This window comes from Mustela putorius, unplaced genomic scaffold (genome assembly GCF_011764305.1).
Source record: "Mustela putorius furo isolate JIRA1106 unplaced genomic scaffold, ASM1176430v1.1 tig00003909_pilon_pilon_pilon, whole genome shotgun sequence".
Classification (NCBI taxonomy): Eukaryota; Metazoa; Chordata; class Mammalia; order Carnivora; family Mustelidae; genus Mustela; species Mustela putorius.
The window spans coordinates 59070-128977 of NW_025422057.1; the positions used below are offsets into that span (position 1 = coordinate 59070).

The window sequence follows — 69908 nt, forward strand, 5'->3', positions numbered from 1 at the left end:
TGTGTTCCATGCCCCCGCCCAGCCCCTGGCTCACCCGTGCCCGGCCAAGTGTGTGCACAAGCCTCCTGGGAGAGCAGGGATGGAACGTATGCAGGGGTCCTACCCCTGATGGCATCCCTAGCAGGAGAAGCCAGGACACCCCCAGTGTGCAGACGGGGAGCCTGGGGAGGCCCTGAGAGCCACAGGGTGTGTGCGGGCTCACAGTCCTGGGCAGGAGCAGGAGCCCGGTCTGAACCCAGCGCTGGGCCCTCCCAGCGGGGACAACAGCTGCACCCAGGCCTCCCAGGGTCTGTGGGGAGGCTGTGTGGGGGTCACTGGATGGACAGGGCACGGGGTGGAGGGTGAGCCTTGAGCAGCTGGGGGAGGGGCACCCTCAGGGAGCTCTGGTGGGAGCAGGAAGTCCGGTAAGGAGCCCCCAGGCAGTGGTGACCTCACTTCCCTGACAACAGAGCCCAACGGACTTGGAACCCACGTATCCAGGCACCCACATTCCAGAGAAAACCCCCCGGCCCAGCTCATTTCTGGGCAGATCCTGAAGGAAGCAACATGTTCTGCTGCTGCCTACCGAAGCCCAGAGGATGCAGGCAGAGGAGAGCTCGCCTGCCAAACACGTCCCCCCACTGGGCAGGTCGTGTCAGGCTTCCCCGACGACTCTGGCCCTTTGGCAAAAAGAATCAAAAGGTGACACCGGGAGGCTCAGAGTCAGACAGCCCCACACCTTCTGACCGACCCGTGTAGGCCTAGGTCTCCTCCCCGTGTGTGGTGTGTGTGTGTGTGTGTGTGTGTGTGTGTGTACAGAGAGCTCATCAGGGATGGAGATGCCCCGAGCAGGAGCAGGCTGATGAAGGGTCAGATGCCTGGTGGGCAGGTCATGTTCACACCCCAGGTTAAGGCTGGCTAGGTGGGATGGAGTATGGGGGCTGCACCCTTCTGCCCAGGGTTGATCCTGAGACTCTTCAGGGACGGGTTACTGACCCAGGTGCGGGGCTGGGCACGCTCAGGTCTGCGTGGAATCTGGGAGAAGCAGGGGCACTGGGCAGGAGCACGGTGGGTACGGCCGGGCAGGGCTCTGACGCCTCTTGCACACTCCCCGTCTCTGCTTTTGCAGGCCACGGATGAACTAGGAAGGAGGCGGGAAGACACGCACTCCTCCCCGACCCCGGAGGCCCTGGTCCTGGGAAGGCACCCACTACCTCCCAGACCACTGCCCGTGGTACTCCACTGGATTGCGGTCCTGGACACAGAGCCCTCGAAGGCCAAGTCCAAGGGTGAGAAGGCTGGCGTGGGGTGCCTGTGGCTGTGCGGGGAGGGGTCGGTGCTGGGCCCCACAGGGAGAAGCCCCCACAGGCTGGTGTGGGGCCAGGAGCCACGACTTGGCTCGGAGCACCCAGGGGCTGGACTGCAGTCGGGGAGACGTCTCCGGGAAGGTTCCTTCGTGGCTGCGGCTTCTCCGGGAGGCCCCGGGCTGGGCTCTGTCTCTGCAAAGCCACAGGGAGAGGCAGGCCCGCGGGTGACCTTCTCTCCTCTCCCAGCTTCTCCAGCGGAGGAGCTAGACCCACTCCCAACTTCAGCAACTCCGGAGGGGCAGATGGTGTCTGGAGTCACTTCGGCGGGAGACCGGGAGCCCACAGGTGTCCGGGCGCCTGCCCACGGAGATGCTGATGCTGTCCAGGGAGAGCTGGCTCCTGCTCCTGCCCCCACCCCTGCTCCTGCCGCTCCCCCTGCCCCTGCCCCTGCCAGAGCGACTCCCACTTCCCCTGCCCCTGCCTGTGCTCCTGTTCTGGCCCTTGACCCAGATCCTCCCTTGGTCCCACCCCTTCCCCGACCCCTCCCTGGGCCCCTATTCCCTCCCCAGACCCAGCTCCTGCCCTTGACCTCGCCCAGGCCATCACCCCTGCCCTTGCCCCAGCTCCTGCCCCTGCCCCTGCCCCCGCCCCTATCCCTTCGCCTTTCCCTGCCAGGGCCACTGCCCCGGCACCTGCCCCTGCACCTGCCCATACACCTGCCCCAGACCCAAGTCCTAACCCTGTTCTTGCCCCTGCCCCTGCCCCTGAGCCTGACCCTGTCCCTGACCCTGCCCCTGCCAGGAAGGCCTCCACTTTCCCTGCCGGTGCCCCTGTTCCTACCCCAGACCCAGTCCCTCTCCTTTGCTCCTGCTCCTTTCCCTGCCCTTGCCTGGGCTCCTGTTCCTGCCTCTGACCCAGCTCCTGCTCTGGATCCTGCACCGGCCACTACTGCTGACCCTGTCCCCGCCCCTAGCCCAACCCCTGCCCCAACACCTTCTCCTGCGGGCCTCCCAGACCCGCATCCAGAGCCCACAACTCTGCGGGGAGATCTTCCCAGAAAAATGCCATCAGTTCCATCCCCTGACCCCGACATCCCCCCAGAATGTTCCATCCCCCCTCCTTGTGTTCTTCCTCTCCTGTATGGAGTCAGCGTTCTCGCCGCCGTCCATCTCCTCTATGCCGTGTATTATTTATTTTAAATAAAAGTTCTTGTTTTCCCTTGAACACGTCATGAGCATGAAGTGCATTCCCAACGCTGTGCCAGCCACCACGCCCCAGAGCATCGTTGCAGGATACCTCCTTCCCCAAAGGAGGAGACCCTGAGCCCAAGCCCTCCTGCCCATTGTTCCCCTAGCCTGGCCCCTCACAAGCCCTAAGCTGTTCCTGCACGTGTTCTGGAGGTTTCTGGAAGTGGAATCCCTCAATAGGTGCCTTTGTGTCTGCACCTATTTTCAAAGGGCCCTCGTTTGGGGTTTGGTTTGGTTTTTGTTTCTTCTCTCTGTTTGACATAGAATTTCCCTTCTTGGTTCTTGAGATGCCCAATGGATTACAGAGGAGATGTCATCCTAGGGACCCCTTTAGGAATTCTGGGCACAATCTCGGGGCCAAGGCCCCTGTTCCTGCTGGGACACCACAGTCGGTCCCCAGACAGGACACGGCTGTTTCCTCCTGTGGCCCACACAGAAACCAGGGAAATGCAGAAAGCTGGAAGACACACCGCGGAGCGCAAAAGCATCGCTCACAACCTTAGGCCAGAGAAAGGTCTCCCATGGGTCTGCTCCAATCCATGCTCCAAGTCACTGGGTCCCACAGGGACAGAGACAGGGACAGAGACTAGACACGTGCAAGTTCAAGGGGGAGGAGAGGCACACAGGGAGTATGTGTCAGGAGATGCAGGAGCTCCCGGGGAAGGACTCAGGCAAAGGAAACCCTGGGGAGGCAGTGCTGGTCACCCTCAGACTGGCAGGTGTCTGGTCTGGGGACCAGCAGCCCTGGGGAGAACGTGAGGAAGCAGAGGTCCGATGCAGGGCCCCTGGAGAGAAGGCGGACGGGCACCCCTGTCTGAGACAACCGTGAGCGGCACCCATCCCAGGCCACAGGTGCACCTGTCACCTAGCAGGGCTCAGCCTGGGACTCACCCCCAGAAACTCTGGCTCGGTGGGCCACGGATGTGTTTTCAGTAGTAGTGGGCACAGCAGTGGTGAGACAGCAGGGAATGGGACAGTGTTCATGCCCAAGGAGATGGAGGGGATCCTCATCCCCTTCCTCCTGACACAATGTCCTGGGGCTCCTTTCTCAGTGTTGTCTGGGGCACAGGATCGCGGCAGGCCCTCCTGAACCCCACTCCTGCCACCCTGCTCCTGGGGACATTCGTAATAGTTTAAGGAGGACGTAGAGAGGATCCAGGATGACAGCAGGCCAAGGAGAAGGAAGGTCAGCACTGGGAGGACCGAGGGACGTGCCCCGAGCCACCATCCAGGGCCTGAGCTGCAGTTCCCTCAGACCTCACTCCTGATGCACAGACTGGCCTCTGCGGTTTCACTCCCTCCCCCGTCATTCAGTCCCTCACCATCCAGTCCATCCCTCTCCCTCTCTCCTTCCTCCCCCCTCCCCCCTTCCTCTTACCCCTCCCCCCCACCTCACCTCGTCCTCCCTCCTTCCCTCTCCCCCCTCCTGGCCCCTCTCCCCCTCACCCCCTCCTTCCTCACGTCCCCCTCATTCGCAGAGGATTTGGGGGCCCTGGTCTTTACCAAGCACTGGGGCTTCATCAGTGAGCACCCCTTCAACTCTCGTGGTCACGTCCATCACGGGAGGTGACAGGGGCAGTCCTCAGGGCTCGCAGTGGGGACGAGCACCAGGAATCTGCTCCTGAAAACAGAGGCCAGTTGCACAGAAAGAAGGGAGACCCATGCTTAGCACTCGCTCTACAAACACCTAGTCCTGAACAAAGTGACAGAAAGTAAATATATCCTAGACTTCATGCAATGTGAGATCTAACAAACAGTAAATCAGCCAGGGTCAACTGGAGGGTTGTGACCAAATGACTGCATTTCAGCAAACATCTCCAGGACCTCGGAGTTTCCCAAAGGGCTCTTCGATCCTCTGACTCTTCCCCCGACGTCCTTGGGAAGCTCTGTCCTGTCACCTCCCACCTTCCTACCTCTTCTGGAATTCTCCTGTGGCCTCCCCAACCCCCACCCCTTCCAGAGCCTCCCCCGCTAGGACGTCTCATGCCCTGTGGCCTGGTGCCTACATTCCATGCTGGGTCCCATGAGCTCAGTGCTTTGTGCACATCCTGAGCACTCCCCTGGGGTCACTTGGAATCTCCCTTGCAGTGGCCTCCATCTTCCAGTGCTGGGTCTCCTCGGATGAGTCTGGGAGGCCAGACTGCACCCTTATTACAGGCATGGGAGCGTGAGGGCAGAAGGTCCACATGACCTGCTCCCACTCCCAGCACGTGGAGTTGAGCCAAAGATGGTCCCAAGCAGAGGATGACTTGGACCCAGGGAGCCTGAGAGGACGTGGCACAGTGAGCCCACACCGGCACCAGCTCTGTCCCCTGGGTATCACCCTCCTAGACTGAGAGCAGGCAGTGGCTGGCAGGAGAGGAGGCACCGCTGGTGCAGGAGCGAGCCCTCCATAGAGAAGAGGAACAGATACTCCACCAGCAGCTGGGGGAACGTGGGCATCTCTGAGCCATACCAGAGAACTCAACCTGTCACCCAGAAGGAAACCGTGCCACTTGGAATCTCTCCAAGGACTGACAGCAGGAGAAACCTGCATGCCCCCCTTGGCTACCCCCACATTCTGTACCCCCTCCCGGGACCCAAACCCGAAGCCTGACCCACCCTGACCCACACCCTCCACCCAGTCCCTGGGACGCTCGCCACACAGCTGGCAGATCAGATCAGACGTGCCGGCGCCCTCGGCCCCAACCCTAGCCACTGGGTGAGCTGGAGGCGTCCATCCCAGAGGCCTGGCTCCAGGAAGAGCCGTCACCACCAATCAGGTAACGAACTCGTTATGAACCAGGTCTGGAAGAAAGGGGGGAACCTATCAGGTCCACTTGAGCTAAGTCCGCTGCACCTCAGTGTCCGAGAGTACACGAACATACGGACTCTCTGTTCCTTGGGAAGTGCATTCCTTCCCTCTGAGGTGCCTGGTCCCTAATTCAGGTGACATACACGCCTCTTCTTCCTGATGGTGGAGTTGCCACGTCTCTCCGGGTTCTTCCTAGGCACAGAGTCAAATTCACTTTCTCCGGTCACTGTGCGTCCGGCCAACTGGACGCGCGTCTGCCGAGGAGGGCGCCAGCGGGTCCGGGCACTCCCGCTCCTTCCACATCCACAGCAAACCATCCCAGGAAAAGTTGAGAAAACCATGTCCCTGACCATGTCCTCAAAATCAATAAAACATCTAGGAACAAACTTAACCAAGATGTGAAAACCTGTGACTTCGCAAGTGGACGACGCGGATCCACCCCCGAAGACACCAGCGAACCTGCGAGCTTCTCCCGAGCTTCTCCCGAGCTTCTCCCACTCTCGTCCGGCCCCGTCCGACCGCCCGAAGCGAGCGCGGACCCCACGGGAGCTCCAGACTCCGGAGGCATTTTCCGCGGAACAGCAACAGCCTGCGGCGCGCCCGAGAGTGCACCTGAGGGCACGTCCGAGGGCGCATCTGAGGGCACGAAGGACCGGGCACAGCCGGACCCTCCCGAGACCGGGTGAGACGGAGCCCGAACGACCCTGAAAGCCGGACACGGAAGCGGCTGCAAGGGTCGCGGCGGCAGAACGAAACGGACCCCAGTCCACACGGGCGGCGACTTCGCCAGGGAGCCCGCGACCGGGGACAGTCCGCGACCGACCGGAGACAGTCCGCGGACCGGGACAGTCCGTGACCGGGGACAGCCCGCGACCAGGGACAGTCCGCAACCGACCGAAGACAGCCCGCGGCCGGGGACAGCCCGCGACCGGGGACAGTCCGCGACCGACCGGAGACAGTCCGCGGCCGGGGACAGCCCGCGACCGGGGACAGCCCGCGACCGACGACAGCCCGCGACCGACCGGAGACAGCCCACGGCCGGGGACAGCCCGCGACCGGGGACAGTCCGCGACCGACCGGAGACAGTCCGCGGCCGGGGACAGCCCGCAACCAACCGGGGACAGCCCGCGACCGACCAGAGACAGTCCGCGGCCGGGGACAGCCCGCGGCCGGGGACAGCCCGCGACCGGGGACAGTCGGCTGGTCAGACGCCGGACACGAGCCGCAGAACGCAGCACGTCCCCCCAGCACGGAATCCTGCCCCGCACACTGAAGGCTCCCACCCCAGGCCTTGCCTCCGCCCGGTCCCGCCGCCCTCGCCCCCGCCCCCCGCGGCTGCAAGTGTTCCCGAAGCCGAAGACTCCGCTGCGCCGAGCGGCAGGGCCGGGGGGGGGGGGGGTCCTACAGCACCGGGAGGGGCGCCGTGCACGGAGCGCGCCGCCGAGCACACACCGCGGCTCTTCCAGGCCGCAGGCCCCCGCGACCCGCTCCCGTCCGCAGCCCCCGGCCCCGCCGCCTCCGCGGAAGGGCCTCTTCTCGCCGGTTCTGTGCTTCACCGGGGATTCGCGCGCGCGGTTGTCCCCGGCCCCGTCCTGATTCTCTGCTAACCCCAAAGCCCATCGTGTGCCGGTAGAATAAACGGCACTTTGGGGGCGCCTGGGGGGCGCAGTGGGCCCAGCCTCTGCCTTCCGCTCGGGTCATGGTCCCGGGGTCCTGGGATCGCGCCCCGCGTCGGGCTCTCCCTCGGCGGGGAACCTGCTCCCCCGCACCGCCTCCGTGTGATCTTCAAGTAAATAAATAAGATCTGTAAACACTAAAACCTAAAATCAACATGAAAGTAAGTAAATAAGATCTGTAACCCCTAAAACTAAAACAAATGAACGTCGGAGCGAGGGGCACTTCGCGGGCAGCGCAGCACGGCGCCGCCGGGACGACCACCCCCGCCCGCAGCGGTGGACCGCGGGGGTCGGCGCTTCCGGACGCGCCCCGCGACGAGCGCCCTGTCGCCCTGTCCCCCGGGGCCGACCGCGTGGGCCCCCTCGCCCCGGGCCGCGGCCCGTCCGCAGGCCCCTCGCCTCCCCGCCCGCGCGTCGGCCCCGACCCCGTCCGCAAAGCCGCTCTGCCGCCCCGAGGCGCGCAGAGACGCTTCCGACAGAGCCCCCGAGCCTTGCGGGCTCAGCGCGCCCGGCGCACGGGGCAGCCGGAGGCCCCGACGAAGCGCCGCGAGCTCCAGGCGGGGCCGGCACGACGGCAGCCCCACGACGCCCGAGCTCCCGGGGCCCCGCTCTCCCGAGGCCGCTTCCCCGCGCCGGACGCCCGGAAACGCCACGCGGCGCAAAACTGACGCCCCAGGACTTCCAGCGCCGCGAGCGCAGAGACGAGCTCCGGCGCCGAAGACCCGACCCCACGCCCGCTGCGGGGCGCACTTGCGCTCGCTCCAACCGCCGCCGCCGCAGCCACGGGGGCGGTTCTTCCAGAGCCGTCTGCGCCTGCGCAGGCCCCGACTTCTCAACTGGCCAATCGCAAGGCTGCAAAGCCACGCGCACCCAGCCCCACCTCCCCCGAACGTGCGGCCTAAACGGCCTAAAGCATGCGCGTTAGCGCCCGTCCGCGGCGGTTGCGACCCGGCCCGCCGCGCTCGGAAGCGCAGTGCGCAGGCGTGCGGCAGGAAACCCCGCCCCGGGCGCGAGTTTCGGCCAATCCCCACCGAGGTGCCCCCGCCAGGCGCCCGCGAGCGGAGGAGATGGCCGGGCGGCCGGGGCCTGCGGACGCGGAACGGGCAGGAGCCCCGCAGCGGGCTGAGAAGGCCGAAGGTAGCGCAGGGGAGCCCGCAGGGACGGCCGTGGGGGCCGACTGACCACGGGAGCGCGCTGTCGAGGGAACGACCCCGGCCGCTTGGGCCCCGGCGGCCAGGCCCCTCGGGAAGCCCCGGTGCTCCGCCGGCGGCGGCGTCGGGACGGCCCCAGACCCGCCCTCAGCGGGGCGTTTCGTGACCGACGTCGGGCCGCCCCGGCTCCGCGCAGCGCCCCGCGGGGCCTCCTCCTGACGCGCCCTGCGGACCGACGGCCCCCGGCGCAGCGGACGCGGCTGGGCAGCCCGGCGCAGGCCCTCCGGGGCGCGCTCACCGCCCGGCGCCGAGGGGAAGCGGGGGCTGTCCCCGAGCCAAGCCGTCGGCGGCAGGAACCGGCTCGGACGCGTTCCCGGGAGCTCGCAGCGCCGTCCGCGGCACGGGCCTTGCTGGTTCCCTTCAACGTCCTCGCCGGGGGCAGCCTGGGGTCCGCCGCGGCGCCTCGGGGTCCCTGCGCACGCGGGCTCCGAGCCCGGAGCGCGCTGGGAGCGGGGCGGCGCCCGGAGGCGGCGCGGGGCCGGGTACGAGCGCTCCCCGCCCTCGAGTGCACCGGCCGCGGCCGCGCCTGCGCCGACGGACCCGTTCGGTAGGGCCGTTGGGCGCCTCCGGTCCGCCGGCCGCTGGGTTACTCCGCCAGGCTCGGCTGCGCTGCTCGCCGCGAAGCTCCAGGCCCACTGGCCCTGCAGACCGCGGCTCGGAGGCCGGGAGGCCGGGAGTCGGCCGCCGGCGGAGACCCGCTCCCGGGGTCTGCGCCCTCGCAGCCTGGCGGCTCTGGCCGTGTCTCGTCGAGGCGCTCCGTCCGCCGTCACGACCCAGTCCCCTCCCGGAGTGGTCACAGCGCATGCCGTATTTCTTCCTCCCTCCCTGGGATTTTATTTATGGGGGGGGGGGGCGGGGCGGGGCACGACCGAGGGGAGCAGGCTCCCTGCTGAGCAAGGCTCCCGCACCGCGGGATCGCGACCTGAGCTGAAAGCAGACCCCTGACCGACTGACCGCCGGGCGCCCCCAGACCAGACCAGTTCAACACCTGCTGTTCGGTGGTCACTGCCTGGGGGGGGGGGCTGTCCGTGTACTTGGCACTTCACACTGGGGCGTCACGGGTCATGAGGCGTCGTCTGCGACTTCTCGGGTTCAGAGATGTTAGCAACGGGGGATGCGAGCTGTGGACCCTATTTCCACAACTTCTCAGTAAACGCGATCTCACTGGCCATTGTCAGATTTATTCATCTTTACCGATCAGACAGGTACAAGATGTTATTTTTAGCTCATTAATTTTGACTGGATTGTACATCTTTTCAAATATTTAGTGGCCGTTTGTATAATTTTTGCTTCACCGTTCACTCCTTTTCTCCACCCTTTATAGGAATGATTGCTAGCCTGCTTTATATTGATTGAAACATATTATGGAAAACTTAAGCATACACAAAAGGCAAGAACAAAGTATAATTACCCCGTGAACCCATCTTTCCACTCCAACAGTTACAGCTTCTGACCGACCTTGTTTGCTCTGTACCCTCCCCCTCGCGGCCGCCCACTCCACTGTGGCATTGGAGGGTCACGGCCTCGTAGCCTGGCATCCCTAAATATTTCCATGCGACTCTCTAACCGGTGTCTAAAGGGTAACGAAATACAGCAGTGGGTCATAGCTGCGTAACTACGACAGTAATTCCTCAGTTTCATCCATTATCCAGTCAGTTTCCAAAATGCCCTGATTGCCTCATCAACATTTTTTAAAGTGCATTTGAATCAAGATCTAAATGTGTCCATTTTTGAGACTGATTTCTTCGTCTGGAACCCGTTTCAGTCTGCAAGGCTCTTCTTTCTCCCTTTCCCCGCAGAAGCTGGTTTTCCTATGACGCTCCCAGTCTGGATGCTGCTAATTGCGTCCGCATGGGTCCTGCGTCCCTGTATTTCCTCTGAGTTACTATTTAGGTTGAGAGGATTCGCAAGATACTCGTCTGATTTTTTGGCAAAAATTCTGTATTCTATTTTTACCTCAAGTGGCTCATAGTGTCCAGTTATCTTTACTGTGATGGGTTAGTGCCATGAATAATCATGGCTTGGATCTGCCATTCATGAAGGGATGAAAAATAAGTGCCTGTATTGGTTATAAATGGGTTAACATGAAATATTGTCCTGGGAGGCTTCAGAAGAATGAGTGAGTGTACATGGAGGAACTGCATTTTTTAAATGAGATGTCTTGAATTTTCTTTTGTTCTTTGTGGGATTTTTCTTATAAGAACTCTAGAACTTTCTAGTTAATTAGCCACGCACAGTTAATGATTTTTGACTCCTTGTTTCCGGGGGTCTTTTGTACCCCTTCTTTTTTTTCACTGGTATATCATGAGCTTTGACCCAATCTTGACTACTACAGGCAGTGGGAGTTCACCCCTCCCCTTGGCCTGGGTTTTATTAAGGGGAAATCTGTGGTCTGGCTTCGTCACAGTTTAGAAGTTGGCTGTGAAATGGCCTGACTCGTCTCTCACTCAGTATGCACCCACCTCAGGACACGGAGCAGGGGGGCGTACCTCTCTGGCTGGAGACCTGAGCCCCCCTCGGTTCCAGGCCAAAGCTGCTGGACTCCCACTCCTCGGGATTCTAACATGTCTGGCTTTGTCTCCACAGGGCAAGCCAAATCCTCACAGAAAACGGAAGACTTGCTGGAAATGGTGAAGAAGCTGCAGAAAGGTCACATGTGCCCTCTGTAGCCCCCACAATTCACAGACTTGGGAAATCAGCTCATTTGCTCTGTCTTTTAAAGCTTAATTCCTTGAAGTAAAAAATACAGCCCCATGATTCAAAATTCAAGTATGAGTGGATGGAAGGCCAGAGCTTTTCCCAAACCTCCTAACTCGCCGCCCATTTGGCCCCAACTGCCTTCAGTCCAGGTTTTCGCCTGCACCTCCTTCCCTCCCCCTTAGCTCTGCTGCTCTCCGCTTGCTGACCAGCCTCCTTCCAGCCGCGTTCCCACCTCAGGGCAGGCCTCACTGTCTCCACCCGCCCCAGGAACTGCCCTCCCGCGGACGGGGCCCTTACCAGGGCTTCCCCTATCTGAAGGGCAGGCCCCACTCCTTCACTCTCTCATTCTTTGCCCGTCTGTGCGTCTTGGCTGCAGTGACTACCGCCCGACTCAGTACCTGTATTAATTCTTGTCCTCGCCTCCCCTACCCAGGGAAGTCCCCACAGGGCCCCCAGCTCCCCCTGCCTGCTCTCCTCTCCACTCAACTTCTCTCCTTCCTGCAGCGGGAAGCCTGGAGCCCAGGGTTGAAGTCCTGATTAATCGGATTAATGAGGTTCAGCAAGGTGAGCTCAGGCACCAGCAACATGATGTGCAGGGCTCCTTGTTCAAAGATGACTGAGTCGGTCGTGACAGCAGCAGCAATCATTAAACCAAGGATGGGACCATCTAAACGCAGCTGCTGTGGTCGCATGTCCATGAGCCTGGTGCTGCTCTCAGCTGAGCCCAACAAGAAAGGCTTGTGCTCTGGAAGCCTCATTTCTTGCTTTAAAATCTGCCCCCACCCCAGATTTCCTGGAAGACAAGAGAAATGTCAGCTTCCAAGGAATAACGCAGTGGGAGGCTGCACTTACACATTGTTCTGCTTTTCGGCACAGCAAAAAAGAAGGCCAGTGAAGAGCTGGGAGAGGCCCGGGCTGTTTGGGAAGCCCTGCAGAGGGAAATGGACTCATGTAAGCATGCTGGGCTCACGCAGAGGTCTTCAGTGTCAGGCCTTCCTGAACTCAGTATTCTGGACACAACATTGTTGCTGTGAGCAAGGGCTCCTACCCCTCTGCAGCCCCACTCTGTGGGTAGGAGTGTTTCCGGAGTCCTCCAAGCATAATCCTACCTCAGGGCCTTTGCTAGGCTGTTCTGTCCCAGATAGTGCAGGTTGCTGGTGCCGACATCCTCAGCAGCTCTTACCTTCAGTGTCCCCTTCTCAGGTCAGCCTCCCCCGAGTCATCCCATCTAGAGACAGCACCCTGTCCCCTGTCCCCACTCGATCGCACTCCCCTTAACTGCTTGCTGGGTTTCTTCCTAGCCCATGTCCCAGTCCAAGGGATGTGTTTTCTTGTTCCCGTCCATGGAGACACACTGGCCTTCCACAGGGTCCTCACAGTCAGCCTTGATCAACCCCAGGGCCCTCTGCTGCTTAGACGGAGTGTGGGCTCAAGAGGGGAGGGGGATCAACTCAAGGGGTCCACATTTGGGATTGAGGTGGTGCTGTCCCAACCTGCCTGTGTGATGAGGGGCAAATGCGCTCCCTGAGGATGGGGTGATGCCTCCTGATGCCTAAATGTGTTCCTGTGTTTTCCAGTGACTGGAGAGAAAGTACACCTGAAAGAGATCTTGAACAAAAAGCAAGGTAATTGCAGCCACTCTGTCTCCAGGCTTTCGCCCTTGTCACCCCGCAGAGGCCAATCTCTGCAGAGCAGCTGAAGCCCTTTGAAACCCAAATCAGCCTGCAGCCCTCCTGTGGCTTCCACCACACTTTTGGCAAATGACAAAGTCCTATCAGGTGTCCATAAGACCTCACATGATCTGTCATGAATGCCCAATCCTGATGCTTCTATGGGTTTTCATGGGGCCCTTGGCTCTTCTCCCTGCAGAGACCCTAAGGATCCTCAGGCTCCACTGCCAGGAGAAGGAAAGTGAGGCACAGAGGTAAGAGCTTACATCTGGGACTTGCTCTGCTCTCCCCTTTCATGAAAGAAGGAAAATCAGTTCTGGATCCACAGGTCACATTGTCTCCAATCTGTAAAAAAGAGAGGCCAGGTGCATGGCTTCCCACCTTGGCCCCATGGTGCACAGTAGTGTTGAGGGTACCCGGACTCATGGGGATAATCATTCATTTGCTAGAGCTTTCAGCTCTTTCTTATTCTATGCCCGTGACTCTTCTTAAAATCGGCTCCTTGGCTCACTCTTCACTCGTCTGCCCCTTCATTTAGGCATCAAGCCACCAGTGTCTCTGTATTTGTCCACTGTCCTTCCATCCACCTCAGTATTTGTGAATCCATCTCTCCACTTCCTGAACCCTGATTTAGCTCATTCTGTGATCCTTGCCCCTAAGCCCTCACACACAACATTGGAACTATGTGGGAAATGTGGATGAGATCCGTATGTATGTGTGCTTGTGCACGTGTGTCAGCGTTGAGCTCCCTGATTTCGCAACAGGATTCCAGGGTCATGGGCTCATGCCCCACCCCCCACGAAGTTACTAAAGAAGGGCCTCAGCCGGGAAAGCCAGAACAGACCCAAGAGGAGGCAGGAGCCCAACCCCAGCCCCGTCATTGAGAAACACTGAGAGAATATGACTGAGGGCCGGCCTTGCCTCTTCCCAGGAAGCAGACCATGCTGCAGGAGTGCAAGGAGCGAATTTCTGCCCTGAATTCCCAGATTGAGGAAGAGAAGAACAAACAGAGGCAACTGAGGTAAAGCCCAGAGCCCAGTGCCAGGCAGGATGGGGGCGATGGGTTGGGATGGGTTGTGGTAATACTGGGGATGGTGCTTAGAAGTGGAGCTGGCCGGGCTGAGGCTTGGAGGGTCAAGGTGGTGAAGGTGCTTCCTGCAGAGCAAAGAACAGGAGCAAGTCTCCCACAGTCTGTGCAGGAAGACCTCTGGCCTGGGCCAAGGTGGGGGGGAGCGTCTCAGCCCGTGGTGCCTCATCTTGTGGGACTGGTCCATAGGCTGGATTTTGAGGAGCAGCTGGAGGATCTGATGGGCCAGCACAAGGACCTCTGGAAGTTCCATGTGAGTCACTCAAACCTGCTCCTACCACTTTCCACATCTTCCTGGAAGTCCCAGGCCCAAAACTCAGGGTTCCACTGCAGGCCTCCTTCCTCACACCTGCCACACCCAGCTCCTGACCCAGCCCTTGTGGTCATACATAAAATGGCCCTCAGCTCAGTCCCTCGGCACCACCCAGTGCTGTCCACTTCACTGACCCTGCCCGTCCATCCCTGCTGCTCCCAGCCCCCTCCCCCCGCCCTCTTCAGTGGCCAGGAGGAGCCCTGATAAACCAGGGAGAGGTTATCCATAAGGGAGATCCCTGGGTGTGTTAGCAGCGATGACCGGTACAGGGCAGAGAGTGGAAACCAAGGGTCCCGGTGCCAAATAAAAGGGGCAGAGAGGATCAGTGTTAGGCCGGAGGGGTTCGGTGGAGAAGCCACGCAGAGGGAAGAGGAGCTGCAGTTCCGGTCTGGTGACTGATTCTCCAGGCACAGACTGACTCGTAAGGGTTTCAGGATCCCCTGTAAGAAATACTTGCCTCAGACCTGATTTCAAGGCTTCCAAACCTGGCCTCCCTAGCGCAGCATCATGGGATCTGGGGTGAGATAGAGACAGTGGTGGAGAGAAGATGGCCAGCATTAAGGCCCTGAATCCGGAATGTGCCTTGTGTGCCCGGAGGCCCAGAGTAGGAGGAAGCGAGGCACACAGTAGGGACCACATCCAGGTAGGGTTCTCTGAGGTGCGTGAGAGGACAGGACACCTGGACAGGCCTCCTCTCTACCTACTCAGAGGCCAGAGCAGATGGCCCAGGAGATAGGCACCCTGGACAGCAGCAAGGAGCAACTGCTCAAAGAAGGTGAGGCCTGGCGGGTGGGGCGACCCTGATGTGTCCTGCCCTGGCCTGCCCTGCTCATCGGTCCCTTCCTGCTGCAGAGAAGCTTGTGGAGGCGAAGCTGGAGGACGTGAAGCATCGCCTGTGCTCCCAGTTTGGGGCTGATGGCTGCTCGGCCATTGCTGAAGGGCTCTTTCTCCGCAGCCAGGAAGCAGCAGCTGCAGTGTAAGATAAAGATGACGGGGACAGGGAATGGGGAGGAGGGAGGGAGCTGCCGTGGCTGACAGCTGCACCCTCAGGCATCTGTTTGAGGAGGAGAACAGGAAGGCCCAGGAGCTCCTGGAGGCCTCGGCACGGCACCACGAGCAGCTGCAGCAGAAGTGCCAGCAGCTGCAGCAGAGGAGGCAGAGGTGGGCATGGAGGCCCGGCCCCTAATCCCAAGGGGAAAGTGGCTGAGGAGGGCATCTCAGCTCCTCTTTCACGGATCTCCTGGTCTCCTCACACCGTCTTGTCCCTTTTCCTCCCCCTGACCCTCCCTTTTTGGTCCAGGCTTAAGGAGGAGCTGGAAAAGCTTGGGATGCAGATCCCTGCTCGAGGCCAAAGCAAACAAGAGGAAGGGGCTGGCCCAGGAGAACCTGTGAGTCCTAGAATTAGGTGGCAGGGAGCAGAGATAGCTCACGAAAGGAACAGGGCACAGGAAAGCAAGGAAGGGGAACCACAGAGTCCTCAGAGGATCTGAGTCTTTGGGGAAGGGTGTTCTCAGGGCACAACCAAGACAAAAGTGCAGAGGCTGGCGGCGTGGGTTAGAAAGAGGCTGGTCCCAGTGAGGGTGTGGTCACAGGGATGCATGGAGGCTTCCTTCCTCAGACCCTGACCTCCCACAGGCCAATCCCAAGCTCCTAGGAGTCATTGAGGAGAAAGACCCAGAGCTGCCCACCAAGCAAGGTCCTGTGCCCTCCTAGGCAAGGAGGACTCTCCCTGCCCTGGAGCATGTTCCATGAACTTCAAGAAATAAAAGCACTATTTCAGTACAACTGCCTCAGCAGAGTTTGTGCACGGGTGGAAGGGTTTGTCTGGCCCAAGACCCTTGACCCTCGAGACTTGGTAAAGCCCTGGCCACATCTCCTCTTGGCCTCGGCCAGAGTTCTGCAGCAGGTACTCAGTAAGTGCTTCCCTAACCTTATAGTCTCTGCTCTGCTCATTCCTAGGACTTAACCTGTGGTTCTAGGTCTCCAGGCAGAAGGATTCACATTCTGCAGACTCACCTGTGATTGTTTCAATTCCTTATTCAGGCCTGGATTATACGGGATCCCAGAAACCCCCAAAATGAGGAGCAGGGTGTTGGGGTTCTCGGCCAATCAGTCCTTTGCCCACAGTCCCCACCAATTAGCTGAGAAAAAGAAACACAGTTGGAGGCCAAGTGTAGTCTGTGCTCTTGTGGAACAAAATAGGTAACCGAGACACCCGTCACTACAACACAGTGTGATAGGGTTCTTCAGTGTCCTGAATGCACTTGCCCAATTCAGGGTAGCAAGGCTTGTCAGAGTCTGATCCTAAGCCAAAATACAGTGACTATGAAGAAAGAGATGCCTTCTCTTGAAAGGCTCCCGCATCCAGGTAGGACAGTAACGTGGTGGGACGGAGAGGGGTCCAAACAGGCCCCCAGTCTGGAGAGCACCGTTTCTGTGGAAGAACGGAAAAATATGACACCAAGCATCAACCTCCCGGTGTTCTAAGATGGGGTTCATCAGACCTGTATCATACATGAACTGGTACCATCAAAGTAACTCGCATCTCCTGGAAACTGGTCTATTCCCCTGCACGACAATGGAAACATCACTTCAGAGAACTGCAGTTCAGCTAAGCTCACGATGAGAAATGCTGGCCCTTTCCTTGGAAACCCAAAGATCGTGTCGCCTGGAAAAGGAGGAATGTAGCCCCATCACCACAGAGCTGGGCTACCTAGGGTGGGTCCCTAGCTGAGACAAACAGAAAAACGTAGCTGGTAGCGTCACTTACCAGAAGGTATACGTAGAGACAGATGAGCTAAAAGAAACTGTTCAGTCTTCAAGATTAATCTAGACAAAATACCAAGGAGCCAGGACTTCCCAGGTTTGAAAATGAACTGTTCCTCCTTCCCAGCTTCTCCAGGCAGAAAAAAGGATCCCTGAGATAGGAAATGACTTCAGGCTAAAGATCACATTCAGGACAGTATCCGCAAAATGGAGCCTCAGGGTAAATCTCAGACCAAGGATGCTGCTCGAAGACCCTCTGAGTCTCTTAAGCCTTGTAAATCCTCATGACGGATGACACAGAGGGTTTTTGCAAATCTTAGGGGCATTGTCCCCACATCACTCTGTTTGAGGCAGAGTGGTGGGGGATGGCTTTCATCTAATGGAGTGGATTATAATTTAATAGATGAAAAATCCAAAAACTTTTTAAAGGAAATTAAATCAATTTGAAATAAGTTTAGAAACAGTTCAAATGAAAAGAGCCCTCTGGGCAGGAAATACACCTGAAGAAACTAGTTAGTGTAAAAACAAACAAAAAGCTGGTTATGTGTTGGTAGAAGAGAGATGACAGAGTGCAGAACCCAGAGCCTTGGAAGTCACTCTCAGACCCACTGCACCCTGATTGAGGGGCTGATGGGGTGCCCTGCTAGACTTCAGAGTTCGTGGGGACCACAGATGGCTGAGTGCCTCCCAGTTGCCCTCCCCTTTGAGTGGACGGAGTCTCCCCATCTCCATGCTACGCTGTGGACCATCTAAGTGGCCACTTGAGGTCACATGGCTTCAGGCTAAGAGGAACCACACAGAAGGCATGCTCCCAAAGAGACTGTGCTCCTTGTCCTGATACAGATGACGATGTCCTCAATGTTCAGCCAAACAGCTTTATAAGTTGGAATTCTTTGAGTGTTAGTGTAGTGTGCATTTATAAATGATGTGAACTCTGTGGCCAGAAAGCAGGTGGTGTCCTACTGTATTTTCCAGAGACGACCACACACTCTTGTGAGATGCCTTTACATCAACAGGTAAAGGTGGACTCTACTTCTCCACCCCTTAGGATCTTCGTGGGCCCTGTAACAACCCCAAATAGAAAAATTCAGAAGTGACTGTGCTACTTACCAGGAGTAGCATTGCCAAGTGTCCCCATAGAGGCAAAAATCACCCCAGAGAAAAAATGGTCTATAGTCTTTCAAAAATCTTCTTTAATATAGTATCATTTCTATCTGAAATTTTTTTATCCACATTACCTACGCTGATAGTTTTCGCTTCATGAAAAACTCACTGATACAAAGTTGGACCTTCTGTTGAAAAGTGGACACATTAAAGGTATTTATAAGGTTTTACTTTATCCTCAGTGTTCAATGACCTGTCTCTGCCCAATAAAGTCATTCCTGCATTTATTGAATTTTTTTCCTATGATTTCTTTGATTTTTATATCCATTGCTTGGGGATGAAAAGTGACAACAAAAGGTTCTTTCCTGTGTGACTCTCTTACACAAGGACTGGTAACGTCTCACAGAAGCCGACCTCAAATTCGCAAACTGAACTAGCTACAATGGACTCACATTGTTGGAAATAGGTCACACATAGGATTCAACAGTGACTACCTCTCCCTCAGGTAACTGCAGGTGAAGATTTGTGAGGCAGCGTTGGGAAGATCTTTGCCCTCCCCAGTCAGTCCTTTCTGCCTTAAGTCCTGGTTGCCATCTTCACCATGTGGCTCCAAAAACACACCTGTGGGTAATATGCATTCCAGGAATGAAAAATCAGCAAAGGCAAGTAAGTTTTTTTGTGGCCAGGCATGGAAGTAATGTTCATAATTTGTGTTCATGATCTCTTGGCCAGAGCTCAATTACGTGCTTCCACCCACAGTAAACAGGAGCTGAGAAATGCAGGCGAACTGTGTGCCCAACACAAAGAGAAAGTGAGTTTTGGTGTACATATCGCCAGTCTCTGCCACACATGGCTTCTCCCCAGTGTGAGTTCTCTGATGTTTGCTGAGGTGTGACTTCTGAAGGTTTTCCCACATGCATTACATCCACAGGGCTTCTCTCCTGTGTGAGTTCTCTGATGCACAGTCAGGGCTGACTTCTGGTAGAAAGTCTTGCTACATTCTTTGCATCCATAGGGCTTCTCTCCTGTGTGAGTTCTCTGATGCCTACTGAGAGCTGACCTCTCACAAAAGGTCTTCCAACACTCGTCACATTTATAAGGTTTCTCACCTGTGTGAGTTCTCTGGTGTACAGTGAGTTTTGATTTCTGGTAGAAAGTTTTCCCACATTCCTTACACTCATATGGTCTCTCACCGGTGTGAAGTCTCAGATGCACAGTGAGCTTTGGCTTTACACAGAAAGATCTCCCACACTCGTTACATTTATAAGGTCTATCTCTTGTATGAGTTCTCTGATGGATGGTAAGAGCTGGGCGATGGCCAAAGGATTTCCCACATTCTGGACATTCATAAGGTCTCTCTCCTGTGTGAGTTCTCCAATGCGCAGTGAGAACGGACTTCTGACAGAAGGTTTTACCACAATCACTGCATTCATGATGTGTCTCTCTATTGTGACTCCTTCGATGTACAGTGAGGGCTGACTTCTGGTAAAAGGATTTCCTACACCCGTGGCATTCATAGGACTTCTCCCCTGTGTGTGCTCTCAGATGCACAGTGAGTTTGGTTTTCACAGAGAAAGATCTCCCACATTCGTAACACTCATATGGTTCTTCTCCCATGCGGGTTCTCTGATGAACAGTTAGGTGAGACTTACGGCAGAAAGTTTTCTTACACTCGATACATGCGTAGGGTTTCTCCCCTGTATGAGTTCTCCAATGTACTGTAAGAGCTGTTTTACTGATAAAGGTTTCCTCACACTTACTACATTGATAGGGTTTCTCCCCTGTGTGCATTTTCTGATGTTTATGGAGATTAGACTTTGCGTGGAAAGTTTTGCCACATATGTCACATTCAAAAGTTTTCTCTCCTGAGTTCTTGAAAGCCAAGTAAGGTGTAATTTCTTGCTGAAATTGTCCCCTCTTTGATCACGTTCACAGTGTTGCTCCTCCAAATCAGCTCTGTGAAGATTCGATTGGGTTGGTTTCACACAGGTGTTCCCCCATTTGTTACACCTACAGTGACCCTCCCCTATGTGAGTTCTCTCTCGGACAACGACAGGCAGACTTGTCACAGGCTCTCCAACAGTCATCGTAGTTATAGGCAGTCTCTCCCACAGGAGCACTGCTATGTGTAAAGGTGGTTGTCTCCCTGTTCAAGTCATGCCCTTGCCCACCAAATTCAAAAAGTGGCTGCAAAATCTGACCCTTCTGATGAAAACTACGGTGTTCACACCCGAAGGGTTTGCCGCTCACATTACAGTTCTTGGGCTTCTCTCCACCACGCATCTCATCCGGCTCACCAGGGAGAAACATGTTCTGACACACATCAAACTCCTCTGGCTTCATTCCTGAACAGTCTCCATTATTTATAACCAGGTCTGAAATGTGGATTGCGCTCAAATTAAATGGTTTGCCCAAGGCGGTTCTCTTCGTAGTTGACCTTTTGTTGCTGGAGAACCCAACTTGCCCCACATGTCTGCTCTGATGGTCCTGGCGGGTCTCCGTCAGGTCACCTGCACTCTGGACATCTGAAATGAGACGAAGTAACCATGTCTGGTTACCAGACACGTCTGGTAACCACATCTAAGCATTTCTTATGGAAGGTTTGTGTAGGAGTAAAGCCGTTTCTTTCCATCACAGTATTGGGGCCAAATCCACGTTAAAACCTGTTAAACCCCTAGGGCCTGCTTGGGCCTGCTTAGCCAGAGTGACTCCATGTTGCCTAGATAGCCGTTTGGTTGTTTAAAAATGCCTCAGCAGTTACTAGTATTGGTTCCAGGTAACCGCTACTAAAATACACAGGTAGGAGACATCCAATCAGCCAAAGCCACCTATGCAGATGTCTGCGATTGTGCCCTATAAAAACTAGCCTGTAAGACCAAGGGGCATCGCTCTCTTCGGAGACGGCCCTGGCCGGTCAGTCTGACTGGCCATTGCTTGGCACAGAATAAGGCTTTGCATAACTTTGTCTCCGCCTCGTGCCTTTGATAACAGACCCAACAACAGCAGGATATGAATTTTGAAGAATTGATAATGGGTATGTTATGATAAGCATATTATTTTTCTCCCTAACAAAATCATGTAACAAATGACACTAATATATTATTGAATATCAAATCATGGTTTTATTTGTCGGTTCTTTTTTTTTTAAGATTTTATTTATTTATTTTACATACAGAAATCACAAGTAGGCAGAGAGGCAGGCAGAGAGAAAGGAGGAAGCAGGCTCCCCGCTGAGCAGAGAGCCCGATGTGGGGCTCGATCCCAGGACCCTGGGACCATGACCCGAGCTAAAGGCAGAGGCTTTAACTCACTGAGCCACTCAGGCGCCCTCAGTTCTGCTTTTCCAAGTTTCTTTTTTCCTTACTGGATCCAGGAGGAAATCCCAACAGTCACCTACTCCCTAGCCGCAGTTTCGGCTGAGTTCTTCATCTGCCATCTGTGTTCCTTCTGTCTCCTGCTTTCTCTCACAATAACTGTGCAGTCCTTTTTGCTTGGCCTTTCCTCATCACTCAGCTTTGAAGGTGACAGGACTGTCCTGGATTGGCTACTTTAGGATGCAGTAGATGGCCATTTTTCACCTAAGCAAGGATATTGCTTAGGGACAAGGATCTGCACCTATGTTTCTTTATTTTTTCACTACTTCTTGGGGGATGTCTATGGGCATCCTCTCTCCTTCTCCATGCTAGCCAAAGACAGATTTCTGCTAACTCCTAATGAGACCCTATGCCTTGGCTTCTTACAACCAAGTTCCAATTCTCCTCCCTGGGCTACCCTCCCTGCTGGTCTAAACAATTTAGGTTCTGCAACACAGGCTGCACTCATGAGCTCTGAAAAGTCTTTTTCTGGCTGCTTCTTGGAAAAGCAGTCTCACCTGTTTTGCTGTGCTTTGCTTCCTGCTGGTGCATCCCTACTTGACAATGTGCTGTTTCTAAAGGCTTTGTTTTGAACTTTGGAGTATCAGCTGTGTCCTACTTTCAATGGAAATGGAGTCCACGCATGGACTGGATTCTCTCTGTTATATTAGGGTTACTTAGCAGGAGCAACTGCATCCTGAAACCCCTGGCTCCACTGGCCTTGAGAACGCATGAACTCCAGAGTCTCCCCCCGTGCCATGGATCACCCCTTTCCACACGGCAGCTTGCAGCTTGTGCATGGTTCTCCGCCCCCTGTGACACTGATTCTGCGCTTGACAAGGCTTGGTCCTGCGCTCCCTTACTTCCTTAGCAACTACCTGGGCAACCTCCTCTCATCCTGTGCCTCAGATACCAGTCAGGCTAAAGACTAGTTTGCAACTTCTAACAGTGACACCCAATCTCTACTGCAGACACTATACCCTGTATGGGTTATGTTGTCAACACTGGAAAATCTAAATCATCACCTCAGGTTAAAGCTATCCGAAAGTAAAGTCTTGATAATTCCCTCAAAAATACTTTCTCTGGGCTTCCCTACTAAAATAACACACCCCAGTTTTTCTCTCAGAGTGGTAAAACATTATTTCTGATTGTGACCCACTTCTTAGTGTTTTGTGTATTTGCTTCATTCTGACTCAACTGAAAGGAATCTCCTAGAAAGGACGGCATGTATTTGATTACCACTGTAACCCCCACAACTACAAAATGACCCATGCTTTACCTGTGTCGAAAGAATAAATGAGGGATAAACAAACACTCGAAAGGGAACAGTGTATGCAAGGGGGGCACCTTTGAACCCAGAGACAACGGCTAATGAAGAAAATACTGGAATGGATTTTGGATAAGTCTAAGAAAAGAGTGGGCAATTAAGAAAAGAAGGGGACATTTGTGGGTGAGAGCCATACTGTGAGAGTGAAGAAGGCAGGAGCGTGATCCATGCAGACTCCCTCTCCTGAGGTCTGGGCCTGGGAAAAGCACCTGGGAAAACAGCCCGGCACGGCCCACACTGGCTGTGCTCTTCTCTTCATAGACCCTTGCCCAGTATGCACTCACTGACCTGGGAGGCGCCGGGTTGGGGCTTCCCGTACAGCCCACGGCTCTGCTCCTTGCTCCAACTTGACAATCACCTCAGGTTTGGAAATGCAGTGTCCTGTTGATCAGAAATAAGTGGGACTTTTCACAAACTGCTTCACTTTCAGGGCCTTTGAAGAATGACATGAGCAGAGCTCCAAGGACTGTACGATGAAGGGCCAACATGAACCTCCGACTAGAGGGTGAGCACGCACATTCTCCTGGGCCGCGGAGCCTAACCCTGAGCAGCCTTTCACTTCATACACCGCTGCACCTTTACCATGAAGAGGAAAGTGCCTGCCCCTGCCGGGACACTCTCACTCACCCAGGGACACCAGGCTCCTGTAGGTCTCCAGCATCACGGCCCTGTACAGGGTCCTCTGAGCATCATCCAGGTCCTGCCACTCCTCCCAGGAGAAGTTCACAGCCACGTCCTCAAAGGACACCAATTCCTGGAATGACATGTGCCTCAATTCAAGGCATCAGCCTGGGTCAGAACAGGAAGTCTAGGAGTTCATTCTTTTTTGTGGGTTTGGTCTTGAACAAAATACACCCATGGTTTGTAGTCTGTACTGCCGGGTAAGGTAAAGAGATCCCACAGCAGAAATTTCCTACCTCAGACTGGAAACAACAGCAAAAGAAAGTCTCTGAACTTGGGAGATGGATCAACAGGTATTTTCTAATCTTTATGAGAGAGAGAAAAAAATGAAGACAAATAAAGAGACCCATGAACAATTTAAAAACCAGTCTAACAACATGTAACTGGAGTTCCGTAAGGAAAGGAGGAAAAATAGAGCATTTACATATTTCAGAAATAATGGCTCCAACCTTCCCAAATTTCGTGAATGATCTGAATATACAGATTTATTAACTTCAGTGCCCATAAGTTAGATTTAGAAAAAAAACAAAAAACAAAAAGCCAACAAACTATTCTAGGCACATCACAGCCAACCTGCCAACATCCAAGAATAAAGAGAAATCTTGGGACGCCCGGGTGGCTCAGCTGGTTGGACGACTGCTTTGGCTCAGGTCATGATCCCGAAGTCTCAGGATCGAGTCCTGCATGGGGCTCCCAGCTCCACAGGGAGTCTGCTTCTCTCTCTGACCTTCTCCTCACTCAGCTCTATCTTTCTCTCAAATAAATAAATAAAATCTTTAAAAAAAAAAAAAAAAAAGAAGAGAGAGAGAAATCTTGAAAGCAGCCAGAGAAGAGCAAGCACGTTCAGGTTCAAGTACGGGGAAGGACGGGCAACTTATCGGAAACAACGTGGTGAACGTAAATCCTTCGATTCCTTGATTCTGCACCCACTGAGCTGTTATGCTACAAAACTGAAGTGAAATACATTTTCAGAGGAACACAAACTAACATAATTCATCATCAGAAGATGGCACTACAATGGCAAAGGACCTTCTCTGTGGTTGAAACAAAGTGACACCAGATGATCTGGATCCATAAGACAGAATCAAGATCACTGGAAATGCCAATGTGTAGGTAAACATAAGGAACTATATACATATATATATGCACTTTTCTTCCTTACGTCTATAAAAGACATGATCCTTTAGGGAAAACATTGCAACGATGTACAGAGCACTCATAACGTCTGTAGGCTCAGTATGTACACATGTGTCTACTATCCACAGTACACATGACGGGGCAGCAAATGGATTTATACTGTTCAAAAGTTCCTATTTTCTATGAAGTAGGGCACTACTACTCAGTATGTTTGGTAAAGACTTGTGTGGTAAACCCTGTGAGGAGTGAATAAAAAGGTAACGGAATGAAGTGCAGAGTTTTAATTTGCTACGGCTGCCGTAGCGAGGCACCAAAATGGTTTAGCCATTTGGGAGATAGTTTGGTACCGTCTGCACAGGTAAGCACGAACGCCCAACCCACGATCCCTGCCTCGCTCCTCTGGTACGCATCTGGAGGAGCTGAAAACGCACGTCCACGTGGACACCAGCACAGGATGCGTACCGCCGCTTTATTCATAACCACCAAACCCGGACGTGACCCAACGTCTTCAGCGGATGCACGAATCAACTGCGCTCCCCTCTGACAACGGAATGCCACGTGGGGCTGAAGACAAAGGAGCTATCGGGGCAAGGGAAGAACGGGGGAGGAAGCGCAAACGCACCCCAGGAAGGGAGAGGAGCAGGCGTCAAGGACCACACACTGTGGGATTCCAACTGCACGCCTGCCTGTCAGAGGCAACACTACGGAGCCCGGAAAAGCATCACCACTGGCCAAGGGCTGGGAGGCAGGAAAACGAGCGGAAGGAGCACGGAGGACGTGGAGGACAATGACGCTGTTCTGTACGGCTGCAGTGGGCTGTGACTGACACGGAGGCTCCATCTCATGATCCAAGTGTCCGGATCTCGACGCCAGCCGAGGGTTCGGGGGGAGAAAGGGGAGAAGAGAAACTCCAGTTTGGTCGTGTCGGCGGCCGGCTAACGAAGGACACGTGAGAGAAGAAAGGAAGATGAGCTTTCCCACAGGACTGACTCCGCGTGAGGTGCCTTCTGGAACAGCTGCACGAAAACATTCCCCAGGGGCTTGAACTAGTGGTCGAAAGGCTCGGGAAGAGGCCCGAGCTGGGGAGAGGCGCTGTCAGGACCGCCGACCGCAGAGGGCCGGACAAGTGCAGGAAAACCAGAGTGTGAAAAAGGGGCCCAGATCGGAACCCTTGGATGAGCTGCGTTCAGGAGAGGAAACAAGCAGAAGAAACCACCAGGGAGGCCGCCCCAGACGCTAAGAGACGAGAATGTCCAGGAGAAGACCCTGGACGGCAGTTTTCCTACGGCAGAAGAGTCGAGTAAGGCACAGCCCACAGCACCGTCACTGAATCAGACATAATCTGGGTTGCTCTGTAGGCTGTAGGATTATTTCTTCACTTAGAAGACATGGATTAACACGACACGGAGGAGGGTAAGGTGCAAACGAGCCGTGAACTCTCTCTCAGAAAATACCACTCTCCACAGTCGGACACACAGCCTACACAGACCGGCTGACAGAAACACGTGGAGGGTAAGACCTGCAGACACCCCAGGGTCTGAGTCTAGCAGGGCTCAGGCCGTGGCTGCAGTGGGGCCGTGGACCCAGCAGAGCCCTCCAGAAGCTGCCTGGGACGCGACTCTAGCAAAGCTTCTCAGGCAAACAGCATTCCAGCACCAGGTGACCTTCCAGACTGGTGGCAAACCGCTGTCCGCCCCCTCAGCCGTGTGACCAACAAAGGCACCACTTCAGACTTCTGGGCCTACAATGTTCAGGTCCTGTGAGAACGGGACACGCCTCTTCTGAGGGTCCTTTCTGAACAGGCAGCAACGCTGTGTGTCATTCTGCGGCGGCGTCAGAAAGCCCAGAGACCAACCTGCACTCACCCTGGATGACTCGAAGGTCATATAACCCGTCCACATCCGCATGCCACTGTTGCCGTGTTTCCGCGTATCACCCCGAAGCTGCATTTTACCGACTTCTGCTTTTCTATTTTACAGTATGAGCCCTTATTAAGGAGGCACGTACCGCATGGAGCACTGGTGTGCTGCATAAACAATGAATCGGGAACACTGAGAAATAAAATAAAATAAAATAAAATAAAATAAATAAAGCCTGAGCCCTTCCTCTCCGAGCTCAGGAAGCGCCACGCCAAACAAGCGGACAACTCACCAGAGAGGTGTTCATCTTCCGCTGCTCCGGGAAACCACAGAGGGCTCTGGAGGGACCCCTGGGACAGGAGGCGAACGGACTGGCTGCGGGACCAGATGCTGGGGCTCGGCTCCCACACCTGGACTGTCCTGTCTGAAGCTCTCCACAGTGGCCAGAGAAGACGAGAGGGAGCGAGCGTGCTGCTCCTGTGGGACGAGAGAATTTTCACCTTGAGAAAGGGCAGGAAAGACCCTATTACAGGCCCATTAATTTACACATACAGTTCATCAAAACACACATTCCCTACTGACTTATCAACAGTGAAGAGAAAGAATCAATTTAAGATCTTGAAGATGCTCATTAAAGCAACGACTGTTTATGTTCCTATTAGTAGAGACGCAGACGCAGGGCTTCACAGTCGTGCCTCCGTGAGGACACCCGCGGTGTAAACAGCTCGTCTTCACAGAAGCAGACACCCTGCAACAACACTGCTGGCCCGTGACTTTACAGGAAGAGACACCCGTAAGGGACATGGGACACTGTGCTGCAGGGCACTCTTCCAGTGATGGTTCTCCGTGACCTGCTCCCCTCGGCTCACTTCCTCCAACACAGAGGTGGGCTTTGCCACGTGACCTGCCCTCATCAAAAGGAACGCAGCGCACACCCTGGACACAGGTGGAGGAGCGCGTTTCTGCGGACATCCGTGAAGAGGCCCGGGACTGGCCTGATACGAGGCTCAGCCAACAGCCAGCACCGACCACCAGGAAGGAAACGAAATCCTCTTTCACCAACCGACCCCAGCCTTGGCACCAGATCACGGCCTCTGCTGGGAACCAGGCACCGACGGGACCCGACCGAGTACACCCAGCCCCAAGTGCGGAGCCACAGGACCTCAAAACCTAAAATGACTGTTGTTTAAGGTCACTGAATGCGGTTGGCCTGTAACCCAGCAAATGCTCACGTGATACACGTGAACCCCCGAACTCAGTATGTACACGGGGAGTCTTGAATTACACACCGAGGACCATCGACAGAACCTGACAACCCACACCGAACCTCTGAGGGGTGGCAAGACTGCCCGCTCGCTGGACGCCAGTGAGGCCCTGGAAGACCGGCCGTGGGGAGCCCGCAGACACCCGTCTTAACACCGGGACTTGGCGCCACGAGTCTGTTGGCCACAGCCGGGCGCATGCGGGGTTGGATGTGCGGTCCGGGAAGATGCGTTAGACAAGAAAACTGCGTCCGATTTTCCCACTTCCCACAACGGAAAATGGACACCAGGCCGCTGGCATTGCGCTGTAGTCTCTGCTCTTCACAGACAGGTCGCCGGCACTCCGTGCGAACACCTGCCCCGGAAACGCCTTGAGCCCCGCAGGGCAGAGAAGACGTCAGGGAAAGTGGGACAGGCACGTCTGAGGCAGTTCCCCCAAGAAGCGCTGTCCTAAGTGGCCGCCTTGGCCAGAAATGAGTCAGAAACAGACACGGGCCGTGGCTTCACTGTGGCAAAAGAGAGAACGCACAGCACCCCCAGGTCGGGTTCCCCGACGCGCGCAAGCCGGGGAGCCCGCAGCCCGCTCGCGTCCTGGAAGCCTCCTCGCAGACCCCCGCCGCACCCGCAGACCCTTCCCCGGCCACCGCGGGGAGCGCGCGGGGAGCGCGCGAGGCCGCGCCGGCCGCGCCAGCGGAGGGAGTTCGGGCAACAGAAGCCGGGAGGCGAGAACCGAGCCAGGCAGGGTTTGGGGCGAGCGGCCTCTCGGCCTCAGCAGGTCCCCCTCCCCTCACACCGGGCCCCTCGGGCGCGTGACCCCTCGCGCCGTCGCCCGCCCCTCTCCGCCTGGCGCAGGTCTCCCGAGGGCGGGTCCACCCTTCCCGTCACTCGCAGCCTCTGGGGCCTCTGGGGAGTGGCACCCCCAGCCCCGTTCCGTGCGCGCTTGGCCATGCGGAGCTGGGGCCCTCTCCCTGCCTCCGCTCAAGTCACAGGCGCCCCTTCCAGAGAACACGCGACGGCCGTCGGGGCCGCGCCATGGCTCGCGAGCCAGCGGCGCCTGCAAACCGGGTCCTGCGCACGGGGCAGAGCCCAGCGCCCGGCAGACCGCACGGCGCCCGGCAGACCGCACAGCGCCCGGCAGACCGCACGGGGGGCGCGGGGGCCCGACCCCCGGCCTCGGGGGCGCCTCAAGAGAGCCCGCGCACGACCGCTCCCGGGAGGAGCTTCGCGGACGCCGCCGCGGACCGGGGCCCCCGCCCTCCGCACCGAGACGCTCGCGCCAGCCCGAGCGGGAACGGGCACGCGCACGCCTGCAGACCCGCCCCCGCCCTCGCCGCCGCCGGGCCGGGCCCCCCGCAGCGCGCGCCGGGGGGGCCCCCCGCAGCGCGCCTTCTCCGGCCAAGCGACCGCCGCCAGCACAGCCCGAGGGCGCCCGACCCGCGGGCCCCGAAGCCCCGTCGCCCCGCGCACCGGGTCTCGCTCCACGGGTCGCGCCTGCACTTCAGGCCCCGCCCCCGCCGAGCTCCCGCCGGCCGCAGGGCTCCCCTTTCTCCCTCGCACCGACCTTCGGGGACACAGGACCCAACGCCCCGGGCCCCGCAGCCACAGCGGCCGACAGCCGCAGGGAGCCGGATGTCCGGGCGGAAGAGGAGGGGCGGGTCCGCACGTGCGCAGAAGGAACCCGAAGACCCAGAGTCCCGCGCGGGATCCGTCGTTGTCGCGGGAGACTACATTTCCCACAGGCCTCTGCGCCCAGTCCTTTAGGAGCCCTGGTGGGTGATGTGTCCCGCTGCGCGGGAGCGGGTGCGGGCCGGGGAGTTGGCTCTAACTTCGTGAGGGTACCGGCGAGATCCTGATTTCACCGAATGACAGACATTGTCCCTAACTGGTCAAATCCTCGTATGGAGGAAACACGAACACTTTCTCTGTAGCATGGGATGGTGTCGGACAGCATCTTACCCACAGACCTTCTTCTAGACTTGCTGTCAGTCCTCTCAGGCCCCACTGCTACCTGATCAACTAGGTTTAGCTAATAAACTAGGTTTATCGGATACCCCAGTCTTTTGTTGTCATTTCAACAGTCTTCACGGCATCACCACCAGCAGTAGAGTCCTTCTCAAGAAACCACTTTCTTCGTTCACCCCTAAGAAGCAACTCCTGATCTGCTGAAGTTTGTCATGAAATCACAACAATCCAGTCCCATCTTCAGGCCCCATTTCTGATTCAAGTTCTCTTGCTGTTTCTGCAACATCTGCAGTGACTTCCCGAGGGCACAGGACATCCTTCAGGACCTGGTGTCCATATAGCACGACACTTGGATGGGGGGCCCCAACACAGTGGTTACATGGGGCCATGCTGCTTAGCCAGCTGGAGACAGTGGCAAGGCACACCTGAACAACTGTCCCAACTCCTGGATGCACAGGGGCAGTTGGAAATGGAGACACTCCCTCCCAGCAGCCCCCATGTCTGGCCAGCACCTCTCCATCAGTGTCTCCCAGCCAAGATTCAGGGCTGCAGACAGGGGCCATGCTGACATGAGGGAAGCATGTCTGTGCAGGGACTCACACTCTGGCCTCTCAACCTCTTGTGCCTTTCCCTAATCCCTTCCTTTATTGGAAAGAACAAACCACTTACTAAGCGTTCGACAAATACTAGGTACTACACAGTGTCTCAGGACTGAGGAAAGACAGGGCATGGCAAGAAATTTATCTTCTTTGATACACATTCTAGTGGGCAACATATGACGGTCAAGTCCAAAGTATGCCTCCATGCAGACATGCCGTTGGGAAACACCAGTGAGGAGGGGCGGAAGGCTGGTGGTGCTCTCATCCTCAAGAGAAGGCCACTGGGGAGGGTCTCCTTCGAATGCAGCATTTTAACACCAAGAAAGATGGGAATGCCAGCCAGGTGGATATCTGTGGGAACAGTAGCCCCTGCAGAAGGGCCAGCAAAGCCTTGAGAATTGAGGGTGTTTGTGTTGGGAAGAAGTGAGGAGGTCAGTGGCCATGGTGGGCAGCAGAGGACAGGAGAGCATGGGAGATGGTACAGGGGGTTAGGTGGTGGGAGGATGGGTCTGGGGGAGTGGGAGGTCCAGGTCCCGGGAGGCCTTTTGTGTGTGTCAGAGAGGAGCACTGGCTGCTGAGGGAGTGGACTTCCCCCTCCAGGGTCTCCCTGTGTGGAGCACGGACAGAATGGAAGAAAGGGCCTCTGTGGGCAGGAAGCTGTGTTGGATTGATCCAGGTCCAGAGAGACCAGATTCCTGATGTCTTTTCTTCGTAGAGTAAGGGGTTTGCTGGTGGCCACGATGTGGTGGGAGAGGGGAGTCAGGATGACTCCTGGCCTCTGGTCTGAGTAGTGCCGAGAACAAGAGCATTCCTTCTAGACAGAGGAAAGCCAGGGGAGGTGCAGAGTCAGGAAGCAGGGGCACAGCTGCGTGCCTGTCAGTACAAAGAGCCCGTGAGCTTCATGGTATGGAAGCTGAAGAGCTCTGGGCTGCTGGCGTGGAAGCCTCAGGACGTGTTCTCTGACAGCCTGGTTTTCTCAGAGAAATGGAGGTGAGAACCACATGGGGGCCAGAGGGGACACTGATAGAGGTTTGAAGAAATAAGAGCAGGCAGGAAAGGAGAAATAGTCCCCTAGGAGAGCGGGGAAAAGGAAGGAGGGGACATCCTGGGGCTGCAGGAGTATGAAGGGGCCCCGGGAGCTTGGGGACTGTGAGTAGGGCCACCCGTGTCCCTCTGAGCCTGACCTGGCAGAGGCATCGATTCCTGGAAGGGAGAAAGGGGAGGAGAGTTGATGCCAGGGAGAGAAGCACATGACTAGCAGTAGAATCCCAGCCAGGTTGGGGCAGGAAGGTGCCCAGATGGGCATGGGGAAAAGTGGAGACACTCCAGTGGGCAACACTGAGTGCCCACGGCCTTCTCTCCACCAGCGGGGATGAGGGACTTCATGAAGGCCCTGCAGAAGCTTCTAGACCGCAAGGAAGTCTAGGACATGTTCATCCACCTCTCCCTCACTCAGGTCACAATCCACTGCTGTCTGAGGATTCTGATGCCCCTATACCCCTCATAGCCCTTCCTGAGGGGATGCCTTTGATCCCTGGGTCCACAAGGCACTAGACTAACCAAAGGGCAGGGATGTGGCAATAACATGCTGACAGGTCTCCCTGGAGTTGACCTCCAGATCTACAGTTGGAAAGCCAGATGGGTGGTGGGCACTTTGTACCATGACAATGGGGTGCAGCTTTGGCAACGACCACACTGTGCCATGGATACAATCCTCACTAAACAGGTGCCCCATGTATTATGGGGCTCTTGTTCAGTGTCAGTCTGAATCAAAGCTGGAAGCTTCCTCTCATGTCAGAGACCATGAAAGGGACCTCAGAGAGCCGTCAGTTAGGAATGGAATCATGTTTGAGGGGTCACAACTCCTGGTCTCTTTAAGAGGATCAAATAAAAAATGGGATATTCTAGTACAACTGAAAGAAACAAACTCCCCCCACCAACATTGGCTGGGAAACCTGAGTAAAGCACTTATATAAGCCCAGGGAGCAGCTGGTCATACCTGAGGGGGTCTTACCCTGGAGAGAGAGGTGGGCAGGTCCTGAAGTTCCACCTGCAGGATATTCCCAATGATGGGAAGAGGAAGAAGGCCAGGTGGGCCTCCTCTTCTCCACACAAAGGTGAACAGCAGGAAAGCCCCACAAGCCACCAGGAGGGTGGGCAGACTGAGCAGAGCCATGTCACCACCCTGTGTGGGCCATGGAACTGTCCCTTAGAATGTCAGCCACAGTTGAAGACAGTTTGTTGTAATTGCAAATCAAGTCTACAGGAGACCCACATGCTCCCTTGAGCCACGTTTAGAAATGTGATGGGTTTGGCATCTTCAAAGTCACTTAGTTAAGACTCTACACTATCCCCAGGGACAGGACTCCTCCTCGTCCCTTTGTTTGTCCCCCATCTCATCATGAGTTTGACTCTTCTCCTGGAATAGAAAGGAAACCCCAAAGGGAAAACTTGGGTGTCTCTTGGCAGCCGCCAGACTGAGTCCTACTCCAGCAGACATAGAGCAGGCAGATGGAAGATGGTCTTCAACTGGAGGCCCTGAGCCTTTCTTCTTCCCAACCACGTCCTGCCTGATCTTCTCCATCTTTGGCATTGGCAGTGCCTTCACCTGTGGCACCTTCTTCTCCCTTCCCGCTGGGTCCCTACATCACGCCTGCCCCATTAGGTCCATTTAGAACAAAGCAGTCAGAATCTCCTTTAAAGACATAGATCAGGGGCGCCTGGGTGGCTCAGTGGGTTGAGCCGCTGCCTTTGGCTCAGGTCATGATCTCAGGGTCCTGGGATCGAGGCCCGCATCGGGCTCTCTGCTCAGAGGGAGCCTGCTTCTCTCTCTCTGCCTGCCTCTCTGTCTACTTGTGATCTCTCTCTGTCAAATGGATAAAATCTTTAAAAAAAAAAAAAAAAGACATATATCAGGCCAGGTCATTCACCTGCTGAAAAACCCTCAGTGGGTTCCCAGGAATTTACCCGAGGGTAAAACCCAAAAACCTTACAAAGACCTTCAAGACCCCCCACACACACTAGCCTGCACCTTGCCTTCCTGTCCTGTGGGGCCTCCCACCACTCAGCTCCAAGAACAGTCCATGCCATGTGGTCTCCAGGGCATTGCCCCAGCCCCTTCCTCTGCTTCTGATGATGCCCTTTCTGCCTCTTCTGCAGACTCACCTGCACCTCCAGCCCCCAGCCTCTCCTGCACACTCGCCACAACGACCTTGTCTTCTCTCATGTCTTAAGTGGTGATTATACATTAACTCTGATGGTCCGCTGGGTTTGGATAGAAACCGTGGAGTTCAGGACAGTGGGCTGGTGCCCACTTCACTGTGGACCCGGGGATGGGGTCCAGCTGTTCATGTCTCTACCATACAGGTGCTCTCCACAACCCCTGGCACCTGCACCTCAGGCACCTCCCCCCTTTCCGTAGCTCTTCCTGCTTTCCGCCCCACAGCAGGCTGCTTCTTCATTTCAAATGGCTGGTATTTGGTTATCAACAAGATTAACAATTAGTATTTTTAGGTTTATGGGTCATTGGTAATATCTGAACTGTTATTTGACCACTTTTCTAAGGAGATATTTACCTTACTGATTTTTCAATGATACAGCCAATTTTCAAAAAAGGCGATAACACCATCTACCCAAACAATACGCACATTAACTTACTGGACATGTTCCCCAATTATGTATCAGTTAGTCAAATTTCACGTCAGGATATTAAGACAATATTTTACATGAGAAATGTAATGACCATTTATTCCTTTCCTGCGTTATAAATTAAAGTCCGTTTCTTTGAGATAGATCCTCATTTTAACTGGGGGAACAATGTGAAGGTAAAAAAAGTTACTACCTCTCCCATCTCTCCTCCGGACTCACCCCTGCAAAGTCCCTGGGGTCATCAGCCAGAGACACATTGCTCCTTCTGGCCACACGTATGGCCACATGGAGGTGGGGTAGGGGAGCCAGTGCTGCTGGATCCTAAAAAACAGGGCCTTGCTGGACGCCTGGGGGGCTCAGTCAGTGACGCTTCTGCCTTCAGCTCAGGTCATGATGCCAGCGTCCTGGGATCAAGCCCCGCTTAGGGCCCCCTGCTCAGCGGGGAGTCTGCTTCTCCCTCTCCCTCTGCCACTCCCCCCATTAGTAATCATGCTCTCTCTCAAATAAATAGAATCTTTATTTTTATTCTTTTTTTATTTTTCATTATGTTCAGTTAGCCAACACATAGTACATCATAAGTTTTCGTTGTAGTGTTCAACGATTCATTAGTTGTGGATAACAAAATAAAATAAAATCTTTAAAACAAACAGGGACTTGCTATTCCACTCCCCTACTTTTTATAAGACTTTTTTTTAAACTTCTTTTCAACGTAACAGAATTCATTGTTTTTGCACCACACCCAGTGCTCCATGCAATACGTGCCCTCCCTGATACCCACCACCTGGTTCCCCCAACCTCCCACCCGCCCCCACTGCCCCTTCAAAACCCTCAGGTTGTTTTTCAGAGTCCACAGTCTCTCATAGTTCACCTCCCCTTCCAATTTCCCTCAATTCCCTTCTCCTTTTTTTATTTATTTGAGAGAGACAGTACACACACAGAGGGAGAGGGAAAGTAAGAAGCAGAAGCAGACTCCCCTCTGAGCAAGGACCCCACTGTAGGGCTAGAGCGCAGGACCCTGAGATCCTGACCTGAGCCAAAGACAGGCACTTAACTGGCTGACCCACCCAGGAACCCCTTGCCTATTGTGCTTTGTTCCTTCACCAAATATTTCTTGGGCGTCTTCTTTGAATCAATAGATGCAGATTCTCGTTATTCCTTTAAATGCTGCATAATAGGGCGCCTGGGTGGCTCAGTGGGTTAAGCCTCTGCCTTCGGCTCGGGTCATGATCTCAGGGTCCTGGGATCGAGTCCCACATTGGGCTCTCTGCTCAGCGGAGAGCCTACTTCCCCTCTCTCTCTGCCTGCCTCTCTGCCTACTTGCGATTTCTCTCTGTCTGTCAAATAAATAAATAAAATCTTTAAAAATAAAATAAAATAAAATAAATGCTGCATAATATCCCATGGTGTGATACATGAGAAAATAAAGGAAATTTTCAACTTTTAATGTTTTAAAGCCCTGCTCCTGGGTTCCCAGAGAAGCCATCCCTCAACACTTACCAAGGTCAAAATGACCAAAGTCTCAAAACATGGCTCTGTTTCTGCCCTAGCGCACTTTGTACATCGACTTTGTTTAAAATATAACCAAATAGGGGTGTTCCAAACACAAAGATAAGCAAAAGGAAGAAAGCTCTCCTGTGCCCATATAATCAAGGTCACACAGTCCCGCACACACCAGAAGCTGAAAATGAGGTCTGCAACCTTGTCTGATGACCTTTGTCTGATGACTTGTAACTTTCTATGTAAATGTCCACAGCCCTGTGCCAAATGCTGTTTCCTGGGGCGTCCCCTTCTCTGTGAAGTTCATGTTCCCCGGGCAGCTCCCCAGGCTGTCCTCACTTGGGCTCGAACAAAACTCTTCTTTTTAGAGATTCTAAAAGATTTGTTCATTTTTACATTGACATACACCACACTCAATAAATCATTCCCCCAAGAAGGTACATTTGTGTTGTTTCCAGTATTCTTGTTTGCTTTTTGCCCACAGTAAAAGAAGCTGTCTTAAGGATTTTCTCACATAATTTTAATTTTCTGTTGTTGCTATTTCTTTTTTTATTTAATTTTATTTTTTCAGTGTTCCAGAATTCATTGTTTATGTACCACACCCAGTGCTCTATGCAATCCGTGCCCTCCTTAATACCCATCACCTGGATCCCCCAACCTCCCACCCCCTGCCCCTTCAAGACCCTCGGGTTGTTTCTCAGAGTCCACAGTCTCCCATGGTTCGTCTCCCCCTCCATTTTCCCCCAACTCCCTTCTCCTCTCCGTCTCTCCATGTCCTCCATGCCATTTGTTATGCTCCACAAATAAGCAAAACCATATGATAATTGACTCTCTCTGCTTGACTTAGAGAAGCCACAGCAACTTCTTTCAGCATAATCTCTTCCAGTCCCGTCCATGTTGCTACAAAAGTTGGGAGATAGAGAGGAGAAGGGAGTTGGGGGAAATTGGAAGGGGAGGTGAACCATGAGAGACTATGGACTCTGAAAAACAATCTGAGGGTTTTAAAGGGATGGGGGTGGGAGGTCGGGGTACCAGGTGGTGGGTATTATAGAGGGCACAGATTGCATGGAGCACTGGGTGTGGTGCAAAAATAATGAATACTGTTATGCTTAAAATAAATAAAAAATAAATTTAAAAAAATAATGTGGTATTTAACTTACTGTCAATAAAGAGATTTCTAATTATGAAAAAAAAAAGTTGGGTATTCATCCTTTCTGATGGAGGCTTAATACTTCATAGTGTATATGGACCACATCTTCCTTATCCATTCGTCCGTTGAAGGGCATCTTGGTTCTTTCCACAGTTTGGCGACCGTGGCATTGCTGCTATAAACATTAGGGTACAGATGGCCCTTCTTTTCACGACATCTGTGTCTTTGGGGTAAATACCCAGTAGTGCAATGGCAGGGTCATAGGGAAGCTCTATGTTTTAATTTCTTGAGGAATCTCTACACTGTTCTCCAAAGTGGCTGCACCAACTTGCATTCCCACCAACAGTGTAAGAGGGTTCCCCTTTCTCCACATCCTCTCCAACACACGTTTTTTCTTGTCTTGCTGATTTTGGCCATTCTAACTGGTGTAAGGTAGTATCTCAATGTGGTTTTAATTTGAATCTCCCTGATGGCTAGTGATGATGAACATTTTTTCATGTGTCTGATAGCCATTTGTATGTTTTCATTGGAGAAGTGTCTGTTCATATCTTCTACCCATTTTTGATATGATTATCTGTCTATGGTCAAATAATCTTCGACAAAACAGGAAAAAATATACAGTAGAAAAAAGGCAGTCTCTTCAAAAAATGGTGCTGGGAAAACTGAACAGCTATATGTAGAAGAATGAAACTCACCCATTCTTACACCATACACAAAGATAAACTCGAAATGGATAAAAGACCTCAATGTGAGACAGGAATCCATCAGAATCCTAGAGGAGAACATAGGCAGTAACCTCTTCGACATCAGCCACAGCAACTTCTTTCAAGATATGTCTCCAAAGGCAAAGGAAACAAAAGTGAAAATGAACTTTTGGGACTTCATCAAGATCAAAATCTTCTGCACAGCAAAGGAAACAACCAACAAAACCAAGAGGCAACCCACGGAATGGGAGAAGATATTTGCAAATGACAGTACAGACAAAAGGTTGATATCCAGGATCTATAAAGAACTCCTCAAACTCAACACACACAAAACAGATAATCATATCAAAAAATGGGCAGAAGATATGAACAGACACTTCTCCAATGAAGACATACAAATGATTGACTTATTTCACCTACAAATCCCCTCCAGTTCCATCCATGTCGATGCAAATGGTGGGTATTCATCCTTTCTGATGGCTGCGTAATATTCCATTGTATATATGAACCACATCTTCTTTATCTGTTCATCTGTTAAAGAACATCTCGGCTCCTTCCACAGTTTGGCAATTGTGGACATTGCTGCTATGAATGTTGGGGTGCACATGCTCCTTCTTTTCACTACATCTGTATCTTTGGGATAAATACTCTGTAGTGCAATTGCTGGGTCATAGCATAGCTCTATTTTTAATGTCTTGAGGAAACTCCATACTGTTTTCTAGAGTGGCTGCACCAGCTTACATTCCCAACACTGTAGGAGGGTTCCCTTTTCCCCACACCCTTGCCAACATTTGTTGTTTCTTGTCTTGTTAATTTTTGCCATTCTGACTAGTGTAAAGTTGTATTCTCTTTGTGTTTTGATTTTATTTCCCTAATGGCTAATGATGTTGAACATTTTTCAAGTGTCTGTTGGCCATTTGTATGTCTTCTTTGGAGAAGTGTCTGCTCACGTCTTCTGCCCATTTTTTTTTTAAAGATTTTATTTATTTATTTGACAGAGAAAGATCACAGGTAGGCATAGAAGCAGGCAGAGAGAGAGAGAGGAGGAAGCAGGCTCCCTGCGGAGCAGAGAACCTGATGCGGGACTCGATCCCAGGACCCTGAGATCATGACCTGAGCCGAAGGCAGTGGCTTAACCCACTGAGCCACCCAGGCGCCCCTCTGCCCATTTTTTTTGATGTGATTATCTGTTTTGGGGATATTGAGTGTGAGGAGTTTTTTATGGATCTTGAATATCAGCTCTTTGTACTGTCATTTGTGAATATGACATGATAGTTTATATGGAAAACCCAAAAGATGCCACCCCCAAACTACTAGAACTCATACAGCAATTCAGTAATGTGGCAGGATACAAAATCAATATAGAGAAATCAGTTGCTCTCTTTCATACTAACAATGGAAATACAGAAAGGGAAATTAGAGAACTGATTCCATTTACTATTGCACCAAAAGTCATAAGACACCTGAGAATAAGCCTGACCAAGGAGGTAAAGGCTCTGTACTCCATTTCTCCCTTTTGACATGGGAGTGTCTATCAGAAGCCTGCCCCACCACATAACTCCTTTAGCATCATGGGTAACGGCTGGAGAGGGGTTTTGCTTGAGAAGAAACAGTGCCTCCAGCCTCACCCCATTTGATTTAGTGGGTATTTAGAGGAGACAGGATTTTGGACTTAAACGCTGACTGCAAGCAGTAAGACTTTGAAGCTGCTGGGATGGAGGGAGGGTATTCTACACTGGGAAGATGTGAATTCGGGGAAGCTAGGAATGGAATGCTATAGACTAAATGTCTGTGTCCCCCCAGAATTCCTATGTGGAAGCCCTAATCCCAATGTGATGGTCTTAGGAGGAGGGGCCTTTGGGAGGTGATCTGACCATGAATGAAACCAGTGCCCTTAGGAAAAGAGGCCAGAGAGCTACCTAGTTCCCTTTCTGCACATGAGAACACAGCAGGAAGTCATCCATCTGCGACCCAAAAGCCATCTGCCCTCTCCAGAACCCCACTCTGCTGGCATCTGGAGCTGGCACTTCCAGCCTCCAGACCTTTCAGTCAGTGATAAGCCCGAGTCTTGTGGCACCTCGTTACAGCAAACAGACCAAGTCATTCCTCTGTTCCCTTGTCCACCCCACCCTTTCTCTTTCTGTTCTGCCAAAGGTGGTTCAGATCAGTGGAGGGTTTCTTAAGTTCAGACTAATTTTCCAGCTATTTTTACCTGGCAGTCCATGCTTGCCCTTGAGGGGACAGCAGGGCTCATAAGAGCTGGAGCTCAGGAGACCACAGCATGGAGGCATTCTGGAATGTGCTGATCAGGAACCAACCCAAGTCTATTGAGAGCTGGCTGCTGCCCGAATCCGTTGAGCGCTCACACCCCAACACCCCCCACTCTCCCTCCCAACGTTTTCCATCACTTTTGAGTACTTTAGGATTTTCCTAGACATTCTCTCACTTTAAATTCCCAGAGAACATGAAAAGACACGTTCTTATCTTTTTCTGTTGGAAGAAGTATTACTCTGTGTAGGTGTGTCAGGAAAATGACAGACAGCTTTCAGAATGGGGCAGCCATCCCTCAGTTTGTGATTTGCCCGTCTGTCAGTGTTGGTTTTGCTCGTGCCTTGTGGTGGGTAGGATGGCACACACGTCCCAATCCCGGAGCCCGGGGCTATGCTATCTTACCTGGAGAAGGGGTTCTGAATGTGGGATGAAGGTAGGAGCTCTAAGACAGGGAGACTATCCTGTGTTATCTGGGGGGGCCCATGATCCTCACAGGACCCGTATAAGAGGGAGGCGGGAGGTCAGCCAGAGAGAGACTGAAAGCTGCTACACAACTGGCTTCGAAAATTACTCATTTTATTAAGGAACATTTATGCAGGACTTCTGGTTGCCCCACAGGTTCCAAAGACTCTGCAAGCCTACACGGCCCAGCCCTCATAGGCTATGGGGTAGAGGGACCTCCATCAGTCTCGTCCCACAGGTAGGCAGTCAGAGCATGAAGGCCGAGCACCCATGGGGCTTTGGTGAGAGCCAACAGGGTGCGGACAGAGTTCTTGTTCCAAACTCCTCTTCTGCTTCACGACATGATTTAGTTCACTGAGCAGACTGATCGTTATCTCCTCACTTCTGCCTTATTCTACCCGGGGTTCCCACGAGCCTAGAATTTTTGTTCCAGGTACAAAGTCACGTTTTAATGATAAGAGATAGAAACAGATGTCTATGTTGACTTTTCAGACATATTTTAATCTTAAAATATAGCACGTGATGCTGAGAAGTGAACCCAAAGGAACAATGTCATATCCCAGGGACAGATGGTAGCAGATACATTTTTGACATGGTTAACAAGCCTTCAAAGGTCTATTATTTTCTGCTTTTCCAAACTACAAAACAGCATTGGTATTCTTTTTTGTGAACCCTGGTGGCTGGGCTACTTTGCTTTCCTGGAAAAGGCGTGTTTACCTTTCCAGAGTACCGCTCACCCTTGTTTCCAAGGACCCCAGCACAGACTCAACTAGGTCGCAGTTTGTTTCAATTTGTTTAATTAATTTGGACTTTGCTGCCAAATTTCATCTGATGCACATAACTGTGGAAAGCAGCATCTCTAGCCCGATTTATTCCCTGTGAAGCTGACTGCTTTCACTGAGACTCTGCAGAAAGGGCCTTCCTGGAGGGGCCGAGCAGAGAGGGTGTGGGGGCCTGGGTTAACTCCAGGTTTGCCCCAAAGAGCCTGGGGCGGGGGTGGGGGTGGTGTTCAGCCTGAGCGGGGAGTGAGACAGAGTTTGTAATGGGGTGGGATCTTGGCAAACCCGATGGCGATGGGACTGAGGTCAATATCCTTGGGGTCAACAAGAGACTTCAGGTTAAAGTGTTGCAGAATAGCGGTCAAGAACAGGAACAATTCCATGCGAGCCAGGCCTTCTCCGACACACACCCGCTTTCCTGGAAGTGACAACAGTGCTCCTGAGATTCTGAGGCAGCACAGGTGAGGCGGGGGGGGGGGGACTGGGTGGAGGGGTTGTGGGCAAACTGTCACCCTCACGCAGAACGGACCCCTCTCTGCCCCTTAGAAGGAAGCACATGACACCATTCAGTATAAAAATATCCGTGATAGACATATTTGGGGATAGGGCTTCATATGGTCTCCTTCACCAGGACTCAGCAGCATAGACCTATATGGGGTTGGAACAGTGATCTCTGCCCAGTGCTCCCCTAACATCCTGCAGGAAAGAAGTGGGGCCACAGTTGGAAGGCGGCCTCTAACACGGAGTATCAGGGATTTGCTTACATGGACTCCCTCCCGCCATGCACTGAGGAAGTGCCCTGGGAAGTGCCCTTGGTCAAGGGTCTGAGAGAGGACGCGAGGACACAGCCTAGGGAAGGCCAGAGTGTCCCATGGTGAGTCTCAGTAACCAACCCTGAGGTTTCAGTTACTGACCCTTGTTTAAAAGTATGGAGAATTAGGTAATAAAGTTTTGAGGGATTTTCACTAAGCACTATTGGATAGGATTTTAGCGCTGAAGAGCGGTATCTGCCATGCAGAAGGGAAAATCCCTCTCGCTCCCAGGACCTCTGACGAGAAGATGCCATTTGGCCTCTGTGGACGGGAAGAAGACATCTGGGTCCCCGCACCAGTGCGTGACCACGGCAGAGAGCGGCAATGAGGGACAGCTCCCCGGGAGCTACATCTCTTCTCACCTGCGGAAAATGCTTTAAAATAGTCACTATATTTGAACTTCCCATTTTCGTTCAGAAAGTGCTCTGGCTTAAACGTCTCTGGGTCAGGGAATTCTTGCTTGTCAAACAAGAGGGAGTCCAGGGTCGGAATTACAACCGTGCCCTAGAAGGAACAAAGGCTGGCGTCAGTGAAGTTGCCAGAACATGGGCTTTCCACGGGGGCTCCCGGCAGGAGACGTCGTCTGCTTCAGGACTAGATGGGAGGCAGTCAGGGGCCGATTCTAAACAGAAGCGAGAGCTCTAATCTCATCACGGGAGGAGCTCACCAGCTAGATGGTACTATCCGTGGTTCCTGGGGTGGGAGTACCACAAAGCCAGGCACTGGCCCAGGGGTTCCCTTCCATTTCCTCCACGGCTTGGTCACCAGGTCCATGTGAGGACAGCTGGGGAAGCAGCACTCCAGGGGGAAGAACACTGGCCTGCCCCCCCCCCATTTAGCCACATCTGTCAAGGGACCCTGCCTTCCCGTGGGCCAGCAGAAGGGCTGGCGGGTGGTGCTCAGACATGCATGCCAGGCCCCATCTGACCTTGGGGATGATGTAACCTCTGAACACCGTGTCCCGGTTTGCTTCGTGGGGCAGGTTGGAGGGCAGGAGGTCGATGAACCGCTGAATCTCATGTACAACAGCGTCCATGTAGGGCATCTCCAGCCTGTCCTTGATGGCAGGGATGCGGCTTGGCCCTATCACCCTGTCGATTTCTTCGTGGAGTTTCTCTGCCGAGACGTGAAGAAGACAGATGCAAAGGACCCGCTCGGGGCTGGCTCACACCCACCCACCGCCCAGCAGAGGCTTACAGGGCACCCTCAGCAGTGCTTGGGGGTGTCCTGGATGCTGGAGACCCTTGGATAATTCCTCCACGAAGGCCAATGAGAGTCACGCTCTGTGAGGCTAGGGCCAGCTGCTAGCTGATGGCAGCTAACCCAGTGCCTGACCTGATGCCCGGAGTAGAGGGTAACAAAAAGGTCTTAGAAATTTCAGTCGGAGGGAAATCTCTGTATTAATTATTACCCCAGGCTGGTTTACTGCATGCTTCAGGAGCTGTGGAGGTGAGAGGCAGAATGGAAACAGGTGCATGTGGCCTTCTGCATGAAGAATGGAGGAGCAGAGTCTGGGCCTCCCTTACTGACAAGTTGCTGGGGCCTTTGCAGTATGCTGAGTGAATGACAAAGTCGTGTGCTGTATGGTTCCCAGGTAAAAGTGTGAAACTCATGCTGACACTGAACCAGCACTAAGGGTACGAAGTTGAGTGCAGAGGTGACACACAGTCCTGGGACAAGCCTGGGGTGGGCAGGGCTTCGGCAACAGGTTTCCAAGAGCCCCAAAGCAGCTCCTGTGAAGGCTAACACGTGTCAGATCCGGCAATGGTGTGTGGGTGTCAGTCCTATTTACTTTCTGTCTTTTTCTCTATATATGGAAGATTGCTCACAACTTATCACAGTTTCTCAGGCTATAGTCCCCCCAGTCCAGACTGGTCAGAAGTTCTCAGATCTGTGGAAGGCTTTGCTCCAGAGACTTGGGCTCCTTCACCCCCAACCCTTCTGTGAGACAGAAAAAGCAATGCCTTTGGGGCCAGGTCTGATCCTGCACAGGTCACAGTCCGCATCCCTGAGGGAAATTACCTCGTATCCAAAATACCTGCCCTTAAGAACACAGTGTATTTCAGGGCTCCTACACACGCCTGGCACACAGCAGGAGCCAAGTTATTATGGGCAGCAGCAGCAAGCTTGCCTCAGGGTGATGAGTGTTCCCGGAGCAGAGCCCAGGGGCAGCCGGGATGCTGGGGCAGGTCTTAGGCATGAGGACACCCTCACCCCATCCTGCCCTCTCTCTCTGTGCTCTGTGTAGCCAGCCAGGTCTTGTTCCAGGGCAAGGTAGACATTATTTTCACTGTCAAAAGTAGGTTATTCTGTGGAGCAGAATGCAGAAGGCATGGCTTTTCCACACGCTGCTGCAGGCTCTTCCGTTCTGAAGTCAGGTATGTGTCAGTGGGGCGCGGGGCACAGCATCCCAGAGCGCCAGGCACCCATCATACAGCAGCGCTTCCGCCGAATCCAGGCGGTGAACCCCATGTCACTGCCATGAGGCTTAGCAAGCACGGCCAGCCTTTCATTTCACAGGCAGAAAGCTGCACCCCAAACACTCCGGCCTGACAAAGTGTGGCCCCAGAACCCTGTCTCCTGTGCAGCATACCTTCGACCTCTGGATATTTCATGAGAACCAGGAGCCCATATCTCAGAGTGGTGCTGGTGGTCTCTGTGCCCGCAAAGAACAGGTCAGCCACAGTCACAGCAATATTGTCCAGGGTGAACCAGGGCTCCGAACTGTATCTTTCCTGCAGACATTAGAGACACACAGGGACTCCATAAGAAGAGCTCTTTGGGGTAGGAGAAGAATCAATGAAACAAGATGGGATTGGGAGGGAGACAAACCATAAGTGACTCTTAATCTCACAAAACAAACTGAGGGTTGCTGGGGGGAGGGGGTTTGGGAGAAGGGGGCGGGATTATGGACATTGGGGAGGGTATGTGCTTTGGTGAGTGCTGTGAAGTGTGTAAACCTGGTGATTCACAGACCTGTACCCCTGGGGATAAAAATATATGTTTATAAAAAATAAAAATAAAAAAAATAAATAAATAAAAAAAAGAAGAGCTCTTTGGTGGATGAGAAAGAGACCTCTGTCTCCCTCCACCTCAAACACACCCAACAGCCTTGCTGTCAGCTCCACAGAGAGAAGAGGGCAGATGTGCATGAAGTTTCCTGTGGAGACATGATCATCTCCATGGCACAATTAGGGAAACCAAAGCTCCCAGAAGACCGGCCACAGGCAGGACTACGCTCCTCCCTTGGGCTGTGCAGCTCTGGTGTTCCTCCTACAGAGCGGAGTCATGGGGGGTGGGGAAGCAAGGAGTGTAGTAAGAATCTCCCTAGTCCTGAGCCATGACCTCCAGCTGCCCGGGTCTGAGCTGTGGGGTCCATGCTAACAACCCAAGGGCCACACGCTTCCCTGGGCCTTCTCCACACCTATAGTCAGCACCACTGGGTCTAGGAGGCAGGGAAGTCACCAGGACGCCAGACACCCAGGAGGGGCAGTGAGGAGCCCCACTCGTGGAAGAGCTTCTCAGACAGCCCCCCGCAGCTGTCCAGGAATTCACATACTGTTCTAGAAGCAAAGAGATGTCAAAGGAGAGAGGAGAAGCTTCACCATCTGGGTGGGGGTCCCAGAGGGCTGTCAAAGAGATGATGCTGGAAGCCCGTGAAGTCATGTACAATTTGGGGTTTACATGCTGATCAGGAGGGTGGAAGGCTTCTCCCCAAAGGAGACACAGTCATCAAAGTCTGAAATGGTGAGGAAGTACAGCCTGGAAGGAACCACCATGAGGGGCCCACACACCCGCCTGGCAGCCACTGAGGGCGTCCCCAGCAAAGCCGCCTTGCTGCCCAGCGTGTGGACAGTGAGGCCAGCTGGGCAGGCAAGGTCTGCGTCCCCACACTTCTAGCACAGGTGGGATGGTCACATGAAGCCAGGGTGCGGTCAGACCAGGAACATCAGAACATGCCCCCGGGGGCCGCAGGAGTGTCACAGCGTCAACCACCATGTGCACTGCACGCCCCTGCCCACGAGCAAACGTGTCTAGCTGGGTGGGGTCGGGGGCCGGCGTCCGCACCGCACCTTCTGTAGCTCCAGGAGCAGGCAGTCCGTGAAGTCCCGGGGGCAGCCGGCGTCCAGCGACAACTGGTGCTCCTTCACTCTTGCCGAAGTGTAGTCTTTTATTTCAGACACGTTTCTTAACATTTTCCAATGGCTTCCAGGCAGGTAGTGCAGATAGCTTGGGAAAATGTTATAAAGCTAGAAAAAGAGGGGGAGGGATTTCTATTTTCTTGATCAGATGCAACATGGTTTTATGTACGGGGCTATATATTTCCTCCGACTTGAACTCATGGATGTCATATTCTGATATTTAGAACATTTGGGCTCACAGTATCTTTTCCGCACCACGCTGTGGGTATGTGGGGTCGCGTGTTAGCAGGGTCCTGTTTTAAAGGGTAAAACGGTCTCCCGTGGTCAGCAAGGCAAACACTGGGCCCATGGATGTCTTCAGAAGCAACATCCAGGCTCTCAGATGGTGAGTTGCACCAGCCCTGGGGGTTCCCTGGCTTTTGTGGTCCTGTCTTCCTGTCCCCAGGTCCCGTCCTCATCCTTTTCCTAACCTCAGAGGAGCAGACAAGGGCAAGTGCAGACTAAGGGGCCTCACTTGGAGCCAGCCCGTGCTGAGCAGCCTGAAGTTCTCGTTGAAGAGCCTCTGGATCCTCAGAGCCGTCTCGTCCGTGTAGTCGAAGTGCTTACGGAAGAGGATGTCAGCGATGACGTTGCAGGGGGCAAAGCCCAGCAGAAAGGTGGGGTCGAAGGGCTGGCCTGCAACACAGGGGAGTGGTCAGGCCAGCTCCCACCCACTCACACTTTCCAGAGTCTGTGATCTGTCATCCTAAGCATCCCCGTAATTCTACAAGGCTTGTGGGAGGCTATTGCGGTGGGTGGGGGTCCCTTTACTTTCCAGTTATTCCAGATAAACACACCGGACATGGAGAGGACCAGAGCTGCAGACAGTGTCTGTGGATTAAGGCAACCCTCTCAGCCCCAACTGCTTCGGTTCAGTCCGGGGTCTCGCAGGCCCAGCAAGGCTGCCCCCCAGACCATGTGTGCAAAGACCCGGTGGCCACACGCACCCCGGGTGCCCCTGAGCGCCTCCAGCAGGAAGGGGATCTCCCTCTGGATCCGCTCCTCGTTGCCACGCTTCCCCATGCCGAAGTCCCGGAGCATCGTCAGGGAGAGTCTCCGGGTGTCCTTCCAGCCTGGTCCGTTGTTGAAAGTAATCCCTGGGGAAGAGGGGACAGCAGAGCACTTACTGCATGCCCTGGGGCAGAGGGACAAGGTGAGCGGCTCCAGGCGGGAGGGACCCAAGTGGTGAACTGACCAGCCTGGGCACCCAAGCATCTGGGTGTCCAGATGCCTGGCTGGTGCCCTGAGGCTGGCTTTCCACCTGACACCTCACCTCCCCCGGTGTTCTTCCCACCATCAGTTTACTGCCTTTGTCCACTTTGCCCAGAGTCTTCCCACGCGAAACAAAACCACAGCTGCCCACCAGTGAAAGCCCCTGCCCTCTTCCCAGAAGCTGTGCTGTTTCCACTGGTTTCGAACTTCCACACTACAAATTAAAAAGTGTCCTTACTGAAACCTGAGCTGTCATTTGGCTCCCAGACTCTGCCTGCCTGTGGATATGGGGAGACCTCGTGCACATTCCCCTCGGAGGGGCAAGCAGAGGTCTGAGAAAGGCCGAGGCACTGCGCATCCTAGAAGGAAGTCTGGAGGGTCTGAGAGGGACCGGGAGGTGCGAGATGAGGCGGGGAGGGGGCACTGGACACACTAGGGCCCAGTTCCACCCGAAGGGAACATGAGGTAGAGACAACAGCTGGCTGGACAGCATGGCCCCTGACTGGGTGGGAGTGCTGGGTGGGTACATGGCACCCAGGGTCCTCCTTAGAGGGGACGTCCATCGAGGGATGGCATTTGGGTTCCTGCATTTGGGTCTGTGCATGAGGAGCTTTGGGTGCCTGCAGGGCCCTATGGAGCCTGCTAGGTGGATGCCGGGGACACAGCTGGGCAGCCCAAGAGGGATCCTAGACATGTGTGACCATACCCCCACGTGTCTGTGGGGTCCACTGACGTCTCAGCAGTGGCTCCAGTGGCTGCAGCAGACAGATCCTGCCCCAGGACGTGGGGCAGACAAGTGGGGGTCACTAGAGAGTGTGCCCTTGGCAGGCCAGAGGCCAGAGCTGTGGGCTAAGGGTTGAGAAGCTGGCAGGAAATGCAGAAAGTGGGAGTGCCCTGGACCTAAATGGCTGTGACATGGGGGCTGGGCGGGGTGGACAAGGAGACAGACAATTTTAAGATGGTTCTGGAAAGAATTGTGTAGCAGGGGGAAGGTGGGAGAGGCCCGAAAATGTGAGCAATGGACAGAGAGACAGAGACAGAGAAAGACAGAGGGACAAAGGGGAGACAGAGAGAAAGAGTTGGAAACTGAGACAGAGACAGAGAGACAGAATGACAGAGACAAAGAGAGACAGAGACAAATAGATAAGACAGAGACAAAGAAACAAGACACAGAGAGATGAGAGAGAGACAGAGACAAAGAGAGACAGAATGACAAGACAAGGAGAGAGACAAAGACAGAGACATAGACAAAGAGATAAAACAGAAACAGAGAGACAAGACACAGAGAGACAGAGGAATAAACAAGAAGAAAGAAAAACACTGACAAAGACAGAGAGACATATGAACAAAGACAGAGACAAAGAGACAGAGAGGGACAGAGAGACAAACACAGAGGCAGAGAGACAGACATAGATAGAGAGACAGAGAGGGAGATCCCAGAGGAGCTAAGACTTTGGAACCCAAAACAGGCTGAAATAGAGACAGTAATGCTTCTGGGTCAGAGCCTCATAAACATTCACTGAAGTGAAATTTATTGGAATTAATGTGGGCCCTGTGCTCAGTATAATGTTGACAGATAACATTTGCATCATTATGTCTAGGGCATCAGACATCCCATGGACAGGGTCTGGGCCACGTGGCACATGTGAAAATAGGACTTGGGAACCACAGCCAGGACAGGACAAAGCCCCCTGAGTCCAACACACAGAATGTGAATATGGCCCCTGCCTGGCTGCATTCAGAGGCCCTTGACTTGGGCCAGGGGTGGCAGATTAAGGGCTCCCTGGAACCAGGATGGAGCTCCTTGACCCCACAACTCCTGCTCTTGTGGGGCAGCAAAGCTCCTCTTGTGTTAATGATAAAAACTGAGGAAGTTAACTTTGCTTTCGGCAACCCCAAAGATGTAAAACCAGCCCACAACGTCCAAGAAAGAAAATCAAATGTCACTGACAGTGACAGGGTTCGACCTTGTGCATGTCGATGGGAATGAGGGGACAGCACATAAGAACAGCAGACACAGCTATAAGCACATCACTTGGAAATTTCTGCATAAAGTGGATACAGGTATTCTAGAGATTTGTCACCAAAGTTAACTAAGGAAAAACTAGAGGCTTCTGAGTTTTTGGGGTAGATGGGAGACTGCTTTCTTCCTCGTCTACTTTAGAATCTCACTAAAACTACATGAGCCAGTACCATGCTGTCTTGGTGATCACAGCTTTGTAGTAAAGCTTGAAATCTGGCAACGTGATGCCCCAGTTTTGTTTTTCTTTTTCAACATTTCCTTAGCAATTCAGGGTCTCTTCTGATTCCATACAAATTTTAGTATTGTTTGCTCCCGTTCTTTGAAAAACGTCAGTGGAATTTTGATCAGAATGGCATTGAGAGTATAGATTGCTTTAGGCAGTATAGACATTTTAACAATGTTTATTCTTCCAATCCATGAACATGGAATGGTCTACCATCATTTTGTGTCTTCTTCAATTTCTTTCATGAGTGTTCTGTAGTTCCTCGAGTACAGATCCTTTACCTTTTTGGTTAGGTTTATTCCAAGGTATCTTATGGGTTTTGATGCTATAGCAAATGGGATTGATTCTCTAAGTTCCTTTTCTGTATTTTCGCTGTTAGTGTATTAGAAAACAATTGATTTCTGTGCATTGATTTTGTATCCAGCCACATTATTGAATTGCTGTATGAGTTCTAGTAGTTTGGGAGTGGAGTCTTTTGGGTTTTCCATATAAACTATCATGCCATCTGCAAAGAGAGAGAGTTGGACTTCTTCATTGCCAATTTGAATACCTTTTATTTCTCTTTTTTGTCTGATTGCTATTGCTAGGACTTCTAATACTATGTTGAACAAGAGTGGTAAGAGTGAACATCCTTGTCATTTCCGGATCTCAGTGGGAAGGCTTTCCCCTTTTCCCCATTGAGGATATTTGCTGTGGGTTTTTCATAGATAGATTTTATGAAGTTGAGGAATGTTCCCTGTATCCCTGTACTTTGAAGCATTTTAATCAGGAATGGATGCTGTATCTTGTCATATGCTTTTTCTGCATCAATTGAGAGGACCATGTGGTTCTTCTCTCTTCTCTTATTAATTTGTTCTATCACATTTATTGGTTTGTTAATGTTGAACCACACTGGCAACCCAGGGATAAATCCCACGTGGTCATGGTGGATAATCTTTTTAATGTACTGTTGGATTCTATTAGCTAGGATCTTGTTGAGAATGGGTACAGAAGGACACTACATCATTCTTAAAGGGTCTATCCACCAAGATCTAACAGTTGTAAATATTTATGCCTTCAATATGGGAGCAGCCAACTACATAAGACATCTGTTAATCAAGATAAAGAGTCATATTGATATTAATACATTAATAATAGGGGATCTTAACATGCCACTCTCAGTAATAGACAGATCATCCAAGCAGAAAATCAATAAAGAAACAAGAGCACTGAATGACACATTGGACCAGATGGAATGGACCTCATAGATATATATAGAACATTCCACCCTAAAACAACAGAATACTCATTCTTCTCAAGTGCACATGGAACCATCTCAAGAATAGACCACATACTGGGTTACAAATCAGGGCTCAACTAGTACCGAAATACTGAGATTATTCCCTGCATATTCTCGGATCACAATGCTTTAAAACTGGAGCTCAACCACAAGGAAGAGTTCAGAAGGAATTCAAACACCTGGAAGCTAAAGACCACCTTGCTTAAGAATGTTTGGATCAACCAGGAGATCAAGGAAGAACTGAAACAATTCATGGAAACCAATGAGAATGAAGGCACTTTTGTCCAAAACCTATGGGATACAGCAAAGGCGGTCCTAAGGGGGAAAAACATAGCCATCCAAGCCTCCTTCAAAAAAATTGGAAAAATCCAGAAAACAGCAGCTCTCTTTACACCTTAAAAAACTGGAGAATCAAAAACAAATTAAGCCAACTCCACACATAAGAAGGGAAATAATCAAGATTAGAGCTGAGATCAATGAGGTAGAAACCAGAGATACAGTAGAACACATCAATGAAACTAGAAGCTGGATTTTTGAAAGAATCAATAAGATCAATAAACCATTGGCCAAACTAATCCAAAAGAAAAGAGAGAAGACCCAAATTAATAAAATTATGAATGAAAAGAGATTACGACTAACACCAAGGAAATAAAAACAATCATCAGAAATTATTATCAACAGTTATGTGCCAATAAGTTATGCAACCTAGAAGAAATAGATGTATTCCTGGAAACCTATAAACTTCCAAAACTGAATCAGGAAGAAATGGACAACCTGAATAGACCAATATCTAGTAACAAGATTGAAGCAGTGAACAAAAACCTCCCCCCAAACAAGAGCCTGGACCTGACGGATTCCCTGGGGAACTCTACCAAACATTCAAAGAAGAAATAATACCTATTCTCCGGAAGCTTTTTCAAAAAATTGAAGCAGAAGGAAAACTTCCAGACTCTTTTCTATGAAGCCAGCATTACCATGATCTCTGAACCAGGCAAAGACCCCACCAAAAAAGAGAATTTCAGACCAACATCCCTGATGAATATGGATGCTAAAATGACAGTGAGCAAGTGGGAAAGAATCAGCATACACGGTCGGGGGACAGGCAGTGGTGGGCAGCAAGTTCACGGGGCTGTGAGCTGGAGGAGCTATAAGCAGGTGCCCGCAGGGGCTCCATGATGTCCCAGGAGACACAGGAGGTAGGCACTGTAGTCGGGAGTCTGATAAACACTCAGACCACCAGATCCCTAATATGAGGTAACTGCCTATTCTCGATATGGGAACCCAGGCTCTGGAGACACAGGCTGCCAAGAGAAGTGAGGCCGGCAGGACGGGATCCCGTGGAAGTCCCTTTGCGAGCCGGGGCTTTTGTGCTCAGAACAGCACAGGTGGCGTATCAGAGGCCTCCAGGGTTAGAATGTGAACTGCAGCTGCCCACAGCCCCACAGACCTCGGGGGCATCCGTGCCTGGTCTTAGGTGAGGGGCCTCGAGGCACGGAGCACCAACACCCAGAAGCAGGGGGCGCTGTGAGTGAGAAGAGCTTCCCAAACTGTGGCCCCAGGAGGCTGGGAGCTCTGGGAGGAAAGCACAGCTCATCCGCCAGAGGCATTTCCCTCTGTGGTATTTCTCTATAACCCACCTGTCCTGCTGGTCAGAGTGATGGTGCGGGAGGTCCTGTTTTTTTGGTTACAAGTCTTTCATAGAAGCTTCAGTAAAGTCTGTCCTAAGCACCTGAACTGCTGAGGGTCTCTTTACTCTTGCATTTGGTTGTGCGCTGTGCTAGGTGATCATCATCCCTGGTATTTCCCTGGCTCCCACCCACCATAGGGGTCCTCTGAAAAGTGGGGCTCACCTCTGTCTTTGTGCAACTGGAATGCGAAGATTTCTCCTCTGCCAGAAAGGTCATTCTTGTGGTCAAGCAGAGCTTCCTTCACCGCCTTGTAGCCATGCAGGACCACAGTGCGCTGGGAGCCCAGGTACAAGGTGAATACCGGCCCGTACCGCTCTGCTAGCTGCAGAGACAAGCAAGGAGCCAAGTGAGACCACTGGGAACTCAGGGAGGAGGTGGGCCACGCTTAAAACCCAAAGTTGTTGTTGACCAAGAGAACACAGAGGGATCTGGAAAAAGACAGTCTTTGTCCAGCCTGACTAGGGAAGACCCTTCGCATAGAAACTTTGTTCTGCAGGGAGCAAGGGTCCAGAATGCCTGGGCTCCTTGACAAAATTAACTTGGTGGGCGGGCTCCTGTCCCACCCCTGAGGATCCTTTGCCAACATCTGCCCCATCACCCCCACTGTCTGCCATCCCCGAAGTCCCAGACCCCACGGTACTGCAGGAGGACCCTGAGTCAGCACTGTCCTGACCTCCACAGTCCATCCTCCATGGTGCACAAAGCACTGTCAACATCTCCCTTACCTCAAACACTTTCCCCACATGTAAGGTGCTTTATGGCATTCTTTTATTAACTCATGGAATAGATTTAGCAACTCATTCAGTTTTTAGATTCGTTAGCTCATTCACTATTCACAACAGCTGTGGACAGTGGAACCACACCAGAGGTGGGTCAACACCACTTTGTACCCTGTAGTTTGGCATCTACAGTGTGCATCTTGTGGGAACACATGGTCTTCCTTACATTGGGATGGTGAACAGCAGCAGCCCCAGACACACTGGCCTCACCTAGCCATCCACTGACAAAGCATGTAACCCACGACTCAAGCAGGCTTCTGGGGCCAGCCACGGCCAATGCCCACTCAAGAGCTCAAGGTCCAATCTGTACCACTAACTAAATATCGTTAATATCCCTCTTGGATGCTACTGTTAAGTCAGTTCACTCCTAACAGGCTGGAATTGAATAACAACTTGTCTGACAGTGAATTGAATACACACACACTATGTCTAATCTCTGAATTCTCCTCCCCTAACCAACAATAATTCTCTTACCTTGGTGAAAGACTTTGGAACATTCTTCATATCTAACTGAAGAAGATTCCCAATAATGGGCAGTGGAAAGGGGCCTGGGGGCAGTTTCCAGCTGCTGTAGATCTGTTTCCAGATAGATATAAGCATTAGTGTGGCCATCCACACCAACAGGGCAACTGTGATGCCCAAGGCAGCCATGGTGCCTTTGGGTTCACTGCTGACTTGTGTGAATGCTCTAAAGCCACAGCTTTTATAACGCACCCTCGGGAAGGAGGGCGACCAGCCAGCCAATGCCATCTTCCTTTTCTTCTCGCCCAGCGTTATTAGTTTATTATTAGCTACTGTTGGCCATCATTTCCAAAGCTGACTCCTGAGGTGGTTGCATCAGAGAAACTCTGTCCTGGCACCCACCTTATGATGTTCAGTATCTATCAACCCTGGGTGCTGGCACCTGCACCAAAGTCAGCCAACAGCATCCAGGGAAATACCACGCTGGACCTTGGGTCAGAAGATCACCCTGGTTTGGACAGGGGGGTTCATATTATGTTTACAGGGGTGGCTTAGGGGCCAGATCTAAGGCAGCATCGATTATGTGCTGGTGAGTGCCTCCACGGCAGAGTACTGGATCTCATGCATTAAGAGTCTTCACGTCTGCTCAGGCTCCCACTGGCTGAGAACAGCTGTGTCTGTACACATTTCCCGAGGGTGTAAATGTGGCGAGGGAGCCCGAGGGCAGGCGCTGGTGAGCCTGGACCACACAGGGGTGCAGCTGTGCTCTGGGGCAAGGTCCCACTGTTCCAGGGCCTCTGGCCATAATGGTGCAGAGCGCCCAAATAACATCAAATTCTAAATACAGGAATACGTATCTTTTGAAAATAGTGACATTTTTGAGTACTTCTTTTCAGAAGCAAGGCCTTTTTGTTCGTCTTGCATCTTATTCAGTTGCCTGGACCTTCTAGGATGATGCTAACGAACGGTGATGACAGGGCTGGCCTGGTAGGAATGAGGTCCTTCGGCAGGCTTTCCATCACATCTGCTGTTGGTAGTTTGTGGCAAAGACTCAGTCACACTGGAGCCACCTTCTTGTCTCCCTAGCTCACTAAGAGGACCTTGGGTGAGTGCAGAGAGGATAAAATAGTTTCTAGCTGAGACAGTCCTGTGACTTTTCTCCTTGGGTCTGCTGCACGGTGCTGGCTGCGGACAGGGTCTCATGTGACAGCACTCACAGCGCGACATCACCCCCAGTGTTTTCATGGGGTGACCCTCTTTTCACATGCTGGTGGACTCAACTTATTAACAGTACTTTTGGTTATTTTGTATCTGTGTCTGTAAATAGAATTGGGGGGCAGATTCTTATGTTTTATTAGGTTCTTGCATAAGAATTGTGGGTGAGCAGGGTGTTGGACATTAAGGAGAGCACAGATCGCGTGCAGCACTGGGTGTTGTATGCAAACAATGAATCTTGGAACACTGCATCAAGAACCAACGATGTACTGTATGGTGACTAACATAACATTAAAACAAAACAAAACAAAAAAGAACTGTGCTAACTCAGGAAAACAATTGAAATGCCCTCCATCTTTCTTTATGTCTGAGATGCTTTAAACCATCAAGAATTTATCTGGACTTTGAAATGTTGTTAGAACTCACTAGTGAAACAACATGGAGAGACTTTATTGAAGTTAAACAATTATTTGTAAAGATTAAAAGACCATATTTTTTTATAATTTTTTTTTGACAGAGAGAGATCACAAGTAGGCAGAGAAGCAGGCAGAGAGAGAGAGGAGGAAGCAGGCTCCCTGCTGAGCAGAGAGCCTGATGCGGGACTCGATCCCAGGACCCTGAGATCATGACTTGAGCTGAGGGCAGAGCCACCCAGGCGCCCTTAAAAGACCATCTTAATTAAGAAAGTAAAACATGTTCTTTGTAACAAATTCAAACAATACAAAACTGGATAAAGCAAAAAGTGGGAGTCCCAGATCCTCCCTACAGAGGTGGCTTTCTTACTTTAAGACTTATTAGGAAAGAAAAATTGCTACCAATTCTTTTTTGTTATTTCTGATTTTTGTTAGACTTATTGAAAGATTTCCTTTGAGGGCATCTGGGTGGTTCAGTTGGTTAAGTGTCTGTCTTTGGCTCGGATCATGATCTCAGGGTCCTGGATAGAAAGAACTTCATGCCTGGTTCCCTGCTCAGCAGGAAGTCAGCTTCTTTCTCTGCCATGCCCCCTGCTCATCCTCACTCTCTCTCAAATAAATAAATAAAATCTTTTTTTTAAGATTTTATTTATTTATTCGACACACAAAGAGAGAGAAATCACAAGTAGGCAGGGAGGCAGGCAGAGAGAGGTGGGGAAGCAGGTTCTCCACTGAGCAGAGAGCATGATGTGGGACTTGATCCCAGGACCCCGAGATCATAACCTGAGCCAAAGGCAGAGGCTTAAGACACTGAGCCACCCAGGCACCCAATAAAGTCTTTTTTAAAAAAGACATAAAGAGTTCTTTTACACTGACTTAATTCTGTATATCAACTTCATGCGTACAACTAAAAGGGAAGTTAGAGGCGCCTGGGTGGCTCAGTGGGTTAAAGCCTCTGCCTTAGGCTTGGGTCATGATCTCAGTGTCCTGGGATTGAGCCCCGCACTGGGCTCTCTGCTCGGCAAGGATCCTGTTTCCCCCTCTCTCTGCCTCTCTGCCTACTTGTGATCTTTGTCTGTCAAATAAATAAATAAAAACTTTTTTTTTAAAGGGAAATTAAACAAGTGCCTTGGTTGCCATTAACTTTAAACAACTTCCCGTGTGCTGATAGGACCTCTCACTCCTGGTAGGAGCCTTCAACACTTGAAGAATTAGCAGTAGGGGGGCGCCTGGGTGGCTCAGTGGGTTGGGCCGCTGCCTTCGGCTCGGGTCATGATCTCAGGGTCCTGGGATCGAGTCCCGCATCGGGCTCTCTGCTCGGCGGGGAGCCTGCTTCCTCCCCTCTCTCTCTCTGCCTGCCTCTCTGCCTACTTGTGATCTCTCTCTGTCAAATAAATAGATGGAATCTTTAAAAAAAAAAAAAAAAAAAAAAAAAAAAAAGAATTAGCAGTAGGGAATTGAAATTAAGTCCTAGGAAACTAGCAGAGCCTTCTTTTTAAAAAGGTTGCCTGCCTGGGTGCCTGGGTGGCTCAATGGGTTGAGCCTCTGCCTTCGGCTCAGGTCATGATCTCGGGGTCCTGGGATCGAGCCCTGCATCAGGCTCTCTGCTAAGAAGGGAGCCTGCTTCCCCCTCTCTCCCTGCCTCTGCCTACTTCTGATCTGTCTCTGTCAAATAAATAAATAAAATCTTAAAGTAAAAAATAAATAAAAAGTTTGCCTGCCTAAAATCAACAGCACAGGAAAACAGGTGTTGGTGAGAATACAGAGAAAGGGAACCCACCTACACTGTTGATGAGAATGCGAGCTGGTGGCCACTCTGGAACACTGTGTGGAGGTCCCGCAGACGAACTACAGATACCACTTCCATATGACCCAGGGCTTGCACGACGGGCTATTTACCCAAGAAATACAGAAACACCAATTCAAAGGGACACACGAACCCGATGTTTTTAGCAGCATTATTTACAGTAGACAAGAGATGGAAGCCGCCCAAGGGTCCCCTGACTGATGAACGGAGAAAGGAGAGGGGTCTGTGAGTGCAGTGAAGAATTATTAAGCCATAAGAATGAAATCTCGCCCTTTACAATGACAAGGATGGGGCTAGACAGTGTTGTGCTAAGCAAAGGAAGTCAGAGAAAAACAGATGCCATAGGATTTCACCCATATGTGGAATTTAGAAACAAAATGACCCGACAGAAAAAGACAAGCCAAGGGACAGACTGTTAATTCTAAAGAATGGGCTGATGGTCACCAGCGGGGAGTTGGGGGGACGGTTAGGTGACGGGATGGAGGCGTGCCCTTGTGCTGAGCTCGGGAGACGTGTGCAAATGTTGGGCCATGATGCTGTGCACCTGAGACTCGTACAACACTGTGTCAGCCGTACTGCAGTTAAAATAAAATATAAATATAAGTAAAAAAATAAGTAGATGCTACATACAATGCCCCTAACATCACAGAGGACGCAATCATGCAGGGAAACCGCCATGAACATTGACAGCTCAGATGGAAGATGAGCTTGAGCCGAGCTGCACCTGAACAACAGATCCCTTGTCATACATGCAATTTGCAGATGTTCCCTCCCATTCCAAAGGCCTTCTTTTTACTTCCTCGGTAGTGTTTTCTGAGCACAGAAGGTGCAAATTTTGATGAAGTCCAATTAATCTATTTTCCCTCTTGCCATTTGTGCTTTTGGTTTGTATACAAGAAACCATTCCCAAATCTAAGGTCACACAGACTTGCTGTCTGGTTTTCTCTGGTCTCTGATCAACTTTGAGGTAAGGGTTTTCACGGCATGAGACATGTCTCCAACTTCATTCTTTTGCTCCAACACCCCTTGTTGAAAAAACTATTTCAGCAATGGAGAGAGCCCTGAGAGTGTCCTTTGTCTTGTCAAAAACCAATTGGCCATAAATGTGAGTGCTTATTTCTGAACTTTAAATTCTATTCTTCTAATCTATGTGTCTGTCCTTATGTCAGTGCCACATTGTCTTGATTACTGTAGCTTGCCATAAGTTTTTGGGTCAAGAAGTGAGTCCTCCAAATTGCTTCCTTTTTTTTTTTTTTTGCATTGCTCATTTTTTAAAATTTTTATTATGCTCAGTTAAATACCGTACAGTACATCATTAGTTCTTGATGTAGAGTTCAATGACTCATCAGTTGTGTACGACACCCAGTGCTCATCACAACAGGTGCCCTCCTTGGTATCCATCACCCAGCTACCCCCTGCCCCACCCCATCCCCTCCGAAACTCTCAGATTGTTGCCCAGGGTCCAGAGTCTCTCATGGTTTGTCTCCCTCTCTGATTTCCTCCCATTCAGTTTCCCTCCCTGTGGTTCTCCATGTTATTCCTCATGTTCTACATATGAGTGAAAACACAGGATGATTGTCTTTCTCTGCTCGACTTACTTCACTCAGCATCATCCCCCCAATCCCGTCCGTGTCGATGCAAATGGTGGGTGTTCGTCCTTTCTGCTGGCTGAGGAATGTTCCATTGTGTATATGAACCACATCTTCTTTGTCCGTCCCTCTGTTGAAGGACATCTCGGCTCCTTCCACAGTTTGGCTATTGTGGACATCGCTGCTATGAACTTTGAGGTGCATGTGTCCTTCTTTTCACTTTTTAAAGATTTTTTTTTAGTTACTCTGAGTCCCTTGCATTTCCACATGAATTTTCAGCTTGTCAATTTCTGCAAAAAAGACAACTGAGATTTTGGTAGGAATTAATAATAATAAATAATAATAATAATAATAAACATAATAAATCTGTGTGTCAGTTTGAGGAGGATTGCCATGTGTGTTAGTTTTCTGGGGCCACTGAAATGAAGCACCAGAGACCGGGGGCATAGCAACAGACATTTACCTCTCACAATTCTGGAGGCTACACCTCCAAGATCACAATGTCTGTAGGTGTTTCTCCTGGGTTTGCAGACCACTGTCCTTGGGCTGCTCCTTCACATGGCCTCTCCTCTGCACACAGGCACCTCTGGGGTCTCTCAGTTCTTCATAACCCCCACTTTAGTTCATGTGATATAAAATCTCCTATGCTCAGTCAGGCCTTATACAGAGAGGGTGGGCTACATGGGGGGCACGTGTGACTACCCACAGAGTAGACCTCCCTCTCAAGATGATTGTCAAACCATAGTGCTCCTTGACTGCCTCCCGTTATGCCATTCTCTTCAGTGGCAAATCCTGTGGGGGAAACAGCTTCTGTTAGGCTGACTCGTGTCAAGAGGGAGAATAGAGGGAGAGGGAGAGAGAGAATCCAACATTCCCCACTGAGCATGGAGCCCAATACAGGGCCCCACACAGGGCTCAGCTTTACAACCTTGAGATCATGACCTGAGCCAACATCAAGAGTTGGATGTTTATATAACTAAGTCACCCAGGCGTCCAATCTCAGAAGTTTTTTAAGAGACAACTTGGGGGCACCTGGGTGGCTCAGTGGGTTAAAGCCTCTGCCTTCAGCTCAGGTCATGATCTCAGGGTCCTGGGATTGAGCCCCACATCAGCCTCTCTGTTCAGCAGGGACCCTGCTTTCCCCACTCTCTCTCTGTCTGCCTCTCTGTCTACTTGTGATCTCTGTCTGTCTGCCAAATAAATAAATAAAATATTTTTTTTAAAAGAGGCTACTCGGTAACCATAAATCCTTAGATCACAGAGGAGAAAGTTAGAAGAATATGATATCTCTGGGCACCAAGAAGGCTCTGAATAAGCAAGAAGGGAATGTCATAGAAATGGAGTTGAAAATGTGCTTGTAAGAGTTAATTTCAGAAATTTCTCCTGAAAGGGCACCTAGTTGGCTCAGTTGGTGGAGCATGTGACTCTTGATCTCAGAATTGTGAGTTCAAGCCCTAGGCTGGGTGGAAAGTTTACTTAAAATAAAAATTAAAAACCTTTAAAGACCGAGAGAGAAATAGAAACCTCCCCTGGAAATTTCCTCTTATTTTGTATGGTAAAAGGGTTGATAACACTAAAATAGAAATTTGTGCAAATAAGTATGTAATGTTTAATGAACTCTTGATTAGAAATAATGACTTTTGACGAAAGCCAAAAATCTTTTCCAAGTGAAACAAAAGCGGAGAACACACAACATCACAATGTCCAAAGAGCAAACCAGCTTGACCAAGGATTGTTTTTCCACATCAAGGGACTGGGGACAACATGTAAGTGTTCTCTTATCTGTCAGTTGGCTCTGATTCCATCTGTGAGCTGCCATTTAAGGTTCTGGGAGCAAGGAACACTGTTCTCTGACACGCAAAAGCCTTAGCCCCTCTGGGTGGAAGAAGAAGCCTCTTGGACTTCATATGTGTAGCTTCAACTGACCAAGACTCCAAAGGAGATGCCAACACACCAGTGACCAGTGGTGGGGAGCGGGGCAACAAAAGGGTCCCCAGAATACATGATGCCCAAGGAGGGCCGGTAGCTATGGTAACCACCAGAGGACAGCAGAGGGAAAGAGCAAGAACAAAGAATCTCTGAAGCAACTGGGTCCTTTATTATCTTTAAAAACATGTCTGAAAAGAATGTTGAAGGGACACCTGGGTGACCGAGTCGGGTAAGCACCCACCTTCAGCTCAGGTTGTGATCCCAGGGTCCTTGCTCAATGGGGGGTCTGCTTCTCCCTCTGATGCTCCCCCTGCTTGTGCTCTCTCTATCTCTCTATGAAAAATAAATAATAAAATCTTTTAAAAAGTGTGAGGTATCTCTTTTATAAAATATACAGTATTATAACATCGTCAACACCAAGCAACCCATCCCAAATCCAAAAACCACAACCCTGCATTCTAAACTTCACCTGCCTGCACACTTCTCTCACACGTGACTGCCTCCCTCCAGAGGCAGCCACTGTCTTGACTTCACTTCTAATACTCTCTGTGATTTTTCTTGTGTTTTTATACTGTTTATTTTTTCTTACTTTTAAATTTCTAAAAGAAATTTCATAGTATTTCTATTCTCTGAGGCCTGAATTTTTTACTCATCTTTACCTCCATGTGCCTGTTGTCAGATGTGGTTGCAGGAACTGCATGACTTACCCAACACCCTATCATATTATTCTCAAGTTTTTACTGTTGCAGAATGTTGCTTGGAACATTTTCATGGGTGCTTCTGGAACACCCTGCAAGAATATCTCTAAGCCGTTATGTTCGCCAACATAACACATGATACCATATCATTTCTCAGTATTTGAACACGTTTATACTCTTACCACTATGTCTGCATGGTCCTGTTGGTTCACTATCCCTCCAACACTTAATATAGACAGGTTTCTTAATTTGTGCTCATCTAGTGGGTACAAAATGATATTTAATTGTGGTTCCAATTTGCATTCCCCTGATTATGAATAAAGCAAAGAATCTCTTTATATGATTATTCATCATACTTGTTTCCTTTTCTATAAAGCGCCTACTCATGTACTTGGCTCCCCTTTCTTTTTTTTTTTTTTAAGATTTTATTTATTTATTTGACAGAGAGAGATCACAAGTAGGCAGAGAGGCAGGCAGAGAGAGAGAGAGGAGGAAGCAGGCTCCCTGCCGAGCAGAGAGCCCAATGCGGGACTCGATCCCAGGACCCTGAGATCATGACCTGAGCCGAAGGCAGCGGCTTAACCCACTGAGCCACCCAGGCACCCTTGGCTCCCCTTTCTTCTTGGGATTCCTGTTTTTATCTCACTGTAGGGATATTTTATGTCTTCTTTTTTAATTTTTTATTTTTAAGCATAACAGTATTCATTATTTTTGCACCACACCCAGTGCTCCATGCAATCCGAGCCCTCTCCAATACCCACCACCTGGATCCCCCAACCTCCTACCCCCTGCCCCTTCAAAACCCTCAGATTGTTTTTCAGAGTCTCATAGTTTCACCTCCCCTTCCAATTTCCCTCAATCCCTTCTCCTCTAACTCCCCTTGTCCTCCATGCTATTTGTTATGCTCCACAAATAAGTAAAACCATATGATAATTGACTCTCTCTGCTTGACTTATTCACTCAGCATCATCTCTTCCAGTCCTGTCCATGTTGCTACAAAAGTTGGGTATTCATCCTTTCTGATGGAGGCTTAATACTCCATAGTGTATATGGACCACATCTTCCTTATCCATTCGTCCGTTGAAGGGCATCTTGCTTCTTTCCACAGTTTGGCGACCGTGGCCATTGCTGCTATGAACATTGGGGTACAGATGGCCCTTCTTTTCACTACATCTGTATTTTGGGGGTAAATACCCAGTAGTGCAATGGCAGGGTCATAGTGAAGCTCTATTTTTAATTTCTTGAGGAATCTCTACACTGTTCTCCAAAGTAGCTACACCAACTTGCATTCCCACCAACAGTGTAAGAGGGTTCCCCTTTCTCCACATCCCTCTGGTGTAAGGTGGTATCTCAATGTGGTTTTCATTTGAATCTCCCTGATGGCTAGTGATGATGAACATTTTTTCATGTGTCTGATAGCCATCTGTAGGTCTTCATTGGAGAAGTGTCTGTTCATATCTTCTGCCCATTTTTTGATATGATTGTCTGTTTTGTGTGTGTTGAGTTTGAGGAATTCATTATAGATCCTGGATATCAGCCTTTTGTCTGTACTATCATTTGCAAATATCTTCTCTCATTCCGTGGGAGAAGACTACAAAGCCGTGATCACCAAGACAGCATGGTACTGGCATAAAAACAGACACATAGACCAGTGGAACAGAGTAGAAAGCCCAGATATGGACCCTCAACTCTATGGTCAATTAATCTTCGACAAAATAGGAAAAAATATACAGTGAAAAAAAGACAGTCTCTTCAATAAATGGTGCTGGGAAAACTGGACAGCTATATGCAGAAGAATGAAAATCGACCATTCTCTTACACTGTACACAAAGATAAACTCAAAATGGATAAAAGATCTCAACGTGAGACAGGAATCCATCAGAATCCTAGAGGAGAACATAGGCAGTAACCTCTTCGACATCAGCCACAGCAACTTCTTTCAAGATATGTCTCCAAAGGCAAAGGAAACAAAAGCAAAGTTGAACTTTTGGGACTTCATCAAGATCAAAAGCTTCTGCACAGCAAAGGAAACAGTAAAAAAACAAAGAGGCAACCCACGGAATGGGAGAAGATGTTTTATGTCTTCTGGTTAATGATCCTTTTTCAGTTTTGTATGTTGCAATAATTTTCCACTCTTTGGGCTACCTTTTCATTGTGAAAAAATACTTTTAAATTATTGATATAATATTATTATAATATTATTATATTATTTTGGGTTTTTTTTTTTTAAAAAATCTCTCTTTGTCCAAGAAATATCAGATGCTTGCCCATTTTTAAAAATTGTCTTTCACAGACAAAAGGTTGATATCCAGGATCTATAATGAACTCCTCAAACTCAACACACACAAAACAGACAATCATATCAAAAAATGGGCAGAAGATATGAACAGACACTTCTCCAATGAAGACATACAGATGGCTATCAGACACATGAAAAAATATTCGTCATCACTAGCCATCAGGAAGATTCAAATGAAAACTACATTGAGATATCACCTTACACCAGTTAAAATGGCCAAAATTAGCAAGACAGGAAACAACATGTGTTGGAGAGGATGTGGAGAAAGGGGAACCCTCTTACACTGTTGGTGGGAATGCAAGTTGGTGCAGCCTCTTTGGAGAACAGTGTGGAGATTCCTCAAGAAATTAAAAATAGAGCTTCCCTATGACCCTGCCATTGCACTACTGGGTATTTACCCCCAAAATACAGATTTAGTGAAAAGAAGGGCCATCTGTACCCCAATGTTCATAGCCGCAATGGCCATGGTCGCTAAACTATGGAAAGAACCAAGATGCCCTTCAATGGACGAATGGATAAGGAAGATGTGGTCCATATACACTATGGAGTATTATGCCTACATCAGAAAGGACGAATACCCAACTTTTGTAGCAACATGGACGGGACTGGAAGAGATTATGCTGAGTGAATAAGTCAAGCAGAGAGAGTCAATTATCATATGGTTTTACTTATTTGTGGAGCATAACAAATAGCATGGAGGACATGGGGAGTTAGAGAGGAGAAGGGAGTTGGGGAAATTGGAAGGGGAGGTGAACCATGAGAGACTATGGACTCTGAAAAACAATCTGAGGGTTTTGAAGGGGCGGGGGGTGGGAGGTCGGGGTACCAGGTGGTGGGTATTATAGAGGGCACGGATTGCATGGAACACTGGGTGTGGTGCAAAAGTAATGAATACTGTTATGCTGAAAATAAAAAATAAATTTAAAAAAAAGAAAGAAACCAGAAACCAAATGGGATTACCCAAAGTAGTATTAAGGAGGGCACGTATTGCATGGAGCACTGGGTGTGGTGCAAAAACAATGAATACTGTTACACTGAAAATAAAAGAAAGAAAGAAAGAAAGAAAGAAAGAAAGAAAACAAAAAAAAATTGCCTTTCATGGGGTGCCTGGGTGGCTCAGTGGGTTGAGCCGCTGCCTTCGGCTCAGGTCATGATCTCAGGGTCCTGGGATCGAGTCCCGCATTGGGCTCTCTGCTCAGTGGAGAGCCTGCTTCCCTTCCTCTCTCTCTCTGCCTGCCTCTCTGCCTACTTGTGATCTCTCTCTGTCAAATAAATAAATAAAATCTTTTTTAAAAATTGCCTTTCACAATTATATCTTTTTTATTCAGTGTTCCAAGATTCACTGTTTATGCACCACACCCCGTGCTCCATGCAATACACGCCCTCCTTAATACCCACCACCAAGCTGACCCATTCCCCCATACCCTCACCTTCCAAAACCCTCTGTTTGTTTCCAAGTCCTAGTCTCTCGTGTTTCATCTCCCCCTCTGATTTACCCAAATTCACTTTTCCTTTCCTTCTCCTAATGTCCTCCATGTTATTCCTCATGCTCCACAAGTAAGTGAAACCACATGATAATTATAAGTCAAGCAGAGAAAGTCAATTATCAGAATTACATCTTAAATCCATGTGAAATTGATCTTTATGTATGGTAAGGGCTAAGGATAAAATTTGTTTTTCCCATATAGATATAAATCATCCCAGGACAAATAACTAGCCCTTGCAGCTTGCAGCTTGGTACAGTGCTGCTTACCATGTGGTACACAGACCAGTGCTGTCTGCAGTGAGGACTCACAGAAACAGAGAAAACAGAAACCCATGCACATTAACACCACTGTGATTTCTAAGCACATGGTCCTTTTTCTAGTAATTCACTTTATTCTAATTTTTAAATATTGGCCTATATTTGACTGGAAAACAACTGAAACCACAAAACAAACCAACTCTTTACTACAGACAGTTTGAGAAGTACTGGCCTAAATGAGGCCCATCTAGTAAATGTTCAGCTAATGGTTGAAAAGTTGCATGTTCAATAATGGTAGGGTTATTCAAATGTCTTTCCTCCCTTAAAAATATATTTTTTTGGATATTGGAGCAATATGGTGGAGGACTAGAAGACCTAATTATCATCGGGTCCCAGGAGTGCAGCTAGATAGTTATCAAACCATTCTGAACACCTACAAATTCTACAGGAGATCGAAGAGAAGAAGAGCAGCAATTCTAGGAAAAGAAAACCAACCACTTTCTGGAAGGTAGGATGTGCAGAGAAGTGACTCCGAGGTGACATATGGAAGATAGACCACGGGGGGGGGGGGGAGGGACAGCTTCCGGCAAGGGGCAGAACAGCGAGCACAAAATCAGAACTTGTAGAGTCTGTTCCACCAAGGGATTTCGCTCCAGAAGCTAAGAAGGGGGTGGAGCCCTTGTGGGGACAGTGTGGTCTCAGGACCCACAGGGTCACAGAAAGACCGGGAATGCCTGAGTGTGGCAGAGCCCCCAGGTATTGGAGTGGAGAAGCCAGCAGCAGAGACAGAGCTGAGGATGGGCTCTCAACTTGGGTTTACCTTAAACCATGATCTGAGGTACAGCCAGGCCACTGCTCTTCAAGCAGGGACCCCACAAGGGGTAGATCCGGAGAGACTTACCTTCCTCCTCCTGGAGGTGCAGTGTGGAAGTGCTTGGCAGGAATCTGCTGGGTTTGGAGACACCAAACGGGGCCATGCTTCATAAATAGAACAGTCACAGGATGGGTGAACTTGGAGCACAGCCAGAGACCAGAGAGATGGGAGAGATTGACTGCTTTTATCTGAGGGCACACTGAGGAGTGGGGCCCTGGCTCTCAGCTCCTCCAGGCCAGAGACTGGGAGGCTGCCATCTTCATTTGTTTTTTTTGAAGAAACTCTTTTTCCCATTGGACATTCTTTCTTGCTTTGTCGAAGATTATCTGACCATAAAATTGAGGGTCCATATCTGGGCTCTCTACTCTGTTCCACTGGTCTATGTGTCTGTTTTTGGGCCAGTACCATACTGTTTTGGTGATGACAGCTCTGTAGTAAAGCTTGAAATCAGGCAATGTGATTCCCCCAATTTTGTTTTTCTTTTTCAACATTTCCTAAGCAATTAGGGATCTCTCTGGTTCCATACAAATTTTAAGATTGTTTGCTCCAGCTCTTTGAAAGATGTCAGTGGAATTTTGATCATAATGGCATTGAAAGTAAAGATTGCTCTAGGCAGTAAACAACATGTGTTGGAGAGGATGTGGAGAAAGGGGAACCCTCTTACACTGTTGGTGGGAATGTAAGTTGGTTCAGCCACTTTGGAAAACAGTGTGAAGATTCCTTAAGATATTAAAAATAGAGCTTCCCTATGACCCTGCAATTGCACTATTGGGTATTTACCCCAAAGATACAGATGTAGTGAAAAGAAGGGCCATCTGTACCCCAATGGTCATAGCAGCAATGGCCACAGCCGCCAAACTATGGAAAAAATCAAGATGACCCTCAAAAGATGAATGGACAAAGAAGATATGGTCCATACATACTATGGAGTATTATGACTCCATCAGAAAGGATGAATACCTAACTTTTGAATCAACATGGACAGGACTGGAAGAGATTATGCTGAATGAAATAAGTCAGGCAGAGAGAGTCAATTATCATATAGGTTCACTTATTTGTGGAACATAAGGAATAACATAGAGGACATTGGGAGATTGAGAGGAGAATTGAATTGGGGTAAATTGGAGGGGGGAGAAGAACCATGAGAGACTGTGGACTCTGAGAAACAAACTGAGGGTTTTGGAGGGGAGGGGGGTGAATGGTTGGGTGAACCTGGCGATGGGTATTATGGAGGGCACATATTGCATTGAGCACTAGGTGTGGTGCATAAACAATGAATTCTGGAGCACTGAAAAGAAGTTTTAAAAATAAATTTAAAAATTTAAAAACAGAATAAAAATTAAATAAATAAACAAATTCGATTAGACAAGGTATCACCATTAGTTTTTTATATAATGTTCAATGATTCATTTGTGAAGTATATCACCCAGTGCTCATCATATTTCTGTTGATGCAGTTGTAAATTGGATTATTTTCTTAATTTCTCTCTCTGAGAGTTTCTTACTAGTGTAAAGTGATGGGCAATGTTTATATATTGACTTCATATCCCTGCTGAATTCATCAATTAGCTGTAACAGATTTTTTTCTTTTAAGTAATTCATTGAAATACAATGATATACAATAAAGTAAACAGATTTAAAATACAAAAAAAAAAAAGAACTTATCAACTCAACACCCAAAGAACAAATAATCCAATCAAGAAATGGACAAAGGATATGAACAGACATTTCTGCAAAGAAGACATCCAGATAGCCAACAGACACATGAAAAGGTGCTCCAAATCACTCGGCATCAGGGAAATACAAATCAAAACCACAATGACATACCACCTCACACAAGTCAGAATGGCTAAAATTAACCCGTCAGGAAATGACAGAAGCTGGCAAGGATGCAGAGAAAAGGGAACCCTCCTACACTGTTGATGGGAATGCAAGCTGGTGCAGCCACTCTGGAAAACAGTATGGAGGGTCCTCAAAAAGTTGAAAATAGAGCTACCCAGCAATTGCACTACTGGATATTTACCCAAAGACACAAAAGTAGTGATCCGAAGGGCATGTGCACCCAAATGATTATAGCAGCAATGTCCACAATAGCTAAACTATGGAAAGAACCTAGATGTCCATCAACAGATGAATGGATCAAGAAGATGTGGTATATATACACAATGGAATACTATGCAGCCATCAAACAAAATGAAATCTTGCCATTTGCAACAACGTGGATGGAAATAGAGGGTATTATGCTGAGAGAAATAAATCAACCAGAGAAAGACAATTATCATATGATCTCCCTAATATGAAGAATTTAAGAGGCAGAGTCGGGGGGGTGTGGGTTAGGTGGTAGGGAAGGAAAAAATGAAACAAGATGCGATCGGGAGGGAGACAAACCATAAGAGACTCTTAATCTCACAAAACAAACTGAGGGTTGCCAGGCAGAGGGTAGGAGAGAGAGTGATTGGGTTATGGACACTGGAGAGGATATGTGCTATGAAGGTGAGTGCTGTGAAGTGTGTAAGCCTGATGATTCACAGACCGGTAACCCTGGGGCTAATAATACATAATATGTTAATTTTTTTAATGTAAAAAATTGTGATAATTAATTAATTAATTAATTAAAAGGATTATTCATCACGACCAAGTAGGATTTATTCCTGGGCTGCAAGGTTGTTTCAACATCTGCAAATTAATCAGTGTGATACAACACATTAATAAAAGAGAAAACAAGAGCCATACGATAATCTCAATAGATTATGAAAAAGCATTTGACAAAGTACAGCATCCTATCTCGATCAAAACTCTTCACAGTGTAGGCATAGATGGTACATACCTCAATGTCATCAAAACCATCTATGAAAAACTTACAGAGAATATTATTCTCAATGGGGGAAAACTGAGAGCTTTTCTGCTAAGATCTGGAACACGGCAGGGATGTCCACTACCACCACTGCTGTTCAACATACTAGTAGAAGTCCTAGCCTCAGCTATCAGAGAACAAAAAGAAATAAAAGGCATCTGAATCAGCAAAGAAGAAGTCGAACTCTCACTCTTTGTAGATGATATGATACTTTATGTGGAAAGCCCAAAAGACCACTCCAAAACTGCAAGAACTCATATAGGAATTAACTAAAGTGTCAGGATATAAAATCAATGCACAGAAATCAGTTGCATTTCTATACACCAACAACAAGACAGAAGAAAGAAAAATTAAGGAGTTGGTCCCATTTACAATTGCACCCAAAACCATAAGGCACCTAGGAATAAATCTAACCAAAGAGGCAAAGAATCTTTACTCAGAAAACTATAGAGTATCATGAAAGAAATTGAGGAAGACACAAAGAAATGGAAAAATGTTCCATGTTCATGTACTGGAAGAACAAATATTGTGAAAATGTCTATGCTACCTAGAACAATATACATATTTAATGCAATCCCTATTAAAATACCATCAACTTTTTTCAAAGAAATGGAACAAATAATCCTAAATTTTATATGGAACCAGAAAAGACCCTGAATCACCAGAGGAATGTTGAAAAAGAAAACCAAAGTTGGTGGCATCACAATTCCAGACTTCAAGCTCTATTATAAAGCTGTAATCATCAAGACGGTATGGTAGTTGTACAAAAATAGACACATAGATCAATGGAACAGGATATAGGGCCCAGAAATAGACCCTCAACTCTATGGTCAACTAATCTTCAACAAAGCAGGAAAGAATGTACAATGGAAAAAAGACAGTCTCTTCAACAAATGGTGTTAGGAAAATTGGACAGTCACATACAAAAGAATGAAACTGGACCATTTCTTTATACCACACACAAAAATAGACTCAAAATGGAAGAAATACCTCAATGAAAGACAGGAATCCATCAAAATCCTTGAGAACACAGGCAGCAACCTCTTCGACCTCAGCCGCAGCAACTTCTTCCTAGAAACCTCACCAAAGGCAAGGGAAGCAAGGGCAAAAATGAACTATTGGGACTTCATCAAGATCAAAAGCTTTTGCACAGCAAAGGAAACAGTCAACAAAACCAAAAGACAACTGACAGAATGGGAGAAGATATTTGCAAATGACGTATCAGGTAAAGGGCTAGTATCCAAAATGTATAAGAACTTATCAAACTCAACACCCAAAGAACA

At 50.6% G+C, this 69908-nt stretch overlaps 4 protein-coding genes across 4 annotated transcripts; 1 reads left to right on the forward strand and 3 right to left on the reverse strand.

Moving 5' to 3' along the window:
* The first annotated feature begins 7935 nt into the window (after window positions 1-7935).
* Window positions 7936-15775, forward strand: SYCE1 (synaptonemal complex central element protein 1). Its single transcript, XM_045068586.1, has 13 exons — window positions 7936-8140; window positions 10801-10863; window positions 11419-11478; window positions 11791-11865; window positions 12492-12539; window positions 12784-12838; window positions 13516-13605; window positions 13861-13924; window positions 14693-14759; window positions 14837-14960; window positions 15035-15145; window positions 15285-15372; window positions 15620-15775. The coding sequence occupies exons 1-13, from the start codon at window positions 8071-8073 to the stop codon at window positions 15695-15697; spliced, it is 993 nt and encodes a 330-aa protein (XP_044924521.1). The 5' UTR covers window positions 7936-8070; the 3' UTR covers window positions 15698-15775.
* A 2150-nt stretch (window positions 15776-17925) lies between these two features.
* On the reverse strand, window positions 17926-19777 carry LOC106003439 (zinc finger protein 33B; the record flags this gene model as incomplete). Its single annotated transcript, XM_013050902.2, is given in 2 exon segments — window positions 17926-18754; window positions 18757-19777. Coding segments are annotated over 2 exon segments (1182 nt in total), but the record flags the coding sequence as incomplete, so codon positions are not given.
* On the reverse strand, window positions 19774-29123 carry LOC101673698 (zinc finger protein 717-like). The gene is made up of 6 exons (XM_045068587.1): window positions 29035-29123; window positions 26504-26688; window positions 23452-23520; window positions 23162-23288; window positions 22823-22915; window positions 19774-20379 (listed from the first exon to the last, which is right to left on the reverse strand). The coding sequence occupies exons 2-6, from the start codon at window positions 26516-26518 to the stop codon at window positions 19865-19867; spliced, it is 819 nt and encodes a 272-aa protein (XP_044924522.1). The 5' UTR covers window positions 26519-26688; window positions 29035-29123; the 3' UTR covers window positions 19774-19864.
* Window positions 29124-40246: 11123 nt separating this feature from the next.
* On the reverse strand, window positions 40247-53445 carry LOC101673971 (cytochrome P450 2E1). The gene is made up of 9 exons (XM_045068886.1): window positions 53217-53445; window positions 52126-52285; window positions 46486-46635; window positions 46014-46174; window positions 45431-45607; window positions 43951-44092; window positions 42286-42473; window positions 41720-41861; window positions 40247-40963 (listed from the first exon to the last, which is right to left on the reverse strand). The coding sequence occupies exons 1-9, from the start codon at window positions 53391-53393 to the stop codon at window positions 40776-40778; spliced, it is 1485 nt and encodes a 494-aa protein (XP_044924821.1). The 5' UTR covers window positions 53394-53445; the 3' UTR covers window positions 40247-40775.
* Window positions 53446-69908: the final 16463 nt, after the last annotated feature.

Excerpts from the sequence above, each read along its gene's own strand:
- LOC101673698 (XM_045068587.1), bottom strand. Across the intron at positions 22,916-23,161 it reads CAGGAGCCTGGTGTCCCTGG|GACACTGCATTTCCAAACCT; the intron begins GTGAGTGAGAGT and ends TCTGATCAACAG. Across the intron at positions 20,380-22,822 it reads CCCAACCCGGCGCCTCCCAG|ATGTCCAGAGTGCAGGTGAC; the intron begins GTCAGTGAGTGC and ends GTCTCATTTCAG.
- SYCE1 (XM_045068586.1), top strand. The coding sequence starts at position 8,071 with ATGGCCGGGCGGCCGGGGCCTGCGGACGCGGAACGGGCAGGAGCCCCG. Across the intron at positions 12,839-13,515 it reads AAGGAAAGTGAGGCACAGAG|GAAGCAGACCATGCTGCAGG; the intron begins GTAAGAGCTTAC and ends GCCTCTTCCCAG. Across the intron at positions 15,373-15,619 it reads GGGCTGGCCCAGGAGAACCT|GCCAATCCCAAGCTCCTAGG; the intron begins GTGAGTCCTAGA and ends GACCTCCCACAG.
- LOC101673971 (XM_045068886.1), bottom strand. The coding sequence starts at position 53,393 with ATGGCTGCCTTGGGCATCACAGTTGCCCTGTTGGTGTGGATGGCCACA. Across the intron at positions 52,286-53,216 it reads TTCCAAAGTCTTTCACCAAG|CTAGCAGAGCGGTACGGGCC; the intron begins GTAAGAGAATTA and ends TTGTCTCTGCAG. Across the intron at positions 40,964-41,719 it reads TTTTAAAGCATTTTCCGCAG|GAAAGCGGGTGTGTGTCGGA; the intron begins GTGAGAAGAGAT and ends TGTCACTTCCAG.